The sequence below is a fragment of the Sinohyriopsis cumingii genome, chromosome 3 (genome assembly GCF_028554795.1).
Source record: "Sinohyriopsis cumingii isolate HCF-2022 chromosome 3, ASM2855479v2, whole genome shotgun sequence".
NCBI lineage: Eukaryota > Metazoa > Mollusca > Bivalvia > Unionida > Unionidae > Sinohyriopsis > Sinohyriopsis cumingii.
Genome location: NC_142963.1, coordinates 82,615,129 through 82,687,217, shown reverse-complemented (window position 1 = coordinate 82,687,217; position 72,089 = coordinate 82,615,129). Strand labels below are relative to the sequence as shown.

Genomic DNA, 72,089 nt, shown 5'->3' with positions numbered 1-72,089 from the left:
TAAGAAGTCTGAAACAAATGTATCAGACTTCTTTATTACGACCAAAGAGAATACGACCTTCCCGAGCTAAACACGTCAACCCTGTGACTAAGCCTACCGTACCACCCTTAGTGATTTCAACCCAATCATCATCAACATTATGCAGTCCAGAAGTAGGCCTTGGCCGTGGCAAAGCCTTAAGGCAGTTAAAGTTGATTGCTTAAACTCACCCCTACACCATAAAGAAAAAAAGGCCCTTTTCAGGGCCACCCACATTTCTCGAAAAGAAATACAATTGCAATTTGCCAATAACTCAAAAAAACAAAAACAAAAAACCACCCATTTTACCCTTATAGTACGTGTCTGTGTATGAGTGCGTGAGTGTAGCTTCTTATTTTAAAATCAAAACTCAAAGACACTTACCTTGTATCATTAATTTATTCTTTTCTCCATTTTTTACAATCCAATTCAAAATTCACAACTCAACACTTTAATAAAAAGTTCATTGACTTCTTCTTTCTCCTTTTTTAGTCTCTCTGTTTTTTAATTTCTTTACCGTCTTTTCCTCTTCTTTCTCCTCATTTTCTTCCCTTCTTCTTTTCTTCTCCTGTTTCTTTGCCTCTTTTAAATAGAATTGTCTTCTTTCTTCCTCTTCTTCCTCTGAAGAATCCCTCTCTTCTTCCGAAGAATCCCTCTCTTCTTCTGAAGAATTCCTCTTTTCTTCTGATTCCTCTTGTTTCTTTTTTGGGCAATCTGGAGACCAATGTCCTTTTTCTTTACAATAATAACAGGTATCTTGACTTTTGTCTTTTTTAGCCCCTGTTTTTTTTCTTTTTTGATGGTCTGGACATTCTGAAGACCAATGCCCTTTCTTCTGACAGATATAGCAAGTATCTTGACTTTTATCTCGAAAGGAAGGAGAGTAGTCCGTCGGCTGGTCTGAAGAGAATTTTCTAATGACCCCTCGCAAAGCTCTGACGAAACGTTCGATTTGGTTAGTCTCTTTCATCGTTGTGCTCGGCTTGAGAGTGAAATGAATAGTGAAAGGACAAGACACGCACCCTTTTATATACGCTGGTCTGACATGACTATAAATTAGTTTATGGTGTTTACACTTGAGTCATTTGACGTTTTGCACTCAAGATGAAACGATCCCATTCATTCGAGAAGAAAGAAGAAGAAGAAAGTAAGAGGCAGAAACGTGATCTATCGCCTAGTACCAGAGCTGAAATCTTGGCACAAATTCATGCCAGTGATTTTGAAGAGGACATGAGTGAACCAGAATTTGAAACCTCTAAACCATGTTCGTCACCCTTAGTCAACCCTGAAAAATACTATTCCATTCGAGAGACGGAAAAGCGCTCCTCTAGAAAATTTAGAACCACGGCTTACACCTACACGGTGAAGTTTAAAGATTTCAAGGCCGACGTACCCTTGGAGAAAGCAAAAGGGTTTATCACCGAGATGTGGGATTCTCTGCTCACTGCACTCAAGCGACAATGTCAACCCAAAGAAGACGATCGCTTGACACTATCCATAGATCACGACGGTTTGAAATCCCTGTTTGGATCGAGTTTAGCAGACCCGCAGAACTAACCCCTTCCAAAGTCATGGACAAGATTCAACACGTACAACAATCTAATGATCAGTTTGACATCACCGATGGTAAAGCCACACTGAAAATGGCTCACGTCTCTCTTCCTCAAGGGACTGGACGCAAAAAGATGTTATTGGTGGACGAACTTCGCAACACCAAAAAGAGTCTCGTCCGAATTAACAACCCTCAAGACCAGATGTGCTTAGCCCGTGCCATCGTGGTGGGACGAACCTATGCCAACAAGAACGACACGGTAGAATGGAAAAGAACCTGGGAGAACATTCGAAAATCGAACCGAACCAAACAACGAAACGAAGCAGAACTCCTGTTGCAACAAGCTGGCCTGTCCAAAGACGTACCCTGTGGCATTCCTGAGATGCAAAAATTGCAAGATGCCCTAGCTCCACGCTACACCTTGAAAGTGCACCCTCAAGAAATGCGCGGGCCTCTGTTGTTTCGAGGTCAACATTTTAAGGACGGAAAATACATTCACCTTTATCATCACGATGAACATTTCGATACCATTACCAGTATCACCGGATTCCTGGGATATGTTTATTATTGTGAGAAATGTGACTATGGCTATAATAATCGAGAGCAACACAAACATTGTGGATGGAAATGCTCAGGATGTTTGGCCTCTCCACCCTGTCTGAGCAAAGAACCAGTGCCTTGTTCAACTTGTCTGCGCACGTTTGTCAGCCCTACCTGTTACCAACAACATTTGAAAACACAAGGTTCACAGAAGAAATGTGCTTGTCAACTCCTGAGATTGTGCCCTACGTGTGGACAAGGCATACTTACCAATAAGGCCAAGGCACACGTATGTCGAGGAAAGAAAAAATGTCACATTTGTCACCACATCGTGGACTTGGAACACCAATGCTACGTGCAAAAATACCAACCCGAACCAGAGAAAGAGGACGGTCACAAGAAGAAAGGCAATTTCATCTTTTTCGATTTCGAATGCATGCAAGAGACCGGCATTCGCATTCCTAATTTCTGCGTGGCTCATCGAGCGTGCGAGAAGTGCATTCAAGAACCTATTTTCAGTCATTGCCCTCACTGCAGCAAGATTCCTGGAGGGCGTGAAAAAATCTTTCGGGGACCGAACACGTTAACCGATTTTGCCCAATGGGTCTTAGACCCCATCGACAAGACGTGGAGCCAAGAGGACATCGAACGTTACGGAGATTGTCATCGTCATGCCACGGTGATGGCTCACAATTTCTCCGGATACGATGGACAGTTTCTTCTCAGATACTATACGGAACATGGCACCGAACGTCCTAAAGTGACTTTGAACGGAGCCAAAATCATTTTCATGCAAGTGGGACAAGTACAGTTTAAAGATTCGATGAGCTATTTGGCCATGCCTTTGAGTCGAATGCCTAAAACGTTTGGAATGACAGAAATGGCTAAAGGGTACTTTCCACACTTTTTCAATACGGAAGCCAATCAACACGCCGTTCTACCCCACTTACCTGAGGCTCACTATTACGACCCCGACAACATGCGTACCGAACAACGAGAAGCTTTCTACGCTTGGTACCAGGCTCACGCCTCGGACCCTTTCGACTTTCAGGAAGAAATGCTAAAGTATTGTCGTTCCGACGTGGACATTTTACGACGTTGCTGTGGAAAATTTCGAGAACTGTTCATGGAACACGGAGGGGTCGATCCTTTGAAAGAAGCTTGCACCATTGCCAAAGCGTGTTCCTTAGTGTACCGACAACGATTCAAGCCTGAAAACACCGTGGCTGTCATCAGCCCTCAAACGACCAACTTTGTCAAACGTCAATACTCGGTCAAAGCCCTACGTTGGTTACATTACTTGTGCGACAAGGAAGACAAGTGAATTCAGCATGCCCGCAACGGAGGAGGCGAAAAGACCATCGGAACGTATTCGGTCGATGGTTGGGACTTAGAAAACCCCAAGATCGTGTACGAGTTTAACGGTTGCTTATTTCACGGATGTCCCGTCTGCTACCCTGACCGTGACACTAAAAATCAGTTTTTACAACGAACCATGGAAGACTTGTACCAGGACACTTGTCAGCGACGCCTAAAGTTGGAACAGGAAGGATACCAAGTGGTGGAAATGTGGGAACACGAGTACGATCACCGTATGAAAACCGATCCCGAGTTTAAACGCCTCGTGGAAAGTTACCAGTTCATGGACCCACTGAACCCGAGGGATAGTTTGTACGGAGGAAGGACCAATGCCACCTGTTTGCTGTACCAAGCCGACGAAGAGAAAGGAGAAGAAATCAAATACTTGGACGTGTGTTGGCTGTATCCCTACGTGTGCAAATATTGTCGCTTTCCTGTAGGGCACCCACAATTGCTGACGGAACACATCGACCTGAAAAACATTCGACAATACGAAGGCTTGATCAAGTGTAAAGTTTTGCCTCCCACGAACCTATACCATCCCGTCTTACCTCACCATTGTCAAGGCAAACTGATGTTTCCCTTGTGCCGTACTTGTGCCGAAACGTGCAACCAAGACCAGCCTTGCCATCACACCCAGGAAGAACGTGCCTTGACGGGAACCTGGGTCAGCGTAGAATTGTTCAAAGCTCTGGACATGGGATACCAACTGTTAGAAGTGTACGAAATTTGCCACTTTCCCAAGACACAACCATACCACAAGGGTGATCCCAGTCAGAAAGGCATTTTCGCCGACTACGTGGATGCCTTTTTGAAACTGAAATAATAAGCCAGCGGCTATCCGTCCTGGTGTCACACTCCCGAAGACCAAATACAATTCAAAGAGAAATACTACGAACAAGAAGGCATCTCTTTAGACCACATCGAGAAAAACGAAGGCAGGCGATCGTTTGCCAAAGTGATGTTAAATTGCTTGTGGGGTAAAATGGCACAACGACCGTGTTTACCCAAGACGGAATATTTGACAGAACCTTCCCGCTACTTCCAGATGATTCACGACAAAACCAAATACATGAAACACGTGGACGTCGTTCGAGAGGATTTGATCTTGGTCAATTACGAAGAAGATCTGGACTTTGTACAAGACGACCCTTTTGGAAATGTCATCATTGCGGCTTATGTGACAGCTCATGCTCGCTTAAAATTGTACGAAGCTTTAGAACTGTTAGGGGAACGCGTCCTGTACTTTGACACGGACAGTTGCATTTACATCCATCACCCGATTCAACATCACCCTGACATCGAAGGAGACCGTTTAGGAGCCTGGACAGACGAGCATCCCGACGACAAGATTCTAAGTTTCGTCAGTGGCGGTCCCAAAAATTACGGCTACGAATACCGGGACAAACAAGGAGAAGTGCACACGACGTGCAAAGTGAAAGGACTGACTCTGAATCATCGTACCAGTCGAGTGGTCAACTTTGGGGTATTGAAAGAAGCCTTGCAATCGGGAGAGGATGGAAACTTTAAAGTGACCACCTATCAACCGAACAAAATTGTACGTTTACCCACTCACCACATCGTCAGTCGACCCTTGGAAAAAGTCTATCAAATTGTATACCAGAAGCGAGTGCGACTTCCCAATCACTTTACGTTGCCATACGGTCACGTCGGTATTGGTCTGTATATAAAAAGGAACCCTAGGCAAGATCGATAGTTCATTGTGACTGCCAAGACCGAGCGAACAAGATGAATACTTTCAGAGAAACACAGAACAAGTTGTTTAGAAAGGCACAATTCAAGTGTGAGGCTTCTGAAGTGGAATGCGATTGTGAGCCTTGCGATGGGTACGATGCTGTACCTTGTGACCTGAGCGATGCCGTAAAGCATCATGGGAACTTTAGTGCCCCTACCCCTATCATGGAAAGTGATGCTGTGCGTGTCAAACCTGTGGGATGCGAAAGTGATGCCGCTCGTCCTCTTGGATATTTTACTGAGTTTTGTTTTAAAGGGGAATGTCGACCTTCACGTTTACCTTCCTACGGATGTCATCCAGCCCTGAGCAAACTCCTGTTCATGTCACCCAACCCTCATCGATACGAACCTGTGAAAGACGAATATTCGTTTCCTGTGCGTTTGTCGGAATACTGCGACTTTGAAAATCGTCTTCAATCGTTCAAAGGAAAATGGCCTAAGTATCTGGGAGGACCGACCCCCGAAGAATTAGCCAGAGCCGGATTTTTCTACTTGGGCGAAGGAGATAAAGTCAAGTGCTTCAGTTGCGGTGTGTCACTTCACCACTGGGAACCGCAAGATTCGGCCTACGTAGAACATGCTCGATGGTCACCGAATTGTCATTACTTACCCTTAGTGGGACCGAGACATTGAAGTAACTTCTTACCATCATCTGTTCATGGATACTTTACAAGAGAACATTCGTGCTTTGCCTGTGGAGTTGAGAGAACGCATTTACCGAGAGCTGGTCAAAATACAAGTGAAACGTAAAGAACAATTGCATCCGTTACGTCACCGGTGTTTGAACCACTGGTACCTGAAGGCTATACAAGGATTGATTCAATTGAAAGTGTTCCATCGGACAGACATTGATCAACGATCCTCTAGTTTTAGAAAGGATTGGTTTGGTATGGGCGATTCTACCTACATCATTGTAAACGTACTGCATCGAATTCCAGAGGAAGAGTTAACGAATTACCAACATCTTGAACACAATGTCAACTTGGTGAAAGAGGAAACTTCTGAACGAATTGTAATGTGCACATTAGTGACTGAACGATTTAAATTCGACACTGAAGTAAAACCATGTTTGTGCAAACAGTACATTTTTTGTGTCAGACCAAAGAGGATTTAGTATGACCTATTCATGGATACTTTGCTAGAGAACATTCGTGCTTTGCCTGTGGAGTTGAGAGAACGCATTTACCGAGAACTGATCAAAATACAAGTGAAACGCAAACTCAAAGTGATTCGTCCGTTTTTAAATTATGCTATGTTCCAAAGTACAAGAAGACTGATTATGAGTGGATATTACATTAGGCACAAAGTTAAACGAGGCTATTGGCCACCACCCAACGATTCCAAAAACAGTGTATATACTTATGGATACTTTACAAGAGAACATTTTGGGCTTGCCTGAGGAGTTGAGAGAAAGGATTTACCGAGAGCTGGTGAAAATACAAGTGAAACGTAAAGAACAACTGCATCCGTTACGTCACCAGATCTTTAACCACTGGTACCTGAATGGTATAAGAGGACTGATTCGTCAGAAATTTTTTCAGTGGTCAGACCTTGTTGAACACTTTCAGTGTATGAATGATGATGATGATGGACTAGACGTTCGTAATTTTGGTTACTTCGAGATTCACTTACTGCAACGTATTGAGGAAGACGAGTTAAAGGATTACCAACATTTGTTACATGGAATCTGCTTAGAAAAAGACGAAACATCTAGACAAACTCTGACGTTTCAGTTACAGTATGTAACATTTAAATTCCCTACTGGAGAACGAACATGTTTGGTTAGAAATTACCTTTATTGCTTCCGAAACAAAGACACTATAAAATCAAGTTGCCATGCCACGGATTATGTCACATACCATTCAACAGATTCCGTGGAAGGTACTCAATGACCATATTCAAACCGTGGATCATTACCATCAATTATTACAAGAATTTTATCCATTCAATTTGGGACGACAAGTGATGTGTGTCTTAGTGACTTGTTTTCTGGGATTTCGTTTACCAGCCGATTCTTTGTGGGCTCTTTACGATCGGTACTTACCACCTCAATGGCCTTAAATGGTCACGAAAAACTCCTTTTGCTCAAAGCCTTGCGTTTTCATCTGGATACTTCTCGACCTCAACAGGAAAAAAAGATTCGTCAACTTTTAGCTACCCAAGACGTGTATGACGATGTGTGTGTAGCTTGTGACTTACATCCCCATTGGACAGATGTTCGTGCCTGGAAAGAATGGGGTTTTGAGGCTTGGACCCAAGAAGTGGCCCAGTATGCACGAGAGTTGTTCAAGGAAAAAAGTTACTTTCCAACCCGTGTTAGTGACGGTGCCAGAAGAACCCGTCACCCAGGACGGGACTGTCGTGGACAGGCCTGAAAGACCCTTTCGGGAGGACACTTGTGTGACCTTACCCCCTACTATAGAACTGGTTAGAACATTACCCAAAACATGTTGTACAGACACTTGTTTTTATTCCACGTTCATAGTTATGATGTGCCTCTTATTCTTGTACTTAAGCCTTTGGCTTTTATGTATTTTTGTCTTTCGTATTCATGTTTGAAAAAAACATTCAATAAACGTGTTCTGAAAAAGTATATAAACTCTTGTCTTGTTTGTTTTCGTTTCACAAGTGACATTTCTCACACAATGGCTACCTCTACTGTCTCTGCTCCCTCTTCCTCTACTGTCAAAGTCATCGACGAACACTTAGATCGTACCAGTTGGGAGGCTTTGTATCTTCGCCATCCCTTTAACATGCTCATTGCTGGACCTAGCGGTTCAGGAAAAACCGAATTCGTCAAACGTTTGATCGAACATAAACATCATTTGATCGATCGACCACCTCAGCGGATCGTGTGGTGTTACAAAGAGTGGCAATCGTCGTACAGCCTCTTGCGAGAAAGTCAAGGCGATTCCATCGTGTTTGTGGAAGGCATTCCTAAAGAAGACGACGGTATCGTCTCTGACTCCCGTCAAACCCATTTGGTCATTTTCGACGACATGTTAGGAGAAGACGAAGAAGAAATTAAACTGTGGTTCACGCGCAAAGGGCATCACCGTAATGCCAGTGTCGTTTACATCACCCAAAATTTGTTTCAACAAAGTAAAACCCATCGCACCATCAGTCTCAATGCGCATTACGTGGTCTTGTTTAAAAGCCCTCGAGATAAATCGCAAGTGCAAGTCTTAGCCAAACAGTTAGGAACACCTTGGCTGACTCAGGCGTACGACAATGCCACTCAAACGCCATACGCCTATTTACTCGTCGATTTGAAACCTACGACCCCCGAGGATTTGCGATTTCGTACCCACTTGTTTCACCACTGGTGCCAAGACGGAGGGCCTGTCCTGTACACGTCTCCGTCCTCGACTTCATTTCACTCCCCATAAAAAATCTATAAAAACCTCAGACCCTTTTTCGTCTGTCTCACACACAGTGTGAACATGACGTCCCTTCAGTCGCATCTTCCCGTCAAATTGATTCGTGCCTTGTATGGCATCAGTCGAGAAAAAAATCCACAAACACGAGCTCGTGTCTTAGAAGCTAGTCTCAAAGAAGTCTTACGATGGTTCACGGTGACGGCACGTCAAATACTCCAAGGAATCATTCAGATTCCTCATCAAACCAAACGCTTTTTCGATCGAAACAAAGTCGCTTTGGTCCAACTGGCCGATCCCCGCATCGACACTCAAACCAAAAAACAAATCATTTTGAAACCTGGAGGGAGCGGTACTCTAGGAGGGGTCATCATTCGCTCACTCTTAAGATGGGATCCTAATGCCCCCAAAGTTATCCCCAAGACAAAAGTCCAACGAAGCCCCAAGAAGAAAAAGAAAAAGACCAGGTCCCCAAAGAGAAGAACTTCTCCAGTGGCGGGACCCTCCTCTTACCAGACACCACCCCGGAAAAAGAAAAGAAGCCCCCAGAAAATGAAACAGAGAAAAAGTCCCCAGAAAAAGAAAAGTCCACAGAAGAAAACTAGTCGCAAGAGAGGCACTTCGGCCAGGACACAACCTTACACTCGCAAACCACGATCTGCCACGGCAGTGACTGCGTCTGCGGCATCCACACGTTTGTCCACTTCTCCGTTGATGACACCAGGAACTGAAGAGTACTTGGAGACGTTGATCACACCAAGAACTTCTCCGTTGATGACCCCCAAAAGAACTTCCCCAGTGGCAGGACCCTCCAATTTAGCGGCAGTGGCTGCTGCTCACAAAGTACCTTCTCCCAAAATCAAAGTCCGTGAAAGATCGGGCATGTTACAAAGTTTACTGGATTTGTCCAAGCAAGAACTGGCTCGATTTAGTCCGTTGCGTACCCCTGCACGACTTGTCATGCCTGTCCTCAAACTGATACGCCGTAAAGACAATCAGTGGCGACGCGTTCCAGTATAAAAAAGGCCTGTGACCAAGTAGGGGTATCAGTGAACTTGTAAAAGATGTCACCTCCAAGAAGCCAAAAAAGAAAGAGACAAAGGCAGATGCGTCATCCCACAAAGCGCTTAGCCAAGCATCGACGTTACCCTAAGAAAAGACACAGTCGTTCCAAGAAAAAGAGGCGTCAACAAAGGGGAGGATTCCTTGGCGATTTTGGGAAAAACATTGTCACCTTTATGACAAAGCGATAGTCCCAAAAAAAAAAAAAGATAAAAGGGTGTGTGTTAAGTCATCGACGTTAGTGTCTGGTGAATGTCCCGGAACCCACAAGCAAAGATGTCAAAACCCCAAGGAAAGAAAAGGAAAGGACTACCACCACGTTTAGCCAAACATGGGGACATGTTATCTGTCCTGTCCAAAGCTTCTCCACCCCTACGAAAAAAACTCATTCAAACGGCCTCCAAAGAGGTCATCGATACTGTGTGCGAATGTTGTTTGAACGTTTTGAAAGGCACGATACTTTGTCCAAACACCAGAAACAATGCTTAGGCAAACATCGTCACGTTCTTCGGAAAATGGTTCAAAAGAAAATTCCCATTCGTCAAAAGAAGAAGATGTTAGTGCAACGTGGAGGCATTTTGCCTCTCTTGTTAGGCCCCATACTGAAAGGAGTCTTGGGAACCATGTTGGGAGGACTGGTGGGAGCAAGATAAAAAGGCCCTCGGAAGTCCCAAGATCTCAGAATCGACCGCTGACAACCCAATGGAAGCACGAGAACTAGCTTTAGTGCCTTACAAACGATGGATGGAATACCATCGGTGGCAAGAACAACGCACCCAGCATTTACCTCCCAATCCCAATTTGAGCGAGATGTCCCAGTTACAACACGAATTGCAGTCCTTGATGGATCGCCAAGATTTGTCCGAAACAGAAAAATCGCAAAAGTACGGTCAACTCTTGCAACGACTGCAACTCTTTCACCAGAAAGCTTTAGACGAAACAGCTTTACCCACTCTGAAAGATTTTAAGACCTTGATGAAAAGTCCAGCACCATCATCATTACCACCACCACCACCACCACCACTACTACCATCCCCAGGGGTCACCAGAGATGCTACCCCACGAAGACCTGAGGAAGAAGAGATGCGAGAAGTGTTTCAAACACCGTCAGCAGCTCCCATTTCGAGTAAGATTGCAGCATCCTTGTTGACCCCGTCCCCCACACCCCAACGAGAAGAAATGAAAGCTTGGGTTAAAAAGATGATGTCCACTCCTCCTTCGACAGAAGTGAAAAAAGAAAAGAAAACCAAAGCCATTCCATTGCCACCTCCACCACCACCACTACCTTCGACTTCTACTCCCGTAGCCCATCGGACACGTAAATCCGTTTCCAAACCACCCTTTCGACCCACCCAAAGTAGCATCATCGAAGAGTGGGTGACTTATTAACACACCAACCAACACAAAAAAATAAAAAATGGAAAAAGTCTTAGCCAGCATTTACTACGATCCCTCGCATCCTGCAGGTTACGCAGGAGTTCAAAAATTGTATCGTGCTGCCAAAACGCGACTGAAAAGTCTCCGTTTACCTCAAGTGCAACGATGGTTACAAGAACAAGCTACCTACACTTTACACAAACCCATTCGACGCAAGTTTGCCAGAAGTCGCACCCGAGTGGAAGGCATCGATCATCAATGGCAAGCCGATTTAGCCGATGTCTCTCATTTGGCCAGCTACAATCGTGGCTACAAATATTTGTTTTGTGTCATCGACGTCTTTTCCAAATTTGCCTGGGTCGTGCCCTTGACTTCCAAATCCAGCAGCGAGTTAGTGCGAGCCCTGCAACGGGTGTTGAAACAAAGCGGTCGTCACCCTCTTCGATGGCAAACGGACAAAGGCACCGAATTTCTGAACCAAGCTTTCCAAAAAGAATTAAAGAAACGTGACATTCATTTTTTTACCACCGAGAATCCCGAAACCAAAGCCAGCATCGTGGAACGTTTTCAACGCACTTTGAAAGAACGCATGTGGAAATATTTTACGCATCACCACACTCTGAAGTACATCGACATCTTACCGCACCTGGTGCAAGCGTACAACCAATCTTACCATCGAAGCATCGGACGTGCCCCGCAAGACGTGACTCCCGACAACGAAGTGTTGGTGTTCGAGCGTCTGTTTGGTACGTCCCCGACGAGGGTTGTCCCCAAGAAAAGTGGAGAGTTGACCGTAGGAGATTGGGTGCGCATTGGCAAAACCAAACGCACTTTCGACAAAGGTTACTTACCTAACTGGACGACCGAATTGTTTCGCGTCACTGGACGAGTGCATGGCCGTCATCCTGCCGTCTATAAATTGGAAGACATGAACGGAGAAGTGCTCAAAGGAACGTTTTATTTGCCCGAGTTACAACGTGTCACCAAAAAAGAAGACGACGTGTACGACATCGAAAGCATTCTCGAACGCAGAACCCGTAAAGTGGGCAAACGACGTGTCAAAGAAGTCAAAGTACGTTGGAAAGGATATCCGCCCAGTTTCGATTCTTGGATCGACGCTTCGCAAGTCATCGACTATAAAAGAAGTGACCATCATGCCCTTTCACACAGCAGATGCAGCTACGTCGACCACTCCTCCTTCCCCTAGTTCTTCTGTGCAAGATTTACAAAAACAACCCTTGTGGGTGTGGTGTGGAGAACGTGTGCCTAAAACGCAAATCGTCTTTTTCTGCCAAATCTTCGTGGTGTATTGTGTCATCGGGGCAGCCATCGCCAATTTGAGTTTGCAACAAGGAGACAAACAATTGTGGACCATTTTATTGAGCAGTTGCATCGGTTACCTGCTTCCCAATCCCTCCCTGAAATTCTCCTCGAACGGGAACCTTGTGTCCAGTGCCAGTGTCAGTCACCACTCCAACAACCACAACCAGAACCCCATTTTGGGCGGAGACACGCCTCTGACGTCCAGTAATATCCCCTCGGACAGTCACAGAACTCTAGAATTATGAGTCACGAAAACCAATTTTACTTAACCTTACCCAGTGACAGTTCCATGGAGGTGTTTCCCAACAACACGTTGTGCTGTTACATGGCTAAATTACCTCAAGCCATCCCCTTAGATCACGAAGCCCATTGGGAAGTGGCTTTAGTAGAAATGATTCACCCGACCCAAGTCCTCAATGTCCTTCCCAATCAAAATAAATTTGATGTGGAAGTTCATGACGAGCAAGTGCAAAAGTGGATGGATGACAATAGCAAATATGACAAGAAAACCCCTCCCACAAAAACTCAAAAGTGGACCACCTATCACTTGTTCATTCCCCCAGGTTATTATTTTAGTGGTCAACATTTGGTCAGCACCATAGCCACCAGGTTTAATGGTGTGTTTCTGAAAGCTTTGGAAAGTGCCCAAAAAAGTGTTACCCTGGAATACCACAAAACAGCTCGTCGCTTCCTGATAAAATTTCCTGAGGGGCGTAAAATAATACCTTTCTTATTTTGTCCTGAATTGTTCGACATGTTGGGCGGGGACATGGAGCTGAGGAAGAAATTAGAACAAAAAACAAACCCCGAATTACCAGTCATTTCTGACAACGAGACATTTGCCAAGTTTTTTCGTACCCCGGTAGATCTGAACCAAGGACTGAATTTGATGTTTGTGTACTCCGATGTGGTGGAGTACAACGTGGTGGGACACACCTCCGTACCGTTACTGCGTGTCATTCCTTTCAAAGTGGATTCTGCCGCAAACGCTGACGAGGAAGGTGGAAACACTTACCACGTCCACCGTGAATTTGTCCATCCTCACTATTTACCTGTCAGCAAGTCGTATTTGGACACGGTCAACATTACTATAAAAGGAGATTTGGGACAAAATATTCCATTCACCAAAGGAAAAGTCACGGTGAAACTCCATTTTCGAAAACGGTTTTCTCACGACTCGTAAGTAAGTCATGTATCCAGTGTACCGAGGGGTTGCACGACAGCGAGGACACGGTTTAGGAGACATGTTAAAATCAGCCTTTCGTTCGGTGGCCCCGGTGTTGAAACCGATGGTGACACGCGGATTGCACGCCTTGAAAGATGCGGCACTGACGCAAGGCAAAGAATTTCTCCAAAATGTCATCATCGACAAACAAAACCCTAAAGAAGCCTTCATGAGGGCAGGTAAAAATGTCTTGCTGCAAACGGGCAAAGACCTTTAGGGCCGACGAGACACACCTATAAATGCCCTGCACGCTACCGAGTCAAGCATTCAGCAAGGACAAGGCAGAAAGAGACGACGACGAAGAAAATACCCTTTCACCAGACTTCAAGCGAGAAAGGCCAAGAAAAGAAGAACCGTTCGAGACTTAGACGTTTTCGATTATTGAGAAAGAACAAAAAAAACAGGAAAAATGATGCACCGAGAGTCTTACGCCTGTTCCAAGTCGGAACTGGATCTGTTTGCCATGCCCCCCACCATGATGACCATGCAAGAATCCCAATGGGTGGAATTTCACCCCGTCTCCTCACTGACAGCCTCAGCTCCCATCGAGTTTGAAATCAAAGGACAGCCCGAAGATTACATCGATCTGAATAGGAGTTACTTGTACTTGAAAGTCAAAGTTATCGATGAGGATAATACGCCCCTAGAAGGCACTGAGGTAATAGCTCCCGTCAACAATTTCATGCATTCCTTGTTTAGCGGAGTGGACTTGTACTTGAACAACAAACTGGTTAGCAGCAGCATGGATACTTACCCTTACCGTGCCTACCTGGAAAATCTCTTGACGTACGGAATAGACGCCAAGAACACTCATCTCAATGCCTGCGTGCTGTGGGAACCTGACGAAGCGGGCGAATTTGATAAAACAGGTCTTGAAGCTGACCCCAAAACAAAAACAACCACCAATGAGGGATTTGTAGAACGAAGAAACAGAATCAAAGATGGACAGAGTTTGGAACTAATGGATCGTTTGCATTTGGACATGTGGTTACAATAGAAATATTTGCTAAACGGGGTGAATGTTCGCCTGAGACTGAATCGTAGCAGTGTCGCTTTCCATTTGATAGGTACTGACGCTTGCAAAACTGTCATCGAGGAAGCCAGGCTCTACGTACGACGCGTCAAACATTGAGCAGAACGACCGCCAAGTATCCCATACGACGCGTGGAAGTGAAAACGTTCACCATTCCTAGGGGACAGCGATCCATGATCGAAGATCATCTGTTCCAAGGACAGTTACCCAAACGTTTGATCCTTGGTATGGTCTCGAATGAAGCCTTCAACGGAGCTATCACTAAAAATCCTTTCAACTTTCATCACTTCAACGTGTCCAAGATCGAAGTCAGTCGCGATGGCAAGACCTTGTGTACCCGACCTTTCGAACCTGACTTTGAGAAGAAGAATTACTTGAGATCGTACTTGTCCCTGTACGAAGCCACTGGACAGTTAGGAACCAACACCAGTCACGGCATTACGTACGAGGATTATGCAGGAGGTTATGCTTTGTGGGCTTTTGATTTCACTCCAGACCATGGCAGCGACGAGGGACATTTCCACCCTATAAAATCCGGCCAAATTCGTGTGGAAATTCAGTTTGGAAACCGAATCCCTGAAGATGATGTAACGTTGAACGTCATCCTGTATGCAGAATTCGATAACACCATAGAAATCAACAGTTTGAGAGAAGTCATTCTAGATTATTAGAAGTCATGGAAGATTGTTATCCCTCTTTACCTAGTGAAGAAACTTTGGAGATGGAATGTGAGGAGACTGTGGAAAAAGAAGAAGTAATCATGATGAAGTCGAGATGGCCAGAACAAGAAGCCCATTTAGTTTCCTGTTTTGCCAAACACTTGGTCGAAAAAATGACGGAATTGATCAAGAAAAATTGCTATGGATGTCAAAACGACCATCCCAGTCAAATTCAACACGACAAATGCCTGATGTTAAGTCAAGAAGAAAAATTGGACGAATATCTGGACAACGCTTGGAGTCTCATCTCGGACAAAGACGTGTTGCACCAGTGGTATAAAGACTTGCGTGAACATTCTTGTCCACCATTAACCACTCAAGAGATCCATCGTATCGAAGCTCTCCTGAATCAGAGTGAGGAAACAGAACGAATAACCGTTTATTTGTCAGACATTTTCAAGCAAAAAGTCAAGATCGAATTGACGACTTATTATTACCTGTGAAGAAGAAAAAAAACATGGATACCTGGGAACTTTATTACCTTTTGAACCACAGTTCGTATACGGCTTCTTGGAATCCTGTCGTCTGTGCTAAAGATGAACTCCCTCATCGCAAACCTAAAGACCATCAAGCTTACGTGATCAACACGGACGACAGTCATCTCCCAGGAACCCACTGGGTAGCCGTTTACTTTCCTCAAGAAGGATGTGTGGAATATTTCGATTCGTACGGATTGCCCCCTTTGGAAGACGATATCATCGACTTTATGAGAAGAAATGCTCAAACCACCCGATTCAATAATGTGAAATTACAAGGCACAGATTCCTTGGTGTGTGGACAGTACTGTGTGTATTTTCTGCATCATCGCAGCCTGGGCTATTCCTTAGAACATTTAGTGACTCATTTTGATCCTCGTTCTTCTTCAAGAAACGATGTGAAAGTAGATCGATGGTTTTGTGACCATTATGCTTATCTTTTGTCTCAAGCTAGGAAACGTAGTGTCCATCAATGGCCTAATGACTTCCAACAGTGGAAATCACAATTTCATTCACAACGTTGTCAGCCCTGTTTAAAGTAGATTGTCAGTTGAGAAAAAAATGTTTATGATTAGAAAAAATTGTTCGATGTTATCATGTTGGCTTATTGTTAAAAATGTTAGAGTTGTTGTTGTTTAGTGTTAAGTGATTTTTTGAATAAAAAATGTTGTGTTTTGAAAAAAATGACTTTGTCTTTTGTTTAGCTATAAGAATGTTGGATTGATGCTCTTTGATTTCTTACTATCCCTCTCATGACACTCACTGAACGTTGCGGCTAGAAAACCGTGTGGGGGATGTTTTCCTTCACGTCCGCGCTTTGACTTTAAGAACCGGGGGTTGTTTCAAGTCTAACCATCCATTGTCGACTCATCCTCCTACGAAGATGTGCTCCAAACTAGCTAAGCTCAACGAAGCCTACGTGAATTTGCATAGGGTCAGACACAGTCTGATACCGAAGCCAGAAGAAATAGAGAATGTGAGAATGTTAAAAATCACTGAAGACCTGATAGAAGAGCTCTTCAGAGAAGAAATGAACAGGGAAAAAGAAGAATGGACAGAGAAGTACAGACTTCAGAGACAGCAGCAACAACAACAACAACAGCAGCAGCAACCTGAAGCTGACAGAGGCTTTGTCGATTGTCGTATCGACACCAAAGAGTTCTTCTTCTCTTTCCGAAGAAGCAGACCTATCGCCAGAAAGTCAATCCTCAGAGGACATCGCATTCTTAGAAACTAAAAAAAGAATGCCATAGCAAACAAAAAAAACAGCCCTTTTCAGGGCTACCCCAATACTCTAGAAAAGAAATAACGATCGATTTGCCAATGTGTGTAGGTAGAGTAGTGTGAAAATAAACACTAACTATTTTTTAAAAAATGTGAGGGTATGTGTTTGTGTGTTTGTGTTTGTAAGTGCTTAAGTAAGTTGGTATGGATAGTAGATTAAAATGATGTCTTTTTTTTTGGTGTTTGAGGTGTATATTTGGAGTTAGATTGGATTGCTTTGCGTATGTGGATAGTCTATTGAAGTGATTTATAAAAAATTTTAAAATAGTGATGGGTAGCATAAAAAAGTGAGTGAGTGTTTCTTTTAGGTCCGCGCATTGTTTCTTTTGGTCATGATCTAGGTAAGATCAATTTTATGTTTTTTAGGGGATGCTTTCCTTCAAGTCCGCGCTTTCACTATAAATTGAAACTCGCTGGGCAGTCTAGCTACCCTTGTTGATTGATCAACACCAAAAATGAACACGAGACTGTCTAAACTGTTGGAACTTCATGTGCATCTGGAATATGCCAGGCGCCTGTTAAATGAACTGGCCGCGGAAGCCATTGTGGAAGACGGAAGGATGAGAGAGGAGGAGGAAAGAAGAAATAAAGAAGAGGAGGAGAGAAGATATAAAGAAGAAGAGGAAAGAAGATACAAAGAGGAGGAGAGAAGATACAAAGAAGAGGAGGAGGAAAAGGAGAGAAGAAGAAAAAATTTCAGAATCCCAGAAACCGAAAATTGGGATTCTGAAGCCACATATCCTGCCTCTGCTCTCTCCCCCAAAAAGGTAAAAACTAACCGGGGGACAAGATGTGTATGTGGCGCCAGGCCTGGAAGGTGTCACCATTAACCAGGTGTCCATGAAGTTCCAAAAAAAACAGCCCTTTTCAGGGCTACCCAATACTCTAGAAAAGAAATAACGATCGATTTGCCAATGTGTGTAGGTAGAGTAGTGTGAATATAAACACTAACTCTCTATTAATAGTGGGAGTGTATGTGTTTGTGTTAGTAACTGTTCACGTAAGTTTGTGTGAATAGTAGATTATGTATTTCTTAGCGTAGGTGGAGAGTATAGTTTGGGTTTTATTATATGAAATGAGAAAAGTAGGGGGATGTTTTCCTTCACGTCCGCGCGTTGTTGTTTCTTCGGTCATGATCTAGGTAAGATCAGTTTTATGTTTGAGGGGGATGTTTTCCTTCACGTCCGCGCTTTCACTATAAGAACCCACAGTATTCGTCGTTCAAACCATTCTACAAAGAAGATGGCTTCTAACCAAATGGACAAAATACAAACATTGCAAGACGTTTTAGACAACTTAGGAATGATGGAACAGATGTTAATAAGACTCGTTGAAGACCATTATTCCTACAGTCCCCATCGTGTAAAGATGGAAATTAATAACTTAAAAAAGGTAAAGGACAAGATTAGTGGTGTCATGAAAGAGATAAAGGAGGAGAAGGAGGATGAAGAGGAAAGAATAAGAATAAGCAAATGGAACGAAAAAATTGAAAAAGAAGAAGAAAATGAGAAGAGGAAGAAAGAAGAGAAGGAAGAGAAGAAGAAAGAAGAGCAGGAGAAAAAAAAGAAAGAGAAGAAGAGAAAGAGTGTTGGAGATAAAATAAGAACTTGGTGGAGAAAAAGAAGAAATTAGAAGCAGAAGAAGAAGAAGAAAACCCAAAGGCCCTTTTCAGGGCCAGCCATATTTCTCGAAAGGAGATAGCCTTTCAATTGCCTACCCTTTTTTAAATTTAAATTTAAATTTAAGTTTAAAAAAACTTTAAAAAAAAAAAATCCCATATTCAATTCCCCTTGTCCCAAGACAAGCCCAAACTCTATTCCCATGTTAATTTCCCTTGTCCCTAGACAGACCCAAACTCTATGTTAAATTCCCATTGTCCCTAAAGTGACCCACGATTTTTCTCCATGTTAAATTTCCATTGTCCCTAAAGTGACCCAGGGGTCTTTTTAATGCTAAGTCCCATTGTCCCTAAAGTGACCAACCTTACTACTTACCTGTACTGCTACTGGCTGTGGTACTGGTAGAGGTTGCTGTGTTGGAAGTGGCTGTGGTACTGGTGTTGCCTGTGGAGGTCTCCTCAACTCAGGCTTGACATCACGCAGAGGTATCAGCATGAGGTGAGGAAGATAGTTCTTGTTCTCTCCTTCTCCGCTTCTTTCTACTTTTTTCCTCCTCCTCTTCTATCCTATCCTTTTCCTTGACTGCCTACATGGTCGGCTCATCAAGGATTCGCCTGGGATGGCATGCTCCGGGTGCATCGGAAGTTCAATTAATTTAGCGATTCTGCAACTCATTCCTCAACAAGCGATAGAAAGACTGACTAGCGTTCCCTTTATATTTGTCATGCACGGACGTGAAGGAAAACATCTCTACCACCAAAACTTACCATATCCATATCATTGCCCTAACAATCATGGAACGCGCGGACTTAAAAGAAACATTCGCTCACTTTTTACTTAAAAACACTAATTGCAATCACAAGCTCACTGACTATTTTGACAAGTTACGAAATGAAGTGCTTATAGTCACACTTCTAACAAAGTTAAAGAAACGAAGTGCTTATAGACACACTTCTATTTTTCTTCTTCTAATTTACTAACCTACCATTGCCAATTGAATTAGTATCTCTTTTCTAGAGTACTGGGTAGCTCTGGAAAGGGCTGTTTTATCGTGTACGAGGTGGTATGGCAATCTTTGATTGCGTCCCCGTCTGTCAGCAGGCTTTCCCACAGGATATAGTCTGCTTCTTCGGAAAGAGAAGGTTAACTCCTTGGTGTCTAAATGGCTGCCGAGAAAACTTCTGTCTGGTTACTGCTGTTGCTGTTGTTGCTGATGCTCTCTCTGCTGTTTCTGCTTGGATTGCCACCAGTAGTAGTATCAGTATTAGCCATCAAATTGAAAGCGAAACTGCTGAGATTCAGTCTCAGGCGGACATCCACACCATTCAGCAAATACTTCTCTTGCAACCACATGTCCAAATGCAAACGATCCATCAGTTCTAAATGTTTGTTGAGTCCTTTGATTTTGTCTAGACGAGCGTTGAAACCCACATTCTCATTTGTTATCTTTTCCTCTTTAATGAAGTGATGTGATGTGATTTGGATTTTGCTACGATGCCTGCAATGTGTCAGTTTATAGTGATGTCTAGTACTGGGCATCATTTTTAGTTGTTGTTTGTAACATGTAGGGCTGACAAACGTGCGCTGACAAGCAGGGCAATGTACTCGTTCTTGTTCTTCGTCCAGACAGGGTTGAGAGGCCAAACATCTCTCACATTTCGATCCACAAGGTTTGAGTTGCTCTCGATTGTTATAGCGATAGTCACATATCTCACAGTAATAACCGTATCCCAAGAATGCAGTGATACTGGTATCGAAATCTTCATCGTGATAATAGACGTGAATGTATTTTCCGTCTTTGAAATCTTTGTCTCGAAACATCAAAGGTCCGCGCAATTCTTGAGGGTGCGCTTTCATGGTGTAGCATGGAGCTAGGACATCTTGCAATTTTTGCATCTCAGGAATGCTACAGTGGGTGTCTTTAAATAGCCCCGTTTGTTGTAACAGGAGTTCTGCTACTCTTTGTTGCTTGGCTCGGTTCGAATGTCGAATGTTCTCCCAGTCTCTTTTCCATTCTACCGTGTCGTTCTTGTCGGCATACGTTCGTCCCACCACGATGGCACGGGCTGAACACATCTGGTCTTGAGGATTGTTAATTTGGACGAGGCTACGCTTCATGCTAGGAAGGTCGTCGATCAATAACACTTTTCTGCGTTGTCCGGTCCCCTTGGGGAAAGAGACGTTGGTCATGAACAGTGTGGCTTTTCCATCGGTGATGTGAAACTTGTCATTGGATTGTTGCACGTGTTGAATCTTGTCGGTGACTTTGGAAGGTGTTAATTCTGCTAGCCTACTAAACTCGATCCAAACGAGATACTTCCGACTGTCGTGATGAATGGAAAGTCTCAAGCGATCGTCTTCTTTGGCTTCACATTGTTGTTTCAGTGTGGTTAACAAAGAATCCCACACCTCGGCGATGAAGGCCTCTGCTTTCTCCAAATCTATAAACATCACAGTGTACGTGTAAGCCGTCGTTCTAAATTTTCTAGAGGAGCGCTTTTCCGTCTCTCGAATGTGGTAGTTCTTTTCAGGGTTTACTAGTGGTGGTGAACTTTGGCTAGATGTAGGCTCTCTGGGTCTGGATTCTGGCTTACTCACGTCATCTTCAAAATCACTGGCCTGAATTTGTGCCAAGATTTCAGTTACTGTACGAGGAGATAAATCAAGTGTCTGCCTCTTACTTTCTTCTCCTTTCTCCGTGACATGATGCGATCGTTTCATCTTGACTGAAAAAAGTCAAATGACCACATTTTAAACACCATGGGTCACTTTATTTCGATGTCAGACCAGCCTATTTATAAAGGGTGTGTGTCTTCCCTTCCAATATTCATTTCACTCTCAAACCGAGCAGAACGATGGAAGAGCCCATACAGATCGCACTTCTGGTCAGACCTTTGCGAGGTGTCATAAGAAAATTTTCTTCAGACAAGCCGACGAACTAACCCCCACCCCTCCTTTCGAGATAAAATTCAAGATACCTGCTATATCTGTGAGAAGAAAGGGCACTGGACTACAGAGTGTCCAGACCGTTAAAAAGCAAGACAGGTGCCAGAAGAGAAAAAAGTCAATATACCTGTTTTCATTGTCAAGACAAAGGATAATTGGTCTTCAGAATGCCCTAAGAAACAACAGGAGCAAGAGAAAGAAAAGGATTCCGTACAGGAATAAGAAAGGGTACCCTCTCCAAAGGAAGAACCCATACACGTGCAGAAAGAGAAAAATAAGAAGACGAGGAGAAAGTGAGGAAGAAGAGGAGTAAACCTGTGAAAGTGAAGAAATTCAAAAAAACAGAGAGAGTGAACACGGACACAGAAGTCTAAGAACTTTTTAAAGTGTTGTGTGTGATGTGAATTGGATTGTAAAATTTGTACCAGAATAGACCAGACAGAAAACGTAAGTGTCTCTTGGTTTTTTTTAAGAATATGAACCTACACTCACGCACTCACTCACTGGGCAAAAAAGGGCTTTTGAGTTTTAATTATTTTAGCAATTGAAAAACTATCTCTTTTCTAGAGAAGTTTGTGGCCGTGAAAACGACCGTTAGGTATTTGTTTGTTTAAAAAAACAAACTCAGGAACGGGACGTAATCATCTTTAACTGCCTTAAGCCTTTGCCACGGCCAAGGCCTACTTCTGGACTCGCTCCTGTCAATGATGATTTGGTAGAAATCACAAGGGTGGTATCGCAGGCGTAGTAACAGGGCTGGGTTGTTTGGCTCGGGAAGGTCTTTTTCTCTTGGGTCGTAATAAAGAAGTCTGGTACATTTGTTTCAGACTCCTTAACTTTGCTAAAATGACTAAAAGTACCGTTACCGTTTGGTTTTCACTATTTTTATTTTCTCCTAGACCTTGTTTCTTCTCTGCTGATTCTTCCTGTCGTTTCCTTCTTGCCTCTTCTTCTTCTCGCTGGTGCTGTTGAAGGAGAAAAGCTTGTTCTGCTTCTTTCTGCTGTTGTATTAATTTTTCCAATTCTTCTTTCGGTCTCTGTTTAAAATCCTCGACGTGTGGTAAAGAAGGAGAAGGTGATGAAGGTACTCGTACCAGAACAAATTCTTACGAAGAAGAAAATCGACTAAATCCCAATTAAAATCAATCTCTTCTGGAAGTAGGCCTGTGTTGACTTTGCTACCATTGCTATACCATCACTTGTGGTCTCCACAGCCAGTACACCCCAATATATTGTCTTCTTAGTTTCCGTCATGTCTGAAAACTTTGTCGCATGGATTGACTGCGAACAGCCTCTAGCGGATCTATATAGGAAATGTGACGCCACAGCCCGCTCTCTACGGATTGGAAGACTCTGTGTTGTGACTGAATTTTGTAACGCGTGTTTGGATTGGTGAATAAACTCAATCCGTTTCCATCCGCACTTCCCCTATAAATAACCACAGTTCACTGCATTTCTTTCACCTGTTCTCGTCACAAGATGTGGACAAACGAAGAATCATCTATTCTCATATCGTCAGTGCTGTTCCGTACGGACTTACGAATTTTGATAGTTTTTGTACTTTTGTTCATAAGTCCGATTTAGAGAAAGATTAATTAGTTTTGTTTCACATGGTCATCCTTCTGTATTTTTTCTATGAAATGTGTATCATTTTGCACCCACCCCTAATCCTTATTCGAAAAAGCTTCCATTGTTGACGCCTCTGACACCATGCTGGGAATCACACTGCGCCATAGTCGCTAAATAAGCGGCTATCCTATATGGCGAGTTAGGTCTCACTGGACAGTTTATCTGGTGAATTTTCATCCGACAATGACCTATTGCAGAATAATGCGAATAATTTTACACTGAAGATACAAATAAAAACAAACTAATGATTTTTGTAGAAAGCACGCCTGTGATATTTTGACTGCGGCAATCAGACTAATTCCTTATACAACACTGCCACCAATCCCTCTTTTTACATTCATTTTTGACAGCAAAGAGCTATTTTGAATATTTTCCTAGTACAAGGCAGCTAAAATAATCAGTATGTGCCTTATTCACGAATAAAGTTCACTAGTACTATAACAAATTAGCATACTTTTCATCACCCCTCAACCATCTCGAAGTTTAGATATTTACCTCTGTAGCAGACATACGTAAATACGTAAGCCAAGTCGGCTGTTCATTTGCAGCCCAAGTTACGCATTTGATCTCCAGTGCTAGTCTAACTGTGACAGGCAGTCACCAAATATGTCAACCTATTTTCAAGCCTAACTCAAAGTAAATACTAACCACATACCAGATTTAGTGTTCATTTATAACTGCTAAGCTTATCATAATTATATTCATGCCTTCTACCTTAAAAATTAGGTTGGTGTCAAAATACGAAACTATCCAGTGAGACCTTACTATCTGATTTTGGATATTATCCATGAGCCAGTCAACTCAGGTCACGTCTGTATGTTAGAGCAAAAAATTAGTTCCAAACACGTGGTCCCATTAGTTTGTTAATTTTCATGACTTACTGTGAAATCACTCTAATAATCTTTTGGAAGTAAGTTTAAACTAACACAAATCTTCAAACGAGTGTGGGCCCCGAGTGGTTGAGTGGTCTAAATCGCTCTCCGTTACGGATCACTGCCATCTCACCTCTGTCTGCGTGGGTTCGAGTGTAGGATTCGGCCAATGTGGGTATGTAAGAAAGCTTGCCAGTAGCTTCTCGTGGGTCGATGGTTCTTCTCGGGGTTTTCCCGGGTTCTTCCACCACCATTAATACTGGCCGCCATGCATAGCCTATTTTGTGCTGAAAAATGGCGTTAAACCCCACAACAACAACAACAACAACAAAAGAGTGTGCTGATATTGGGTTTTGCAAAGCGTAATATTACATGGATGTCAATTACAAAACTCGTCGATTGCACCATACGTATCTAACAAAGCTGAAAATCGTTAGTTTCCTTATCTTTTTGTTTGTTTCTTTCTCTAAGATTTGAGAACACTCGGGCATAAAATCTTTTGTAGGATGAGGTAATTCTACGTGATTTCTTTTAATTTTCTTTATATAGACGCATGCGTGGACATTTTCCTTTAAAAAAAAACAACGTCAAATTAAAAATAAACAGTTCATGAAAATTCTGACCATACTTATGGGGCGATGAATATACAGAAGGTTATACATTACTAATTATGTAGGTAGAGAGATAGAACCTAATATGCAGGGCCGGCGCCCTAGGCAAAGTTAGATTCTGGCGCTCCCGCCCACCCACCCCCGGAAAATATCAATTTCAAAATTTATAAACATAATGTACATTTGTCTTTTCATACCCAACAAACATATACGACTGAATCTACCCGATTTGTTGTCCCTGTATGAAATAAACCAGGATAAAAAACGACCCTCAATAAAACTGAAATTTATTTTTATTTATTTTTTAAAACTGTTGTTGATTTGGAGAAATGCGCCCCCTGAAATCAGCGCACTATGCGGCTGCTTAGTTTGCCTATTTGGTAGCGCCGGCCCTGCTAATATGTATAGATTATCTGTTCTGAAATAAAATGAATGACAACTGATAATACATACAACAGTTGTGGATTTAGTGTCTATTGACAATGATACACTAATTTACCTGGACGTCATAATTCATTAGAAAGGCCCGTGTAATGCTCCCAGTCCCATTTTACCTGAGCATTGTACTGTTCTTAGTGTTTTTAGACTTGTAAATTGTTCATATTGTTAGACTTAAGCACTTATTTTGCGTAATGGTTCCTCGAAGCTACAAATATTGTGATCACTAATTATTACAAAAACGCTATTCTGTCCGTGTGAATCAAATAGCCAGTTCAAACTATTATTACAGCAGATCTATCTCTGAAGTTATCATTGCGTAGTCCGATAAAACAACCTCACAAATCTGTGTTGATACTGATGGACCATGTTTGGGGATGATGTCACCGGTTCATTAAAATATGTAATTTTGCTGCATGCAAATCATTCTGGAACAAACCCGCGTACACTTTAGACACGTGCAGGCAATTGGTAACAGCCATATCAAGCGCGAAATTCAAAATGGCCACATGACAGATGGTTGTGCTGTTCTAGGTGGATTTACAAGTCACCAAACATATGATTTGCTCAGGAAATATAATCTACATGTCACCAAAAGAACCATTCAGCCGACGATAGTTGCACAGCCACTAGAAATACCGGTAAGTGTATAAAATATACATCGATGTGTGCAGCCAAATTTAAATGCAGAGAATTGCAGCTTTTAATGAATAGGTAATATCAGCCCCTCACCCGAAAATCAGTATCATCATGGGTGAAGGGCTGATTTATCGGCCTAACCTTAGCCATGTGAGCGAGTAATATGTATTTTTATATTCCTAAAGCACTTACAAATGTGAAATTTTTATTTTTAAAATTTCGTATGGGGTACGAGAACATTTTTGTACCACTCATATTTTATAAAACAAAAATACCATCGAACAAAAGTTTGCATGAATGCCGTGAACGCTAATATAGCAACGTCCATCACATGCCTGACATGTTGTAGATCATACTTTTCATGGATGATTTGCACAGTTTTATGTATTTCAAATGTCCAAGAAAAAATATAAATATTATTTACCGCTCATCATTGGAAGCTCTATAAAGAGCATGGTACAGAATGCTCATGCAAAATCTAGTATGTTATAAGACAGGGCCACTGTTTGAAATGTCTATCTAATAAATACTTAAATTGCTCGTGCCTAAGCTATCTCCAATATTATGATAGACTATTTATTTGCATACGGTTTTGTTGCTGGATAAAAATGTAGATAAAATAAATATAACGTCCTTCTCTGTTATTGTCTTTTTGTTTCTGTTGCATTTGCCACAGTAAGTGCACCGTTGAATATCTTGGAAAAAGTACGTAATATATTGGAACTTATGTCGCATTTTACAGTTTGAATGTGTAGACTCTTGTGTGATACCAAATGATATGGCTGCAATTTTGTCAAAATTTGTCTAAACGATGCATGTTGCTTTGTGCTACGTATGAAATAAAGCCAATTAAAATGAATGGATATTAGTTCTTTTTACTATATGACCCACATAAGTCTTAACTCTCTGTCAGAGAGACTACTTAATTTTAATTTATTTACAAATAAATAATACATTCTTTATTTTACTACCAATCGTTTAAGTGTATGAAAAATAAAGTGCATTGTTAAACCCTACTGGAACTGAATATTGGATTGTCATTTTATGGGGTCTACTCTAAATGTTTGTGTGGTTCTCAACAAATACAGAATTTTTATTTTCTCCTCCGCGATGAATGGTTTTATATGCAAACTAAAGGCTTTTAAAATTGTACTTCAAAATCTATATTTATTTCACATAGAACTATTTCGTTAAGATGGTTGTTTTTGTTGTGGGGTTTAACGCCATTTTTCAGCACACAATAGGCTATGCATGGCGGCCAGTATTAATGGTGGAGGAAGAACCCGGGAAGAACCACCTACCCACGAGAAGCTACTGGCAAGCTTTCTCGCATGTCCACATTGACCGAATCCTAGACTCGAACCCACGCAGACAGAGATGAGATGGCAGTGATCCGTAACGGAGAGCGCTTTAGACCACTCTGCCACTCGGGGCCCCAGTTAAGATAGTAGCAAGAATTATGTTATCGTAGTGTATAAAGACACTGTTTGGAAACTATTTAAAAGCGCAATCATTCCACCACCATCACCCCATTTATTCTGCATGTGAGTCACTTCCTTGTAAAATAAGACGTACAGTAATACCAAATCGATGTTGGCCTTCCTTGTACTAGTTTCACGTTAATAGTAGTCTATATGTCATAATGGAATGTTAGAATATATATGGCTATTTCTATTGTAACATACAGCATAAATGCTTTACAAATATGCGTCCTCTTTCGTTGAGATTTTATAGATTTTATCATTTTCCAAATATATGGTTCTTTGTCTCATTTAAATTTACGGTCAAGACTTCAGCGGGAGTTATGGTCCAAGGACTAGATTTCTATTCTTGATAACAATATGAGTGGCCCAGAGACTCGAGGGTAACTTGTTTTATACAAAATATGGGTGGTCCAGGGACTCAATAATATTTTCTTTACAAAAACGTACCAGTGGTCAAGAAATCTTCTGCAGGGGATGTGACATTCTAAAATCAAATTTAAAACATTTAAGTGGTCTACGATTCGGGTTCTTTATATTAAAGTGCAGATATCATTTAATTATAATATGCTTAAGGGACTCGAGGGTATTTTTGTTTTATGAAAAATGTCAGTGGCATAGTAACCGACCGAGCAACCCCTGCAATTGGCGGCCAGTCCCAATGGGAGAAGGGGTTCTAGAATTAAGGTTTGCTTGATGATATCAGAATATTTTGCTATGCCACTGAGAAATGCTTTTGTATTCCTATACGAGATTTTAGGTAGGGGCCATCCATTTGGTAAGTACGCAAAAATCTGGCAAAGCTTGACCCCTCCTCCCCGTGCACATGCGTACGTACGCTTGACCCCCCCCCCCCCATTTCTGCAGAACGGCATATATTTAATCCACGCGGAAACGATCAAGGATTAATAATATTAACGTGTTTAAAAAACGGATAGTCCACTGACGTTGAATGTCTGGCATGAAAGAAATAAGCTGCGTAACTTTAAAAAGTCTATCTAGTGTCCGCTAAGATTCAAACGCCGACTGACCAGTCGAACAGGTTACGTATTAGACAAATTATTTTCGAGGTTTCACCCTCACAGTCCCCCCTCCCCCCCCCCCCGTTGCCTATGCGTACATACAATATCAGTAGACCCCCCCCCCCACAACGCAAGCGTATGCATTTGGGTCAACCCCCTCCCCTCTCCATGTTTTTTTCTTTTTGGGCACCAGACAGATGCTCCCCCCATTTCAAAAATAAAATAAAAAGTATTTTAAGTTTGTGTGTTTCCTCCTCAGATATGTTGTATGTTCTATTTATAAAGAACTTTGTATCAAAAATTTTAATTTGAGTTTTTGATGGGGTATTTATTTTTCCCTAGTGTTATCTAAAGGGTTGTTCGTCTGAGCCTGGTTTTATTCACCTTGCTCGAAGTCCCTTTCCTTGTAATTTGTGTGACCTTTGCTAGAGGTCTCCTAAGTCTCAGTGTGTGCTATGTGTATAAGTGCTATATTGTGTGTATGCTGTATTTTCTGTATGTTTGAGACAGCAAGTATAAATCAATTTTTTTCCTTTCCCAGTTGTCTTATTTCAATTCCGTGGATTTAAAATCCATTACAATATATTTTATGTTATTTTCCGTTAATTTATTTTCAATTTAGAATTTTGGCGATCGGAACGGTGTGATATATTAGGTTACGAAGAAAAAAATTACTTCTATTGTTTTATTCGAGTGGTAATGTGTGCCGTTCCTCTCAATACGTGCTAAAAAGAAGGAAACAGGTAGGCTGTGCTCGATTCAAGGTCCACACTTCTTTATTCCTTGTATTTCTCCCGAATCGAGTTAGACCTCCTTTGATTATTTAAACTATCTGTTTAGAAAATTACAAAAATCGTTTAATCACTGCAAGATTGTAGGTTGGTCAACCATACAGTGTGGGAGCTGTATGGTTGTAGAAAGAGAGAAGAGTCAGTGGGGTTGTACTGCAGTATTTGTGTTTGGTCTGTTTATGTTCTATATGGGGTGTTTTTCCAAGACTCTTTCATAGGCCTGTCCACTTCGCGTAACGCCCTGTGACATAGCCCATGATGTCATCGCCTTGTACTTTCCCCATATAGATTCCATGTGGATTCCCTGTAGTTTCGTATTTTAGGTCATACTATTTTGGAATTTTCCAACGTATAGCGTCATATGATTCTTTAGAAAGTTCAAATGGTATTTGAAAGTTACAGTAAGTTAGGATTCCTATATAAACCTTGTTATAATTGAGTAAATTTTTATAATTATCTATCTAGGTTTAATTTTGGGAAGAAATTTTTTTTTCTTCTAATTTTTCCAGATTATTAAAAAAATTACAATTTAAATTTTATGTAATTTATATTGGGTTGAGGTTCCAATTTAATTTATATTAAATTTAGGATTTAAAACCAGTTGAAATTTTAACATTTGGAATTGGATCCTAAGGTTTGGTCGGGCTCATGCCTGGGTCGGGGGATGATTTGGAGGCTCTGGCCTGCGCACTGACAGTATCACACCCCTAGTGGGTAGCCAGCCGAAGCTCTCCCTCCCATCCCCCTCCCCATTTTTCTCCTCCTCTCCTCTGGAAATTAAGCCCTTAGGTGACGATGGAGAGTTTCGAGCTGAGGTCAACTGCTTGCATATTTTTCGGATGATCTGGCACTTCTGGATAGTGCTATGGTATTTCAACCTTAGTTTTAACAAATAAAAAAATGTAATACTTTATTCTACAATCTATTTCGTACAGACTGAAATACCATATAGAAGGAACTACCATTTTTCTTGTTCATCATGTTCAGTTAACGTGCAACGTTTTTTTTGTGATCTTTTCCCCTTCAACAAGTACGAGGTATTTTATAACTCAATTTCAACGAAAATTAACGAAATATGTAAATCAGACTTATTACTTTGCACGACTGTGTCCTGTACTAACATTGTCTTTATTGTCTGAAAGTTAGTCTTTAACCTTGGAAGTCTGAAATAAATACATATATGAAAGAATTAATTAAGTAATTATTAAAGACAGCTGTGTCGTTGCTGTATTGTTAGTGACTTTTATATATAATTTATGTGATTCCGCTAACAAATATTTCAAATCTTTGTTAAAAAATCTTATGATTACATTAGACTACCATCTATGTATGTATGTATGTATGTATGTATGTAGGTAGGTAGGTAGGTAGGTAGGTAGGTAGGTAGGTATAATGTATGTATGTATGTATGTGTGTGCGTGTATGTATGTATGCATGCATACATGTATGCATGTATGTATGTAATTATGTATGTATGTATGTATGTATGTATGTATCTTTCTATGTATGTATGTATGTATGTATGTATGTATGTATGTGTGTGTGTATGTATGTATGTATATGTGTGTATGTGTGTGCGTGCGTGCATGCGTGTATGTATGTATATATGTATGTAAATATGTATGTAGGTATGTGTGTGTGCGTGCGTAGGTACGTGCGTACGTACGCACGCACATACGTACGTACGCATGTATGTATGTATGTATATGCGTGTGTTTGCGTGCGTGCATGCGTGTATGTAAATATGTATGTATATGTGTGTATGTGTGTGCGTGCGTGCATGCGTGTATGTATGTATATATGTATGTAAATATGTATGTAGGTATGTGTGTATGTGCGTGCGTGCGTATGTACGTACCTACGTGCGTACGTACACACGCACGCACATACGCACGTACGTATATATGTATGTATATGCGTGTGTGTGCGTGCGAGCATGCGTGTATGTATGTATGTATAGGTACATGTGAACGATCTTATGTCATATCATTTGTAGAAAAAGTGTGTGTGTGTGTGTGTGCGCGCGCGCGCGTGCGCGTGGGAGAACGCTGTGAATATAAAAGGTAAATTTCTCCGCGGAAAATTGCAGAATTTCATGATTTTTTAAGGGAAGTAAATAGTTACAATACACTTTAAATGCGTTGAACACTTTTGTCCTCTTATTTTTCGGCGATATGGTCTAATTTCCTTAATCTTTCTTTTTTCTATGTACTTATTCAAACGGTCACTTTGTATGCCAAAGTTTTAATTTTCCATATTTATGGAACATTACCAATAAAAATGCAAACCTCAAAATTCAGTCCAGTAACGTAGATGGACGTTATTTCTACATATGGCTTTTTGTTCTAGTTGGAGTTTGCCAGTCATAGAGCAAAACATAACTGAGATAACCATAGCCATAATTATGCATATAGATGCAATGTATGTTTATTTCCATAGAGGTAATGTGATGACAAACAACAATCTGTCAAATGCACCAGACCGTACAAAGGTCTGACAATTGTAGTGAACGTAGATCCACCAGATTTAGTTAGTTGATAAGTTGTTTTTGTTTGTTTGTTTGGTTGGTTGGTTGTTTTTTTTTACGGTACTTTCAACACGTTATAGGCTAAAGTATGCCGAGGAGATGGAAAGTTTGGTGCCTTTCCGATGACACACCACCTCAACCGACCCGAGCTGGTTTGGGCGTGTATTAAACCCGCTCTTCCAAGTGAGCTATCACGACTCCCAGACCCACTGTTAGTCACGATCACTCAAAAAAAAGAAACACAGACAAGCTTATTCACATAATGTGTATTGTATGTAAGATTGGCTTAATGCAAACTTCTAACGAACATTTCATGCATTTTGTACAATAACTGTTCTTATAATTTAATGACTTAACGACTTACGCAGTGACTGGTCGATCGTGGTATATCGGGTTTACCAACATCTTCGTAGCTGGAATTTGTAGTCAGGAGGAGATTATACGTATGTATATAACTGTTCTACATAATCTTTGCGGTTTGATATCTGGTCTAGGACTGAGGGTTGCTTCATGCTCCCTCGAGCAAGTATTGCGGTTTGATTTCCATCACACAGGGGCTCGTATCGTTGCTTACAATTTTACTGTCATACATTAGTATAAGATAATACCTGATAGTTAAACTGTTAGCAATGATACGAAACCCTGTGTTCGTTCCATCAGGGGCGCCCACATAACTTTTGGGTGAGGGGATAAACATGTAGTGGTCCGCCATTAAGTTGTGCGGATGTAGGCATGTTTAGAGGTGAAATGGGCCCATGATTTCCATATATTTCTTTAGACCAGAAAGGAACGAATATGCAACAGAAGACGTAAGAGACGTACCGACAGGGTGGATACATTAAATGAGTTAATAATTGTATGGGGCCTTAAAAGTGCTAATTGGTGGTTAGTATCCTAACTATTTCTGTATTTCACTATTTCTGTATCGTGTATTTATGTAAATCCATGCATACAAACTTATGTCTGTATGCGTGTGTGTGTGTGTGTGTGGTATGCGCGTCAGTGTACCTTCATCCATACGCTGAACGAAAGTCTTTGAACGACCAAACAATTTGATTATGTGTCCCATTTACTATTTAAATATAATGCTTGTCAGTGTCCGTTGTTTATTGTTTTATTCGGAGTGATATTTAAGCTATATTTGCATTGGTAAAGAAAACCTCATTCTACGGGCAGTGTACTTCATTGTAATAGTCCCGTGTCTAATACAATCAGATACGAGTACAGAAATAAGAGGATTCGACCTTTTCACCCAATATTTATGAATTGTATTTGTTTTAATTAGTAAGTTAATGCTTGTTATCGCTTCACATTTATGTTGTTCTAATCATCTGACTCTTCTCATCTAAGAGTTTTGTTCCTGAAATAATTTTCAAGCTGCTTCTTTTCTTTGTAATCGATTTTTACCGTTGATGCCATTCAGTATATTGGTGGGGGTGTTTTTATTTTTTGTTTGTTTGTAAAGATGAAATCGGCATCAAAGGCGATATAATTTGTCCCGCTGTTGTATTAATAAACAGAAAAAAAAAAAACAGAATTTATAATTAATCTTAATTCATAAACTTTTTTAATGGCACCACAGAAGTCGTAAAATTCTGACACTTGTAGGGCGGGTCCTACATTCCTTTTTATACAAGGCTTCAAAGGTCTTGTGATGTTGTATAAACCCAGTTAAGGTCAAACCCCAAAAGATGTGAAGTGCAGACGACACTTGTCACCCATTTGTTGGTGGAAGAAGTTGGATGCACGACCACAATAAATTATAACACTCACTTTGACGTGAAACTTGGCTGTGTGTGCCAACCAGAAAATCATTTTTGGGATTTCCTGTTACAAATTCAGTGTATATGTGCGGCGATAAAGGTTCCAAAACCTGTCAGACCTAGAAAATGTTTTCTTTGCTTTGATTATCCTAATGAATCAGCCATCTGTTCCACTATTAGCATGGTTAATTCGTTCTCCGCCATGAAAAAGTCACAGTCGTGTAATTAAAGACTGTAAGAAGGAACGTCTTGAATTTTAGACGTAGACATATCAAAGATGATGGATGGACATGTAACTATTAAATCCATATGGAATAGCTCCCAACGAATGATGTACCAGGAACAGGGCACCTAGTTTGGTAATATTTGACCAACTTGATAACTTTTCTGTTACTATATCTGCCTGGTTGATTTCATTCATGATGATTAATCACTTTATGTTGATTACTAAGTTTGCTAAGTTGATTTCAGTCATAATGATTAATCACTTTATGTTGATTACTAAGTTAGGGAAACCTGCTTATGATTGATACTATTGCCTTAGTTTCATTGTATATGCATCCCTAGTTTAAGCAGTGACTAGTAACTTAACGGAATTTACCTGCTAACAAATGTCGAGTTGATGATAAGAGTTTTCGGCTGTTATCGCAGTCGGAGCTTTCATAGCCTGAAACGCATTTGCCATGAAGTGATGATTGATCTTTATTGATAACACCTTTCAAACTGATCACAGATGGAATATTTGATGTCATGATTCGCGCTAGAAACCTCCAGTTATCTAGACCATGCTGGACTGGTCTAGCACATTTACAGAAAATGCCGAGTTCCAGAAACGTTATATGGCCAGCGGGCCTATGAACAATGCTCTGGTTTGTGGATACGCACGCCAAAGATATGGATATCGAGGTTATTGATATAAAAATGAGTTGCAAAGAAAAAAAGAAAGAAAAAACAACCTGCGAATAAGACAATAAATCGGATACCAGTATGGCTATAACAATGAGAAACATTGTAATCTTGGACAAAATGCAGAGAAATTTTGTAGCGACCACTGTGACCAATCTGATTTGTTTTGCATATTGATTTAGATGGATGAATCAGCGTTGTCGAGACATATAAATTAGCCCGATTTAATATCATACGCCACAAAGAAAGGTAAAGATGCAAAAACGATCATTAAAGCAGACCTTTTCATTGATTAGTATGTTTTGCAATTTAAAACAAAAAACAATTCTTCAATTTGGAAATATTTTGTTTCAGTAAGGAAAATATAAATACTGTTCTATCTTGATGTTGGTTCTAGTCGACTTTACCCGTGAAATTCCATTGACTAAGTAATGTTCACAATCAACGATATTCATTACCTGGGTATTTTACAATCATTGACATTTTTAAAATCTTTCAGGACAACTTCCTAGAACAAGCGCAGCGTAAATCTAATGGAGTTACATACGAATTCTACGTTTGCCGATAGAGGGAACTCGTATCAAGTCACGTGTAAGCCAGACGACAAAATGCTGTCAGATGGAAAATTTAGGAGCATTATTCTCTCACAGCTTTGTAGCGTTTGTATATTCATTCTCGGATTAGTGGGTGGTATTCTCATTGGTATATTCGCGTATCACGGCGGCCCAAACAGCAGTAGAGACATCAAATGTATACTTTCCCCAAATACGGACCATGTGGCAGCAAGAGATGGCAAAAATTATTCACACATTTCAACTACTATTTCTACCAATTTTAGAGTTTCGAGTTCAGCAGAAAATGTTTCAACTGAACGTCCAAGCATTTCGTGTAATGCGTGTCCCGTCAGGGATCCAGTTAAGCCAGTGTCATCGCCTGGACTTTTCGATCCTCTTAGCGCCGAGGAGATGGAAGAATCTTTCGCAACTTTATTTAAAAGCGGTGTTATTCCAACCAAAGACCCACCAGTCACTTTCTTCAAAAACTATGTTCAATATATGTCACTACAACCGCCAAACAAACAAGAAGCTCTGCGATTCTTACAAAAACAGGGTAATCCTCCGGGTAGGTTTGCCAAGGTACACGTAGTTCGCAGTGGAATTCACAATCCCGATTGCATGATCTATAAAGTTGGTCCTCTCGGCAGAGATGGTGCCAATGTAAAACAGCTTTTGGCGGATGGAGAGGCACACATTAACACAAGACCCAAAGATATGTTCGAGGCGCTGATGGTTTTTGAATTTCTAAAGAAAGACATGAAGACAATGGAACAACTGATCAGTGAGAGCTTTGATGGGGCCAACTTCATGGATGACATGTACATATTCTCCGGGAACAGTCCTTTTGGTCTGACGTCCGAGGAGAGGAAGATCAGGTAAGGCTTCTAAAATAAGGTTAATATCAACATCTTTCTGAACCTACAGCTGGTTAAAGTGGTCTGATTTAGTCAAGATTCTCATGGTGACTGAGAATGTATGACTGCCCACATTTAATCCCCTTCCCGGATCCAAGATGATACTTTCACCAATTTACAAATAGGGTTTGCAATATAAGAATTTTAATGTGTCATGGAGCGAGTGATATAATATGCTATGAAATGATCCCCCACTTGTTATGACACTTTTATTATCGTTATCTAGGAAATAACTCGAGCAGGATGTTATTGCCTGGATCGAGCAAGCAATAAAATAACAATATATAAGTAATGGATGGAATAACAGAGATCTCAGCAAAGATATACAATAGAATAACACCAGAACACCGTATGTAAAATATAACAGTTTAATCAATTACATAGACAAAAAGAAATTGCACATGACATCTGAGTGTTACATTTTCTCATAGAAATATAATAATAAAATTTATGCGAAATGCATTTAACCGTTCTGTTATATCGATGAAACAAATTTCATCATAGAATCAAGTGCCTGATCAAACTCAAATTGCCGGTATGTCAGCGTAGCCTGATTGCTTCCGATCCTTTCCAAAAAACTGTAGGTGACAAGTCAGCGTTGCCGTTTTTATTTGCCCCCCCCCCATCTATCTTTCTCTCTCTCACTAACCTCATCGGGTCATCAACCGTAACATACTGTCTGCTGTCTTTTCACACTATGTGGTGCACGTATTGAGCTATTTTTTCCCCTTTGTGCCTTTTCGAGACTCGCTCTTTCCATACGGCCGAATCTCTCTCTCTCTCTCTCTCTCTCTCTCTCTCTCTCTCTCTCTCTCTCTCTCTCATTCTTTCAGACCCCCGTTCCTTTGACGATTTATTTAACGAGAGAAATTACTTGTTTATTTCCTCAGAGTCTCTCAGACGTCCCTTTTGACAGATAAACTTGGACTGGCGAATTTCTCAAGAGAAATGCTTAAAACATTGAATTTCGTCTATGAAACACCCACCCACGTTTACCTTATCCAATCAAGATTAACTTTCTCTGACCACCAAAATATGAATACTCCCTTCAAAGTCAAAATAATTCTCTCTAGTCTCCTTTATTAATAACTATTCTTGGACAATTTTATTTTATGACACTTATTTCACATGGCCCATGATTCCCCGAAATTATTACTGGCTTGTCTCTATATTGTCATTTCCTCCACTTGACATATCTGTCGGACCGTTACCCTAGCGGGTCCTAATTAAAGTCCAATCTTGCCCCAAACAGAGTATAGATTAACCATTGCAAGATCCCAATTTATTGCGAGCCTAGTCCATACCCCAATTTCAATGGCACGTGTCATGCTAACCACGCTAAAATGTGCTGTGACAAAAATTCCGCACCAGTACATAATGATTTGCTCAAAGCTGCTTTTACTAACAAATGATGAAGAGTTTAGATAATGGTAAAACTTGATTTTGTGGTTTTGCCAATAAGAAATAACGAAAAGTAGTTTGCAAATGCACAACATAAAAAGGAAAGAAAGAAGGGGATTGGATGGGAAGGGTAAGATGAAGTTAGGACTATATTAGATCCAATGAATAATAAAACAACAAAAAAAATTATTTGAATACGGTGCACATTTAACTGTTTTCAGAATGCATGCCTCGTTTTTCAAGCATCCACTTCCGTGAGTGCAATCAACACTATGCAGTTTTAGTTCGCAACGTTTGCTTTTCTAAGAACTAAACAAACTGCACTGGACGATATGTGTTGATTTATATGCACACAAAAAAAGGCTTCATCTATTTATGAACATTTCGTCAAATTAGTTTAAAATTAGATTCAGGGCACAAACGAACAGGCCAAGACAGTGTTTTGGGTCGGGGTGAACTAACCTGAAACACGTTTTGTTTTGATCTTTAGTCAAATATTTGTCGACCATCTTTGTGGTCAAGCGACGACAATGGTCAAGGCAAATTTTAACCGAGTCTTGCTTCTATAGACGTATGATGGAGGACATCTGGGGACCGCCATGATTAGCTGTAGTCTAGGCATTAAAGCAAGACAAGAGTCCTCTGCGTACTCTACCCATGTTTGCAAGTGAACAAAACCATGTGACTAATTATTAGTTGGAACATAAATTTGCTGACAACTGCGTCACATTTCGTGTTTTGTGAGATCGCAGATAACCATTCGCAACTTTGAGGTAAATCCTAAGGATCATACATCAAATGTATGTCACATTCAGACCACCTTGGCTATCTATGAAATATGGATTGACCAAAAACTTCGAATGATCGAACTATTTCTTTCATTCGTAGCATTTCGGTTAATCATACATTCAACCCAATCACAGAAATAGCCAATGTAGTCCGAATATTTCAAGGTTTCTTTCTGCGGAGAAATTTCTGGCCAACAAAATATGATTTTCTGTAAATTACTGTGCCGACATACATTCGAGTCATATTTTAGTCTTGCAGAGATAGCCGAGGTAGTTCCAAACACGCAGATAGCTAGAATCCTCCAATGTTCGTGTATTGATGTTAACCGAGACGAAATAGTTAGCTCATAGAGAATTATCATACCTGAATGAAAATGTATCCTAAATATTCATCAAAGAAGTTACACGTAAGTAAAGAGAAAGATATGGGAATTCCTTTGACTACAGCATCGAACAAAATTCAACATCAATTAACCTTAGGCGATAGGATATATCGCTCCGCCTTCCAAAATCACGTGACATGATGCCCTGCTAACCTGCTAACATGCAGTATTTGGCAAAATAATTATATTTCAGCTTAAGTGATATATTTATTGAAAATTATTAGTAGTATTCTTAAAAAAAAGTAAAATTTAAAAGTTGCATAAATTATATTGCAGTAGACAATATTTATATTTGTAGTTCAAGTTGAAATAAGCTATTTTTTTTATTTCAGTAAATAATACAAATAAATTTTACAGCTCCTCGAGAACTCATTCATTTACAAGGAAATTCGCTCCAAAAGATGCTAATGCATTTAGCATATAATCTTATCCTTATTAATTTTATCTGGCTTATGTTCATACTGCCTTGGAAGTAAATTAATTAAAAACTAATAACAAAATCGTAAATAATTACTGTTTAGAAGTATACTGTTGTACATAATAATTTTAAAGTTCTACTATGTTCGTGGGATGGAATTTTGATCAATGATGTATGTTGATGTAAACATGTACATGCATGTTTAATATATCGGAAGATAATTATCTGAAACCATTGTTTTTGTATTTCTTTATTATTACATTTTTGTATCCCCACCCCTCCTTCAGCCCAATGAGATTGTAAAGAGTCACTCAAGTGTCTGAAAGATCGAGACGATAAATCACTGTTTTTGGGACAATCCAACATTAAAGTGCAAATTTACAAACTTTAAAATAATGCAGTCTGGGGTTCAGTACTTCGTATACAAGACAAAATAACATACACCAAAGCCCGAAAGTTGGGAGGTTCTCCATCCATATTCTAAAAACGTTAATTTTTACATATATTTTTCAATTTCAATTCAATTTTTTCCCGTCAAGCCGACCGGTCCAGTGGCCTAGTGGTTAGAGTCCGCCCCGGATGCGGGAGGTCGTGGATTCGAACCCCGACAGAGTCATACCAAAGACTTCTAAAAATGGTACTAGCAGCTGCCTCGCTAGACGCTCAGCATTAAGAGGTTAGTGTTAGGACTAGTCGGCCTGGTGTCAGGATAACGTGACTGGGTGGGACATCATGCTACGTGTCTGCGGCATGATGCCCCAGTGCTAGACATCACTTTAAACTGCCACATTGCAGACATCGTACCAATTAGTACCAATGTTAGTACCCTTACCCCTACCTCGTGGACAGGGTACTAACATGAGCACATACGTGTCAATGGAGCTCTTTTAGCCTAATATCAACAATTTGAACATATTCCTTGCATATATTCCAATAAATTGAGTAGTCCTCTTATTTAGTACCGGAAGAATCGAAAATCATTGTAAAAATAGTTGTAAAATCTCGTTTACCTTTTTTTATTCGATATTTTCGTTTAGATCGTCCGCAATATTAGTTCAGAAAATTATTGCTTCCCTTCTAAGCCCCGTTTGTTTGTGTGCCATATAGGGACATTGAGGTCTTTTTTGCAAACGTAAACAAATTGTAGTAAAAATATGGCGCGGTTTGAGTCAGAAATTCTGAGCATTAAAAGTAAGTACGGTTTATCGGCAACTTTGAAATTCCACCAAGAAGCCATTATTCGCCACTTGATTGATAATAACAGAGCGTAGAATATCCAAATATGGTCTGGCAAGCCTTACTATGAAAAGGGGTCACGGCGAGAGTCTCGCGTTATCTGTCATGGCGGACACGGTGAGGTTAGTGTAACCATGCCAATTTATTTGATCGTGTTAGGGCTTAATAAATTTAAAATAAGCCAAACTTCTTGTTACTTATGTAGTAGATTTTTACACTATTCGTTTTTCTGACTTTAGTGATGATTTTTGTTGCTCCATTACATGATATGGGATCAGTTGGTAGCCTCAACCACAACAAATCAAGTTGAGGCTACGACATCGTAGCTATGTATCTGTATGACTGGAAAATTGGTAAAGCTACGTTGAAACTCTAAATCACACACACATCACACACCCTTCAAGCCATGGACAGGACATGCTTTTTACATACTTTTATGCAAAACAAACATGTTGCACTTGCCATCAATTGTTTCCATATTCAGCTGATCGTACACTCGACCACAAAAGGTCTTTATCCATGGAAGTTTTTGCTATGTTTCAGGAAAGGAATAAATATAATTCCTTCATTTAAACGATCTTGATATCGACAGACAGAATTACACTGCCTTCTTTTCAACTTTATTGATCGAGAAAGCAAGAAATCATTGCAGAAATTGTAAATAGTTTTCATAATCAGTTCATTATTGCCACAAGCAGCTTGTAGGAGGAAAATGGCGGACGTAAGCAATGCCTGGATGTGTGTAATTTCCACTCGCTGGTTGGTTTAATTGATCAGCTTGATTGACAAGTGCCGGTTATGGTCAATTGGCCCTACGCCATAAGAGAGATCACGCCGACTACCGAATCACGTGATATTACAATTAGTTAACCGCCGACAAACAGCTTTTGGCAAAGAAATTAGCTTCGATTTCATTGATAAATATATTAAAAATGATTGCAGTTGTTCTTAAAAATGTAAAATTACCAAGCTGCATAGATTATATTAGTATTTACAGTAAACAATAGTTTTATTTGTATTTCAAGTTTGTATTATGATAACAACGTGTTTTATTTCAGTAAATCATGAAAATCAGTTTTAAAGCCGCTTGGGAAATAATTGCTGTAAAGGAAATTCACTAAAAAATACGTAAATGTATTTAGTATTCGGTCGTATCTTTATTAAGTTCGTTGATTTTTGTTGATGCTGCCCTCGAGGTAAATTAATTAAAAATTTATAACAAACCTGTAATTAGTTTGTATTTTGAAGTATACTGTTGTATGTAAAAAAAATTATAAAGTTCTGTTCTGGTCGTGATGATTGTGAATACATGCTTAATATATTAGAAGATAAATTACCTGCAACCATTGTATTTGTATTTCTACAGTATATTAATTACACTTTTCATCCCTCCCCTCTATGACTGAAGGTAAAGAACCACTAAAGTACCTGAAAAATTTAGACGATGAAACATTACTCGAGACAAACTAACACTGAAGACTGAATTTTAAAACTATTGAAATAATACAATCTGAGGTTCAGTGCTTCCAAACGATGAAAAAATACACATTAAGATCCGAAGATCCATATTCTAGACACGTTAATTTTTATAATTTTCTTTCTCCGAATTTCGGTTTTATTATTTTTTTGTCTTCAAATTATAGACGGGTTCTTCTTATCTAATACTTTTCTTGCAAAAAAATAAAATAATTACCGTCAATTGTTTCCTTGTTCAGCTGATCGTGCGTGCAAATATAAGCATGTATCCTCTAAGTTTCGACTAGGTATCGGTAAAAGAATAAATCTAATTCAGCCATTTAGACGATCTAGTGACTCCTTTTTACCATTATCGATCTAAAAGTCAACTAATCATTGCAATTTTTAAAATATATATATATATACGATAACCAATTTGTGAAATCGTGGATGACATGTAATAAGCTGCAGATGAATGATGATAAAACTGAGGCCATTCTGATAACAACACAAAGACTTTCTCATTCACATCCTTTACCTCAAACAATAAATATCAGCAACAACAACATTAAATTCACACAATCAGTATGAAACCTAGGTGTTACTCTGGACAGTACTCTCATATTGCACCACCATGTCATGAACATATGCAAGGCTGCATATCTTGAGCTGAGACGCATCAGCTCAGTTCGCAAATATCTTTCAGGTGATGCCACTAAAACACTTGTGTGTTCATTAGTACTTTCAAGACTGGACTATTGTAACTCAGTTCTGTCTGGTTCATCTCAATATCTGATCCAGAAGCTTCAAAAGGTTCAAAACACAGCTGCTCGGATCATGCTTAGAGTACCACGATCAGAGCACACCTCCCCGCCGCTCTGTACCCTACACTGGCTATCCATTCAATCCAGAATCAAACACAAAAATTGTTCTCTGTACTACGTTTCCCTGTCGGACTCTAGTCCAAAATACCTATCCGACCTCACCCATGTGTACACACCAGCCAGATACTCACGCTCCTCTTCTGACAATCGTATACTCATTATTCCCACTATGAAAACAAAGTCATATGGACAGCGTTCTTTTGCATACCAGGGCCCAGCAACGTGGAATGAATTGCCCACTGAACTTAGCCCCAAAGACAGGGTCATCCTATTCAAGAGTGCTCTCAAAACTCGCTTTTTTCAAATGCAATAACAGACTTAAGGACCTAATAGTGTTTCCTACCTTGAATATTCTCAGCATGTTTTTTATCTTTACTAATTTCCTGGTGTTTGTTTTTGTAATCATATCATTATATGTTTTTTTTAAATCTTATAGGTGTTGTCTAATGTTGTAAAGCGCTTAGAGCTTCTAAAGATTAGGCGCTATACAAAGTCCTCATTATTATTATTATTATTATCGCGGCAGTCAGCATGTCGTACGAAAAAGACGGACTTAAACGATGCATGTAGGTGTGTCAAATTTACGCTTGCTGATTGGTTAATCGAACAGCATGACTGACAAGTGGCGATATGTCAATTCTTGATAAAGGAACAAAATACTGCAATAATGGAGATGCTAGATAACAACTTTGGATGCATTCTCCTATGCGCTATAAAAATAAAATGGTGGCATAAAAAGAATTATAGAGATCAAAAGTGAATTCACTAATGCTTGAATGAATGCTTTCCTTGTAAAGACGACAGGAAGATTCAAACAAAATAGCTCGAAAGACATTTGGTATATGTGAAGTGAGTTAGAAAAATCTCAGAAGTGAGTTAGAAAATTTGCATTAAGAAATATTTTTATAGCTAGGCAGGAAAGTTAATCCGCAACGGAAAGAATAGGTAAGTTTGAGACAGAAAATAAAATGATTAGGAAGGAAAATAATAGAGTACGTGTTGTGACTGCTTCACAAAGAAGAAACTAGATGGTTTGGATCAATATACCCTGAATAAAATATTAGATTGTACTGGATAGATGACTCGAACAAGGCTGAACCCCCTGAACAGAGTTGAGAGAAGGTCATACTTTTTTCTAGAAATAGACTAAACAACATAATTAGACCCAAGATATTGGTATTGCACACATACTGGATAGGTGTTCTGAAAATGCAAATAGACAATTTCCCGATTCATGTGGCATGTGACCAAATTGTAGATACTACAGAAAAGGAGAATGTTGAATGGATCTGGAATACTGTTAAGAGAGTGTATTTCCAAAGCATCTTTAGAATTCACGCAGAAAGTCGGAAAAATAACGACAATAGAAAATTGCAAGTAACGAGTGCAACTGATTTCGCCACACTGGGTAAAAAAGTCAATAAAATTATTTCGAATAGGAGACTTCATTACAGATACAGTTATAGTTAATATGTAAAGCTGATTAATACTTTTGTGAAGCACCTTGTACACTGTAAATTGTGGGCCATGATAGAGTAAGGGAAATAACTGTCTATTGAATCTGTATATGATATAAGTGATATTTGGACAAGTGATACATTAAGTGCAAGATTCCTTTGGGAGGGGATAAATATCATGACTTACACACCCTACGATGACAATTAACGGATTAAACCAGGTCACGGTCTGAATACGGACCGTGGGTAGTATTTTGCCTACCCCCAATTTCAGCGCAGAGCAAGCAGCACAATATACATGTTTATTCTGTTATTAAATAGAAGATATATGGTAGGTGACTTGATGATCTTTTTGTAGTTTTTACTTGGTTAGCAAATGCAATATTTTGCAAACATGTACATCTGTATATCGAAGCTTTTACTAAAAATAGTCATTTGGATATCTTTCTTTATTTCCAAAACGTTATTTATATATATTAGTTACACAGGGTAGATTTAAGAAACACTTGCAGTTTTGTGAATTCAGTCCCAATTAATGCTTTGGCACAAGTCCAAAAGTATATGTTCCGAATGAATTAGAATAATTTTGAATGTGCTGATGAATCACAAGATGTAATTCAAAATGTCTTTGAATGAGTTCTCAATAATCCCAAAATACTGTGTTAATCCATTGAATGAGCCTTTAAGTAATTCCATTGAATGATTTGAATAATTCATCTCGATTATATTTGAATTGAACTGCAAACACTGACCATATATATTCCCAAAAACTAATATCAAACAGGAATGGAGATTTTATTTACAAACCTCTATGTATATACAAACTGACACCTGGCTTGCGCTACAACAGAATGTCATGGAATTCCCGTGGTGCGCGTCATTTCTAATTGGAAAACTTCATCAAAATATAAACAATTCCGTTTCTAGAATATTCAGAACTTTTAAAGCTATATCAGCATGTTGTTTACAAATGAACATTATCTGAATGAAAGTGCAATCTATAATAATGGACAAACGTTAAGCACACAAATTAGATATACACAGCACATCCACAGTAAGGAAAAGAAAGATTTATACAGTAAAGCTTTCTTTTACATATTAGTCAAACATACATACGATACAATAATAATTAAAATTTCAGAGGAAAAAGTCGCATGAATGACAGTATACATAAAAAGTTTAGTACTTCTATACTCGTTGGAATGCATTTGCAATCAGATTTTATTTTCCCTTGATGTGCCTAATGAAAATCATGCATTCCTGCAACATCAAACTCCCTCTCAACAATCTCCGAGTTTCGTTTTTAATTTTTTTAAATGGCAATATGTGGGTTGTAATCAATGAATACAATAACCGCAGAAGCAACGGAACTAGTATACACTTCAAAATGCTTTAAAGCAAATATCAAAACCAAACATTCATTCTCGATTGTGGAATACATTTTCTAGTGCTTATTCAGATTAAAATAATAAACATTGCACACTTAATGATCGAAATCAGTTTTATCGTCTTGAATAAATATTTTTCCATTTCCCCCTCCACATAGCTTGCATAAAGAGATATCTTAAATAATTGACTGAAAGTTTGAGCTGAAAGAAGTGATGCACTTTTAAGTATTGCCTTTAATTTAGCAAAATATTCCTGACATTTGTCGGAACAATGAAATTTGTTTTGTTACTTTACAAATTTTTCCTTGGTTCAGCAATTATGGAGACATTTGAAGAAAAAAATTCCGATAATATCCAGCCATAGACAAAAATCGTATCAGTTGCTTTTTACTAACAGGCACTGAGAATTCAGAGATAATCTTGGCCTTAACTTCCACGGGTTTGACTTGATCATGTCCCACAATTTATCCTACAAATGTGACACAAACACGGCAAAATTTACCTTTACCTAAACTGATTGTCCAGTCTGCATCACTGAGTCGATCAGCACATTTTCGAATGGTCTCCAAGTGATCTTTCCAATTATCGTTGTAGATGATGATGTCACACTTATCTAGACCATAATGTTGTTTTGTTCATTAAACGCTGGAATGTTAACGGACAATTGTTTATACCAAACAGCATCATTCTTTTTGCATTGATAAAGTCCATGTAGAATTGCAAATCCGAGATTTCATTTGCTCATTAAGTGAGTGGAATTTTCCAAAATTTTTTCAAAATGTCAAACCTAATGACATATTTTGCATTTCAAATTTTGTCGTTGCGGTCATCTACTCTTGGCATTGAAAATGAATCAGATTTGGTGACACTTTTGACTTTTCTGTAATCACTACACATGCAGAATGTATTATCTGGGTTAGACAGAATAATACATCGTGAACTCCAACTACTTTTGCTGACTCCCAGTGTTGGGAAGATATTTCTCAGCTCGAGTAACTAGGCAATGATTGGAGCACACGTCATAATTTACACTTTTTAAGAAACTTTATGATTGTGGGGGTGTGTGGTCTAGGGGTGGGGTTCTTCTTATAGACTTTAACGAATTATGAGAAGTTCCCCTGGTCCTTATTCAGAAGGTTAATTCTGGACACTATATTATTTATTGACTAAATATATTTATGGCTACGAGCCCCCAGTTAGCAATGCCGACAGTTAAATTAAAAGAAATACAAAGATGAAATTTAAACAATAACAATTTAATAAATGAAATTTAAAAGAATTTAAAGTAATCAATGTCTCTCTTTCACCCAATGATCCCTTTGATCATCATTTGAGTTCACAGTGTGAGGAGATTTTTCCCTTCTTGAGTGCTACTCATCTAAATCTCTTCGTTCCCTTGTCTTTCTCTCCTTTCGTGATCTCCACTTCCGCTTCCTCTTCTATAATCCTTGTTCCTTGCCGTTATCTTGACTTCCGGTTCCTCTTCTAGTATCCGGAACCCTTGACGGTATCCCTTGAGGTCACCCGAAATTCACTCGGTATCTCTCACCGTCACCCGAAATTCTCTGAACTTCTCTCGTCCCCCGAAATTCTCTGAAATTCTTTCGTCCCCCGAAAGCTTCCTGATCGAAGCTATTTCATGAATTTCCTAAATTCCGCCAATTTTTACGAATGGCTAACGGAGTGTGTGTCACTGCGACTCTTAAACACCAACTGACGAATTTCAGGCTTGTACAAGTCTTATGTCAATTTCTCGAATCAAGTCCCACCTACAACGCATCCCGATTGGATGGCGACGGACTCTGGTCATTTGATCGAACTGTCAATCATAAAAATGTCAGTCTGTGTGTCCCCATGTACTGTCCAGCCTACCATTGTCGGCTTCCGGCTCTTTGAAGTTGTCTACGTCACGTGTTCCCATGTACAAAGATTCCCGCCAGATTTCCACTCAAGAGCTCAAACAAAGACTGGGTTACGTAAGAGGATTAGCCAACTTAGGCACTTGGAAAAACAAAGCTTACTTGGCTCCACTTACAGACTTATAAATACATGTATAATACAAGGGGTTGGGGTAAAACATCACATCCCCCCACGCTTGAGAATAAAATCAGGATTTTATTCACTCAAACTAAAAAAGCAAAAGTGTTACACGATATAAAGAACAAAATCAGCAAAATGAACTAAATGCTAAACTGAGTATGAACACGAAAATATAACAAATGATCTATATCATTTCGGCGCTTCTACTCATGAAATCTGCGCCTACGTTTTCAGATCCTTTCACGTATCTGATCTGCATCTGGTACTGCTGTAAAAACAGCGACCATCGCATCAATCGACCATTGGACAACTTTGCCTGCGCCAGATAGGCGAGTGGTTGGTGGTCGGTCTCCAATATGAACTTACGTCCATATAGGTATCGCTCGAACCGTGATATGCCGAACACGATTCCAAGACATTCCCTCTCCGATACTGAGTAATTCTTCTCGGCAGCAGACAACTTCCGGCTGCCGTATGCGACAGGAAAAAGCGTCTTGTCATGCTCCTGGAGCAGTACTGCTCCCAGTCCCGTGTCGCATGCATCGGTGCGCAGAACGAATTCTTTATCCAAGTCCGGTAGACGAACAACTGCGTCGGATGTAAGTCTATCCTTTAGCGTTTGGAATGCGTGCTCACACGCATCTGTCCAAACGAACTTACTCGGGGTCCGTTTCTTGGTTAGGTCAGACAACGGGCCCGCAATCGCGCTGAAATTAGCGACATACCTCCGGTAATATCCGGCCAGTCCCAGGAATGACCTCACTTCCGTTTTCGTGGTGGGGCGTGCGGCGTTTCTCAACTGCTCCACCTTCGACTTCTCTGGAGACAGCGTGCCTTGGCTCAGGGTATGTCCTAAATAGTCTAATGTCCTGAAACCAAGGTGACATTTGGAAGGGCGGGCTGTCAAGCCCTCCTGACGTAGCCGCTCCAAAACGTCAGCTAACAGAGCGAGGTGTTCACCCCATGTCTCTGTAGCTAACAAGAGGTCATCCATGAAGTTGTGGACACCCCTATCGCGCAAGGGCTCCAACAACTTCCGCATCATTCTGGTAAAGACGCTGGGCGCGTTTTGTACCCCGAACGGCATCACCAACCATTGGTATGTCCCGTCGGGAGTAGCAAAAGCAAGCTTCGGTCGGTCTTCTTTCCTTACCGGAATTTGCCAATACCCCTTGGACAAATCCAGTTTGGAAAAATATTTCGCTTTCGAGACCGAAGCGAAGATATGTTCGGGGTCAGGTAGCATTTCAACTTGAAATTCTGTCACCTGATTCAGCTTCCGGTAGTCGACGCAGAACCGATGGGTGCCGTCCTTCTTCTGCACTAAGACTACTGGTGAGCTGTACGGAGAGTCGGCAGGTTCGATTACTCCCAGAGCAATCATCTGCTCGATTTCTTCCCTTACAACTTGTCGTTTCGCGTGGGGCAAGGGGTAGGGTTTACACTGAACTGGTCGGTCGTCCACCATCTTTAACCCGAACTCGACAAGCGTCGTCCTCCCGGGTTTTTCTGTTAGCACGTCGGAATATCCGGCCAGCAAGGTCTCTATCTCGTTCCGCTGCCCTTCAGTTAACATGGGGTCACACTCCACGTCCGACGGAGTCTCGGCCCTCGTTAATGGACAGCTCGGGACAGTGTTAGCACCTTCCGTATCGCCTTCGATATCCTCGGTGACTATCGCTGCGACAACAAAATCGCTGGCGGTCTCCCTTTCCCGGTACCTCTTGAGCAAATTGGCATGGTACAATTTCTCTTTCGTCGGTAGCTGTATCCGGTAGGTTTGACCTCCGACCTTCTTGGTGACGACGTATGGACCCCTCCAGGAAACTTGCAACTTGTTGTGTTCCTGGGGCAACAACAACAACACTTTGTCCCCTACCTCAAACTGACGTGGTTTTGCGCGCTTATTGTAATTTTTCGCCTGTTGCGCCTTAGCTCGTTTGAGATTTTCTTGCGCGAGAGAACAAACCTCTTCCAGTTTGTTGCGCAAGTCCGCGACGTACTGGTAGGTAGTGCGTACTTCCTCTACAGCGTGGTCGTCTGTCCACAGCTGTCTCAGTACGGCGATTGGGCCGCGTACGGTTCTCCCGTACAAGAGTTCAAAGGGAGAGAACCCCAAACTCGCTTGCGGTACTTCCCGGTATGCAAAAAGCATGGCCGGAATATACCGGTCCCAATCCTTGGGGCGGCCTTCGCACAATTTCTTGAGCGTGTTTTTCAAGGTCCCATTAAACCGTTCGACCAATCCGTTACATTGGGGGTGATACGGTGTAGTCGTGAGGTGTTTAATCGACATGAGACGATTCACCTCCGCCATCACACGACTCATAAATTGTGTTCCTTGATCGGTCAAGATCTCGTCGGGCACTCCGACTCTTGACCAGATCGCAAACAGAGCTTCCGCGACGGTTTCCGTGTCAATGTTACGCAACGCAACGGCCTCCGGATAGCGTGTAGCATAATCGACAACCGTTAAAATATATCGATTTCCGTGCGCAGACGCGGGTTTTATCGGTCCGATTAAATCCATGGCAACACGTCTAAATGGTTCATCGATAAGGGGCGTACTCCCCAAAGGGATGGGTCGCTGATCCGTTTTCGGTGCCATTCTCTGGCATTTGTCACAGGAGAGACAGAACCGTTTTACGTCTCCCTGGACCCCTGGCCAGTAAAACTCTTTTACAAGACGGTCACGCGTCTTAGCAATTCCCATGTGTCCACCCATGAGACTCTCGTGTGCAAGTTTCAGTACTTCGCAACGCTTTTCCTTTGGCACGACGACTTGCTTGAAGTGTTCGTTGTGTTTCCTGGCGTGGCGATACAAGATTCCCTTCTTGTAGACAAACTTCACCGCGCCGTTCGGAGTTTCCCTTTCTGTTCCCGCTTCTGCGTGTTTGTGCAACTGCGCCAGAGTTGCGTCCTCCTGTTGCAGCTTCCTTAACTCCGCTGGAATAACATTACTAACCGGTGTCGATGTAACTTGGATTGGCTTTTGTTTCGGCTGTCGACTCATGGCCCTGGTTTCAACAGCACTCACTGGCATAGGTGTGCAGGTTTCGGGGTTCGGCTGGGGTAACACATAACGGCAACCCAATATGACGTCATGTGATAGCCCCTCCAAGCAAGCAGCTTCAATTTTCCCCTTCACGTATGGTGAATCGAGGTCAATGACAGCTACTGGTAATGAGTCACGCGCGCAGTTCGCGTACTGAACTTCTATTACCTCCCCTGTATAGTCCTCCGGCTTGACATATTTCTTGTCGACAAGCGCGGGGACGCTGCACCCAGTGTCATACAAGATGGTGGCGCCTTCACCATTGACAGTTGCGGCCGCAAGGTTGGCTGGGTTGCGACTCGCTTCCGGCACACCTTCCTTCTTAGCTACGACATTCACCTGGGTCTGCCTGCCCTTGGGACAGTCCCTGGCAAAATGCCCCAGGCGCTTGCAATTAAAACATGTCGGCGGCCCTCGCCGACTTGCAAGTCCTGGTTTCGTGGGTGAGGCCTGTCCAGGTCGATAGGCGGCAGCCCTACCTGTAGGTGCCCCTCCGACCTTCCCGTCGCCCTGACGGTTACGGACAGCCGGCTCAACCTCCCCCATACGACGCGACTCAGAGGGTCGGGGTCGGTCAGCAACCCCGGAACCTCCACTCTTCGAGTGCGCCTGCTCGTATCGCTCCGCCATGTTAGCGATCTCTTCGAGCGTCCGGTGTTCTCTTTCTGCTAAGAAAACTGTCAACTCGCGACGGTAAGTACCCAGGACATGTTCCTTGAGTATTACCTCGCGTAGCCCTTCGTACGTGCGTTCGACTTCGGCCATTTTCATCCACTTCTCAAATAAACCTCGAACACGGTTGTGGAATTGAGAGTGGGTCTCTGTTACCTTTTTCACCGAGTCCCGGAAAAGTTTCCGGTAAGTCTCGGCGGTCAGCCGATAATGGCAGAGAAGCGCCTTCTTGAGGGCAGTGTAGTCATCAGCCTCTTCTGCAGTTAAGCCGTGGTAGACTTCCCGAGCTGCACCTTGCAAAAAGGCTGAGACATTAATGGCCCAGTGCTGTTCAGGGACCTGATGAGCGCGTGCGAGTTTCTCAAACTGGACGAGAAAATCGTCAATAGCCTCCTCCCTATCATTGAAGCGTGACATGTTGATCTGGACTATCCGGTGGTCGATGGAAGGTCGGCCGGTTGTTCCAGAGCTTGTACTGGCGTCGTCCCGTCCGTTGGTCCTAGCTTCAACTCTGACCTTTTCCATCTCCAGAGTGTGAGCGAGTCTGGCTAGCTCCAGCTCTTTCTGGGCGTCTCGGTCCGCTGCTATCTTGGCTAACTCTTGGTCCGCTGCTATCTTGGCTAACTCTTGGTCCGCTGCTATCTTGGCTAACTCTTGGTCCGCTGCTATCTTGGCTAGTTCTCTCTGGGCTTCTCTTTCCGCTGCTTTTTCGGCCTTCCATTCCTTGATCCTTTCTTCTATAAAGGTTGCCAGGCGATCTCCCTCGTATCCAAGATCTTCCGACCCCATGGCGCGGTATTCCTTTATCATTTGTCGTTCGGTAGCCATTATACTAATGTAAAGTGATACCTTGTCTCAAAATTCAAACAATATACAGATATTTGTAATACCAGTTTAAATACTTACCTGTCGACAACAACTAGTTTCGTTCAGGTAAGATATTTGTTCGATATCTGCTTCACACGTACTGCTATGAATGGAAGATCTACAAAGCCTGCACATATGACAATAAAAATACAAGATGAGAAAATCACAAAATTTCAAATACAAAGAATGGAAAATATCTCACACTGTTCACTAATACTTCTACCAATAACTTTAAGTCCCAAAATAATATATATGTCTAATTCATATCCCGGACGAAGCGCCCACTGTGGGGGTGTGTGGTCTAGGGGTGGGGTTCTTCTTATAGACTTTAACGAATTATGAGAAGTTCCCCTGGTCCTTATTCAGAAGGTTAATTCTGGACACTATATTATTTATTGACTAAATATATTTATGGCTACGAGCCCCCAGTCAGCAATGCCGACAGTTAAATTAAAAGAAATACAAAGATGAAATTTAAACAATAACAATTTAATAAATGAAATTTAAAAGAATTTAAAGTAATCAATGTCTCTCTTTCACCCAATGATCCCTTTGATCATCATTTGAGTTCACAGTGTGAGGAGATTTTTCCCTTCTTGAGTGCTACTCATCTAAATCTCTTCGTTCCCTTGTCTTTCTCTCCTTTCGTGATCTCCACTTCCGCTTCCTCTTCTATAATCCTTGTTCCTTGCCGTTATCTTGACTTCCGGTTCCTCTTCTAGTATCCGGAACCCTTGACGGTATCCCTTGAGGTCACCCGAAATTCACTCGGTATCTCTCACCGTCACCCGAAATTCTCTGAACTTCTCTCGTCCCCCGAAATTCTCTGAAATTCTTTCGTCCCCCGAAAGCTTCCTGATCGAAGCTATTTCATGAATTTCCTAAATTCCGCCAATTTTTACGAATGGCTAACGGAGTGTGTGTCACTGCGACTCTTAAACACCAACTGACGAATTTCAGGCTTGTACAAGTCTTATGTCAATTTCTCGAATCAAGTCCCACCTACAACGCATCCCGATTGGATGGCGACGGACTCTGGTCATTTGATCGAACTGTCAATCATAAAAATGTCAGTCTGTGTGTCCCCATGTACTGTCCAGCCTACCATTGTCGGCTTCCGGCTCTTTGAAGTTGTCTACGTCACGTGTTCCCATGTACAAAGATTCCCGCCAGATTTCCACTCAAGAGCTCAAACAAAGACTGGGTTACGTAAGAGGATTAGCCAACTTAGGCACTTGGAAAAACAAAGCTTACTTGGCTCCACTTACAGACTTATAAATACATGTATAATACAAGGGGTTGGGGTAAAACATCACAATGATAGCATGGATTAGTTTTGTAAAATGGACTCTTCCTAATTTCTTAACATAAGAAATTATCTGGATATTGTTAGGTATATATGTTTAGTAATTTGAGATAGGAATAATTCTTTGTATTTTGTGTCTGGGTCTTGTTTTATATTGTACGGCGTAAAATACTAACATTTGGCTTGAAAAGGCTTCATGTTGAATCACACAAATGTAAAATCCAAAAGAAAATGCAAGTGTGAAATTAGAGTTTCGTGGTGTATTGTCATTATCTGTTTAAAGAGATTATTTGCAGTATTCGCGTGTTTGATAACCTGTTGTCTTACGATTCATGAAAATTGGGGAAAATCAACAAAACAATGGACTTTAACCCACGCTCACGTAGGCGTTTGATTCAATCAGTTGACATACTTCTTGCATTTAATAGGATAGTGTCTGCAAGTCTTTAGCAATTTTACAGTCTTGCAGATATTCCAGGCCATATACTGTAGTGAAATATTTATTTTCACAAGATCCATTTTATTCCCAATCTAAAACACTTGTACAATATTGATAATTGTTTAGATCATAGTTTATACAAATATATTTATTTATTTAACAAATCATTGCTCCAGCCGTGAGCATTTGAACGGTCATATATGGCTGCCATTCATTATTCGTACATTTTGATTTTCTTTCTCTATCTCCCTCCCTAACTGTTACAGCGTGGAGTCAAAACTGTTAGATTTAGCTATATATATTTATTGGATGCTTGTATATTTTTCTCTCTCTCTCTCTCTCTCTCTCTCTCTCTCTCTCTCTCTCTATATATATATATATATATATATATATATATATATATATATATATATATATATATAAAACTTTCGAGAGAACCTTGTTTCGTGGTCTGAGTGTTCAGCTGTGGCATATCCGTTTTTTAATCCAATGCAAAAAGTGAGTTAGAGAAATTAGACAGGGCAGGAAAGAACTGCTAATTCACTTGCGAAAAAGACCTCATTCTTGTTTACCTGGAAGAGGTAGAATCTTTTAAAACGTACACTCCAATATTTAAAAAAAAAATTCTTCTCATCTTAGAATCATTCATTGTCTTGCTTTCTTTGCAGATTCAATCTTGCTTTCAAGGGGTTCGGCAACAGTGAGATAATGGACCTTTTTGATCTTCTGCCCCTTCAAGGGGCTGTAATTGCCTCATCATTGAACATTTCCAACTGGTTCGCTACAGACTACTATTACCTTAATCAGGGACCCTTCAAAACTGCCAAGGATTTGATGAATTCTTATAGCAACGGGACTATTCGAAAACTGCAGCTGCCAAAGGGATATATGAAGACTATTAGGGATAGAATTGTGCCTAAACGTGACACGTCACTTCCTGTGAGAGAAAAAGCAGATACACCGGGTGCACGGACTTACGAACCGGCGGGAGCTAGATATACCATTAATGGTTACAGCATTTCTTGGATGGGCTGGAATTTTGTTCTGAGTGGAAGTCAGGTGCGAGGACCAAGTTTATTCAATATTAGATTCAAGGGCGAGAGGATTGTTTACGAACTTGCTTTTAATGACGTCAGTATCATGTACGCTGCAGATAATTATGCACAGAATAACGTTATTTATACGGACGCAACTTATGGTGTTCTTGACGGAGAGGTAATACTTGGTGTGGATTGTCCAGAACATAGTTCCGTTTTAAAAATTGCTACCTGGAATTCAAGGACAGCTACACCGACAGATACTCCGATTGTCTGTGTTTTCGAAGTCGATGGGGAAGAATCCTTATGGCGACACAAGGGAGGAGCATTCACTGGTGGACAGCGCGAGCGTCATCTAGTTATACGCGCACCTATAACTCTCGGCAACTATGATTACTCATTGGAGTTCCATTTTCATCTGGACGGTCGTATTGTCACAAAAGCGAGAGCGACTGGTTATATCCAAGCTCATTTTTGGGATGTTCGTAACAAACACTTTGGTGAGGATAGGTCTTTCTATCCATTTGGGTACAGGGTCTCAGACTTCCATGTTGGGTCTATTCATGATCATACGTTTGGTTTCAAGGTGGATCTGGATATATTGGAGCAGAACAATACATTTAAACTGATTCACTGGAAAGCGGGAAATGTTCTTGACGCCTTACAAACCAAGGCCAACGTGACAGAAATTCCCTCGTATTATCTGTTTAATCAGACTCGCTACATCGAATGGGAAACTCTTTACAAGGAAACAGGCCTTAGAATTGACATGGAAAAACAGAAGTTTTGGACAGTTGTTAACACCAACAAAAAAAATAAGTGGGGAAACTCTAGAGGTTACCGGATCGTTCCGATGGCTACAGGTAAGTTCACGCACTGTACATGCGCTTGTTTTCTTTTGCGATTTTGGAATGTGTATGAGATGCTGATATATACTGTAGAACTCCATTTATCCGAACCATACTCACTGCGTAATTTGTTTATTTGAACCAGAACTTTGTCTCAGATTAGCCGAGGTTACCCTGTCTTTCGGAGTCTCAGTATTGATGGACTTGAACAGCTTGTCCATTAGAAGATCGCATATTAGATATGACCCAAATTGATCTGTCCAAAATCTCGTTTATCCAAAGTGAGATTTGTTTTTGGTAGCGACGTTGGATCAGTAGTTCCAGTGCTATGCTCGCATGCTTCGGGTCACGAGATCAAATCTTGACCAAATCAGCCCTGGTCGGCTGCTGTAGTATCCGGGTAAGGCACCAAACTCGCATTGCCGCATTACTATCCAACCTTTCATGTGCGTGTATGCCATTCAAACACGAAACTAAGAAATAAACCATCTTTATGTCTGCAGGAAGGGTTAGCACGAACAAGGTTTTACTATATATATATATATATATATATATATATATATATATATTGCCCTTTTTGAATAGCATTTGGTGGAAACAAGAAAACTTAGACAAAACACATCTCTACTCAAGACAAGTCGATGCATGTTTGTGACTAGTCGGACCCAACCCGGTTCAACTGGGCGCCATACATTTTCAGAAAGAACAAGCGGTCTCCTCAATGTAGTCTTTTCTGCAATTTTCACGCTGACATTTACAGATGATCGTGCATTCTAATTCAAAGGAGTGTGGTCCTTGTGATATACCAGGATTGAAGGGATGGTATTAAAGGGTTTGTAGAAGGCTCCGGTGGCCTAATGGTTAGAGCGTCCACCTTGGATGCGGAGGTCGCTTGTTCAAATCCAGGCCGAGTCATACCAACCACTTATAAAAATGGTACCAACAGCTGCTTTGCTAGGTGCTCAGAGGTTAGTGTTAGGACTCGTCGGCCTGGTGTCAGGATAATGTGACTGGGTGAGACATCGTGTTACATGTGTGCGGTATGATGTCCCAGTACTGGACATCACTATAAACTGTCACACTGCAGACATCGTAGCGATATGACTGAAAATTGTTAAAGCTACGTTAAAAATCCAAAATGACACACACACACACACACACACACACACACACACACACACTTTAGTAAGAACAACTCTATACAAATGTTAAAGTCGGGTCAATTATTTATTATCCTCAGTATTATTATCATGAAAAAGCTGGGTCTTAATTGTTTAGTGCGCAAAGTATGGCAATATATGAGCAAAATGTCTTGTTATGATTGAAGATTTGCTGGATTTGTTAGCGGTTGTTTTTTTTAATGTGGTCCGAGTGATCTTGAATAACGTGACAATTGTAGCTGAATATCCCAAACCGGAGCGGATTCGTCTTGAAACTCGACCTCGCTGTTGTCCTTTAAGAGGACCACATAGCTGAGCAAAACTGGGGTTTGTTCCTGTTTGTAGAACGCTTGTGCCAATATTTTTTTCGGGCCTATTTGATCCGAGTTGTTCTCAATTCGTAATTGGTAAGTGCTGGTGCAGGGTCATTCATAAAAAAAGACAAGCTCTTTTTCTATTCTCCTCTGCTGTTAATGTTGTTGTACAGATAGGTAGTCTTCAGTTTCATTTCTTGAGAGCCATGCCCCAGCGGGTAAAACTAATGAAGAAAACGTTATTTAATTTATATCGATTGTACAACAAACCGTGCAAAGTGCCCTAACGGCTATTTGATGCGGTTAGGTGACCCTTTCAGGTGTAGGAAATAGCAGAGTTAGATCTTCGAGAAAAACTACTTTTCCTAGTTGGACACGCTGATTGTTGGATGAACAAAGTGGTGATTGATTGCTAGTGTGTAGACACTGCGTTATCCATTCCTCGTAATCATCAAGACAGATTATATATATATCATCTGGCCTTTCACATCCACTGAATTATACCTGCAAAGTTTAAAGGTTGACGCTTTCACGGAGTTTAGATAGCGTATACATTTGTTAAATTTTGTGGTCGTAGTATATGATATGATCCAGGAATGAAAGTAGATAATGTAGACACGATCTTTACCGTTCGTCACCTTAGGTGACTTTGAACAGCGTATGATTTCTTGCGATTAGGTGACGGGTTTCGAGTTAAAAGTATATGTTATTTCTCTAAAAAGTTTATGATTTTTAGGCTAGGACTGAATATGATTCTCAGATAAATTCCACGGTTAAAAAAGTACTGTTTGCTTCTGGATTTAAACATTATATTATCAAAGTCTAAATGATGTGGGAAATCAGTGTCTAACACAGATAAATAATATAGGCTCTAGATGCAACTGACATTTAATCACGAGGTGTTCCAACGCTGCAGTTTAAACGCAATATTGACGAGACAATGTGCGATTATTCTCGCTTCGATATTTTAATTGCGTTTGGCACTTTTATTCTTACCATTTCGACTTTGGCTGTAATTAATATATTTTACTTTCAGGTGCCCAAAACTTCGATGACAGTTTTCTTCCAATGAAGGCATTGTCCTACACGAAGTACCACTGTGCGGTGACCAAACGAAAAGATGAGGAGGAATTTTTGACGTCAACTTTTGACATCAATCGAATGACGGAACCTAAGGGATACCTCGATTTAATGATTAATAACGAGTCCATTGTGAACGAAGATATAGTTAATTGGATTTCTGTGGGATTTCTACATGTTCCAACGTCAGAAGACATGCCAATAACATTGAATGTAGAAACTGGATTTACGTTAAAACCACACAATTTTTTTGACAGATCTCCTGTGCTTGATTTACCGCAAGTAACGAACACTATTGAACCTTCAGAATATGAAAGGATGCCACAATTCGACCAGTGTTACGAGAAAAGTGAAAGAACTAAGCATCCTCTGGAATCGTAAGCCATTTAAAGGTTTTGCTCAGCAATTAAAGCAGGTTAACAATATAATTGCATCATAATATTGTTTTTACAATATAGTTTAAAAACTGAACAAGGTGTTTCGTATCTTTTTTGGTCAAATCCAGGAAATAAGAGCAAAGAGCAAAGTTTGGGACTGAGGTAATCCAAATTGTCATATTATTTAAATTTTACGTAAAAATTGATTCTTCCTAATCGTAAATCTGTACACGAAAAATTTCGCCCTGAAAATTGCCCATGCTTTATACTTGTTTTGACTGATCATGCGCATTACGGAAGCACTTTTTCATTTCTATGATGGTCTTTCCATGTGACCGAAAGGTATCATTTGATTATGGTTTCTCGCATATCGTCTTGATCTTCCATTTTTTTTCCATATTTATTTATTTTTCATTATAAAAGAAAACAGAATAAATACAAAATGTTTACATCTAATCAGAGGCGTAGCGGGGGGGTGGGGGTGGCGCAGGGGGGTACATATGTCCCTGGGCGCCAAGGTACAGGGGCGCCAAAATGAGGCTTACAACGTTACATTATAATAAGTAAACAAGGGTAATATTCAAAAATGTGATTAAACGGGGAGGGGGCTGGGGCGCCAATTTTATAGTTCGTCCCCGGGCGCAAAATATCATAGCTACGCCTCTGCATCTAATGCTTCTATTTTTGTAAATATTATTTTAAAGAGCAAACAATTTCAAAGAGTTTTATTCGCTTTTAGTATTTGAGAAAGCGTCTAATGTTTCATGCGAGACTTTGCGAGACTTTGCTTTCCAATCAGGGCACTGCATTATGACTGGTTAACGCTAATAGTTATTACGTTTCCCGAAAAGAGAGGCAAGTATTAGGTAGTAGGTCTGAGACTTAGGTATTACACAAAAGAGGATATACTTTTATAAAACTTAAAATGAAGGAAAAAAAACTATTAAAAAAATTAATGAATAACCAATGGTCCTTACCCATATCCAAGACAACGCAGTTGAGAGTTAAACAGCTATAACATCTTTAGTCTTTGTGTATTTTAAAGATTATTGATTTAGGACTCTATCTCCACCGCAGGTATACGTATAGAAATATATAAATAAACTAGAATGGACAAAGACATCTACCCACCTTGACTCTCCACTTCTACCTGTTGAACAGTTCCTGTGGGTAATTGCTTAGTCAGAAACCGATAATAGCTGCACATGTACAGTGTGTGTGTGTGTGTGTGTGTGTGTGTGTGTGTGTCCATTAAGACCATATATAATTTTAGTACGGACATCTTTATATTTCCGAACTAATGACCCGTAGGTCAAGGTGGAGAGGGGGATGGGGAGGGGATAAGAATAGACTCTGGGGTTAAAGTTAGTGGCATGTTTGAATTGGCTTTTTATGCCATTCATATGTATACATACGTAAGGCGCGTGTGTGCTGATCTCGGCAATTTTAAATTCATGATCCATCATCCGCGGTTAACATTCCTTTCTCCTTAGACGCGACTTTACGGAGTAATAAAAACAAACATTAGGATTAATGAGGACAAACACCACTTTTTTCTTTTCCCCACACTCAGTAAGAATAATTGCTTGAAATCTTATTTTTTTATATTGAAAAACAAACAACAACAAAAAAAAAAACAAACCTCCAAAGGTCAAATTAAAATTCTAAAATCGTTATTGACACATACAAACCACACGTATTCACGTTCAGATATATTTTCAAGGGTTTCAAGTCGGTCTCTACAACGATGACAGAGGAACACATTACATTACCGACGGACAATAATGGGCAGAATGACATAAACCCAATTTCCTTACAATCAAAGGGAATTAATAAATAATAAATAAATAAATAAATAAATAAATAAATAAATAAACTTAATTAATTTATCATTACACGTATTATCAACCTTGGACAACTACCACTCGGTAGTCGTGATGATCATCTCTCTCTCTCTCTCTCTCTTTCTCTCAAAAATGATCAGTTTCAAGTCTGTCTTTATTAACACATTAATCCCTGAAGGTTTTTGTCATTTTCGCCTGAAAATCGAGTAGTAAACACATTTTGAAAGTTATTTCTGAATAGATCCGAAAACACCAAATCCCCGGTGATCTTTCAATAACATACTGCCTAGTTGTGTTAGAAACATCGTTTTTCATTGGCTATTTGACTCGCGCATGAACAGAAGGGTAAAAGTTGGATTTTTACTTTTATTTTTATTTTTTTGTTGTTGCTAAACGGAGCCATTATTTTTGTATTGAGACCACTCTTTATTCCAAATGCCCATCTTATCCTACATTTTGCTAAGGCTCATCTGTCTGTTGCAGTTCATACCGGTTTGCCTTAGATCCGAGACCAAAAAGTCTAAAATCCGGACACAAAATCTGATTCCGACCACGGGCGAATTTTGGGTAGAAAAAAATCGGGTCCAAAAAATGAGATTTTTTAAATCTATATTTTGTATTGCAACTAGATATTCCAGATTATTTGGTATCATTGTAGAACTACATCTGTCCACCTGTCTGTAATACCTCCCACTTTAGTGTATCATGCACGACCATGACGCTACAGAGATCGGCAGTAGGCTACTACCTCCTGCCCCGTTAAGTCGTTGCTAGGGGTCAATGTGCTAAATGCATGCATTCAAAGCAAACAAGCCAACGAGAAACGATGTTAACATATTGACCATGTCAAGAATAAGGTCTACTGGTAAGGGGAAACAGCTCCCGTCAAACTGGAACTATATTGACGAAGTTTTATCCCTTGTGCTCTTGTAGTGACATCACGTATCAACATTAAGTGTCTGAACTTATTGTGATACAATTTTTCAGTTTCCTTTCCATCCTACAGTAGAAGTAAATACACCAAATTACGGTCTCGTCTTAATCTCGAATATTGCGAGACTTTGTTACCCTATTCCTACTGTCGCGGATGCCACAAGAAAAGGTAGTATATATATATATGTGTGTGTGTGTGTGTGTGTGTGTGTGTGCTTAAACATTGTTTTAAAATGAAGTCAAAACTATTTGTTCAGCATCGACTGTCTAATCTTGCAAATATACATCGTATTTGTTATCAGCTTCAGAAAAAAAAATTGGAACATGTTTATTCGTGGTTTACAAGTTACTGTGTGATCTTACAATGCATAGTGAGTTTCATTAGCGACACATGTATTAACAAAATTATTTACGCAGTATTGTTATTTTTAATTATTTTATGGTTTTGGATTGCATTGTGGAAGTCATCAACATGGGGTATTGTATTTCATATTTACAAGTATTACCTCGACGAATAAAAAAAAACAAGTTTCACAGATTTTAATAATACCAGTGAAATTTTGCAAGAGCTAACGACTTACACAAAGGAAAGGATCGATGTAAAAAAAAAAGTACAATTTGCTCATCATTAAATTTATTAAATTCTCATGTTAGCAATTTTAATTTTAAGAATTAAATAATTTAGAATTGCTGCTGCTGAAACTACTTGTACTACTACTACTACTAATAATAATAATAATTGTAATAACTACTACTACTACTACTACGGGAAAAGTGTTCATTGCTTCACGAATTCAGGCATTAAACGCGTGTTTAAACACAAAACTACTCTTAGGACTATCTAATTCGCTTTACATTATTGGCGTTTGATATTCATTGTGCATTACTGCCATTTGACATTCATTAGTAGTGAAGGGGGGCACTTTACGTACAATGGGAATTAGCATTACAGACCCCCCTGGGTTAGATTACGTACAATGGAAATTTAACATGGCGAAAAATCGTGGGTCAGATTACGTACAAGGGGAATTAACATGGCGATAAATCGTGGGTCACTCTACGTACAAGGGGAATTTAACATGGGGAATAGAGTTTGGGCTTGTTTAGGGACAAGGGGAATGGAACATGGGATTTTTTTCTTTTTTTTAAAAAATTTTTTTTTAAAAAAGGGGTAGGCAATTCAAAGACTATCTCTTTTCGAGAAATATGGCTGGCCCTGAAAAGGGCCTTTGGGTTTTTCTTCTTCTTCTTTTAACTTCTTAACTTCTTCCACCATCCTCTTATTTTGTCCATCATTCCTTTCTTCTTTTTCTTTTCTGTTTCCGGCAACCAGTCCGGGTGGCCCATGGCCCGGAACTTCTCTTGGATTTTCATCCAGTTTGTGTTCAGTTTTTCGAATTCATCCCTTTTTTTTCTATTTTCTTCTTCTTTTCTTTCCTTTGACCACTTTTCTTTTCTTTGATCTTCTTGACCTCTTCGGTCAGCACATTCCTCATTAGTTCTTCAGCTTTCTTAAGTTTTTCTAACCCCCACTTCGCGAAACACCAATCTGTCCATTCTACAATGTCTTCTAGAAAGAACCTTGCACTCGTCACATGATCTATCGCTTCTTTTAACTTACCCACTTTGACATACGGTGGGTTAATTAAACCTCTGATTCTCTTCTCCTCATCCTCTATCATTTCTTTTACAATATTTACGGATAAGTGGAGCCTGGTTACTTGTCTTGAGACGAAGTCTTTTGTCACTGCATACCTCCATTCCTGTTCAACCTTTTCTACTACACTCAATCCATCCACCATCCAATACCAACTTCCCATAAGATCGTTGTATAAAGCTGAAGCTGCTGGCATCTTCTTGTTTGCTTATTCCGTAGAATGGGTTCCAATGGCCAACACTGTTAGTTTTATACTGACGTGATGGAAAACATCCCCCTAAAAACATAAAATTGATCTTACCTAGATCATGACCCAACATCGCGCGTACGTGAAGGAAAACATCCCCCTACTTTCTCATTTCATATAATATAACCACAACTATACTCTCTACATACGCTAAGAATCAATAAATAAACCCATAATCTACTATTCACACAAACTTACTTCACCATTTACAAACACAAACTTACTTCAACATTTACAAACACAAACACACACAAACACATACACTTTCACTATTAAAAAAGAGTTAGTGTTTATTTTCACACTACTCTACCTACACACATTGGCAAATTAACAGTTATTTCTTTTCTAAAGTATTGGGTAGCCCTGAAAAGGGCTGTTGGTTTTTTTTCAACTCCAGATGCACCTATCTAATGGTTGCACCTTCCTGGCCTTGCGCCACACACGCATCTTCTTCCCCAGTCTTCTTTCACCTTTCTTCTGGGGAGCGCAGAGGGAGGATGATTCGCTTCAACACCCCAATCCTCTGTCTCGGGAATATTGAACGACATCCTCTCTTCTCTTTTCTTTTCCTCTTCTTCCCTCTCTCTTCTCTCCTCCTCTTCTTTCTTCATTCTTGCTTCTTCTACGATAGCCTCCGCTGATAGTTCGTTTACTATGCGCCTGGCATATTCCAGGTGCATCTGGAGTTCTAGCAGCTTCACAATCCTTGTATTCATTGTCTTGCTGTTAACAGGTCGACGATGGGCCCAACTGACGATTTGTTTTTAATTTATACTGAAAGCGCGGACGTGAAGGAAAACATCCCCCTAAAAACATAAAATTCATCTTACCTAGATCATGACCAAAAAACAACAACAACGCGCGGACCTAAAAGAAACACTCACTCACTTTTTTATGCTACCCATCACTATTGTAAAATTTTTTATAAATCACTTCAATAGACTATCCACATACCCAAATCAATCCAATCTAACCCCAAATATACACCTTTAACAGCCCAAAAAAAACAAACATCATTTTAATCTACTATGCATACCAACTTACTTGATCACTTACAAACACACAAACACACAATCCTATACACAAACACATTCCCTCACATTTTTTAATAAAGAGTTAGTGTTTATTTTCACACTACTCTACCTACACGCATTGGCAAATGGATGGTTATTTCTTTTCTAGAGTATTGGGTAGCCCTGAAAAGGGCTGTTTTTTTGTTTTGCTATGGCATTCTTTTTTTAGTTTCTAAGAATGCGATGTCCTCTGAGGATAGACTTTCTGGCGATAGGTCTGCTTCTTCGGAAAGAGAAGAAGAACTCTTTGGTGTCGATACGACAATCGACAAAGCCTCTGTCAGCTTCAGGTTGCTGCTGCTGCTGCTGCTGTTGTTGCTGCTGTTGCTGCTGTCTCTGAAGTCTGTACTTCTCTGTCCATTCTTCTTTTTCCCTGTTCATTTCTTCTCTGAAGAGCTCTTCTATCAGGTCTTCAGTGATTTTTAACATTCTCACATTCTCTATTTCTTCTGGCTTCGGTATCAGACTGTGTCTGACCCTATGCAAATTCACGTAGGCTTCGTTGAGTTTAGCTAGTTTGGAGCACATCTTCGTAGGAGGATGAGTCGACAATGGATGGTTAGACTGGGAACAAACCGGTTCTTAAAGTCAAAGCACGGACGTGAAGGAAAACATCCCCCACACGGTTTTTGAGTCGCAACGTTTAGTGAGTGTCATGAGAGGGATAGTAAGAAATGAAAGAGCATCAATCCAATATTCTTATAGCTAAACAAACCACAAAGGCATTTTTTTCAAAACACAACATTTTTATTCAAAAATCACTTAACACTAAACAACAACAACTCTAACATTTTTTAACAATAATCCAACACTATAACATCAAACAATTTTTTTCAAATCACAAACATTTTTTCTCAATGTACAATCTACTTTAAACAGGGCTGACAACGTTGTGAATGAAATTATGATTTCCACTGTTGGAAATCATTAGGCCATTGATGGACACTACGTTTCCTAGCTTGAGACAAAAGATAAACATAATGGTCACAAAACCATCGATCTACTTTCACATCGTTTCTAGCAGAAGAACGAGGATCGAAATGAGTCACTAAATGTTCTAAGGAATAGCCCAGGCTGCGATGATGCAGAAAATACACACAGTACTGTCCACACACCAAGGAATCTGTGCCTTGTAATTTCACATTATTGAATCGGGTGGTTTGAGCATTTCTTCTCATAAAGTCGATGATATCGTCTTCCAAAGGGGGCAATCCGTACGAATCGAAATATTCCACACATCCTTCTTGAGGAAAGTAGACGGCTACCCAGTGGGTTCCTGGGAGATGACTGTCGTCCGTGTTGATCACGTAAGCTTGATGGTCTTTAGGTTTGCGATGATGGAGTTCATCTTTAGCACAGACAACAGGATTCCAAGAAGCCGTATACGAACTGTGGTTCAAAAGATAATAAAGTTCCCAGGTATCCATTGATTTGTGTGTGTTTTTTTTTTTTTCTTCACAGGTAATAATAAGTCGTCAATTCGATCCTGACTTTTTGCTTGAAAATGTCTGACGAATAAACGGTTATTCGTTCTGTTTCCTCACTCTGATTCAGGAGAGCTTCGATACGATGGATCTCTTGAGTGGTTAATGGTGGACAAGAATGTTCACGCAAGTCTTTATACCACTGGTGCAACACGTCTTTGTTTGAGATGAGACTCCAAGCTTCGTTCAGATACTCGTCCAATTTTTCTTCTTGACTCAACATCAGGCATTTATCGTGTTGAATTTGACTGGGATGATCGTTTTGACATCCATAGCAATTTTTCTTGATCAATTCCGTCATTTTGTCGACCAAGTGTTTGGCAAAACAGGAGACTAAATGGGCTTCTTGTTCTGGCCATCTCGACTTCATCATGACAACTTCGTCTTTGTTTTGGGATTCTCCTTTCACGGTCTCCTCACATTCCATGTCCAAAGTTTCTCCACTTTGTAAAGAGGGATAACAGTCTTCCATGGCTTCTAGTAATCTAGAATGACTTCTCTCAAACTGTTGATTTCTATGGTATTATCGAATTCTGCATACAGGATGACGTTCACCGTGTCTGGTAGACCAACCGCAAACTGAAGTTCCACACGAATCTGGCCGGATTTTATAGGGTGGAAATGTCCCTCGTCGCTGCCCTGGTCAGGAGTGAAATCAAAAGCCCACAAAGCATAGCCTCCGTCATAATCGTCGTACGTAATGCCGTGACTGGTGTTGGTTCCTAACTGTCCGGTGGCTTCGTACAGGGACAAGTACGATCTCAAGTAATTCGACTTAGTCCTATCGGCGGTATTAAAGACGGGTTCGAAAGGTCGGGTACACAAGGTCTTGCCGTCGCGACTGACTTCGATCTTGGACACTTTGTAATGTTGAAACTCAAAAGGATTTTCGTTATAGACACCATTGAAAGCTGAATTCTTGACGATACCAACAATCAAACGTTTGGGTAACTGTCCTTGGAACAGATGATCTTCGATCTTGGATCGGAGTCCAGAGGCAATGGTGAACGTTTTCACTTCCACGCGTCGTATGGGATACTTGGCGGTTGTTCTGCTCAATGTCTGACTGATGTCGTTACCTACTTTAGGTAACACTTCCACACGACGCACGTAGAGTCTGGCTTCTTCGATGATGGTTTTGTAAGTGGAACCATCAGCAGCCATCAAATGGAAAGCGGCACTGCTGCGATTCAGTCTCAGGCGGACATCCACCCCGTTCAGCAAATACTTTTCTTGCAACCACATGTTCAAATGCAAGCGATCCATTAGTTCTAAACTACGACTTCCAGCAATTTTCTTTTGTCGTTCTACAAATCCCGTTTTATTTGGATTATCCGCCGCAGTAAGTATAATTTTGTTGAACCTAGTCGCTTGGTCAGGTCTCCATACCACGCAAGCATCCAGATGAGTGTCCTTGGCTTCTTTTCCGTACGTCAAGAGATTTTCCAGGTAGGCACGATAAGGGTAAGTATCCATGCTGCTGCTGACCAGTTTGTTATTCAAGTACAAGTCCACCTCGCTGAACAAGGAATGCATGAAATTGTTGACGGGAGCTACTGCTTCATCAGCGTCTATGTTAGTGGGAGGTGTTCCTTCCATCACTTTCACTTTCAAGTACAAGTAACTGCTATTCAGATCGATGTAATCTTCGGGCTGTCCTTTGATTTCGAACTCGATGGGAGCGGAATCGGTCAATGAGGAGACGGGATTAAATTCCACCCACTGGGATTCTTGCATGGTCATCATGGTGGGTGGCATGGCAAACAGATCCAGTTCCGTCTTGGAACAAGCGCAAGACTCTCGGTGCATCATTTTTTTCTCTTTCTCAATAATCGAAAACGTCTAAGTCTCGAACGGTTCTTCTTTTCTTGGCCTTTCTCGCTTGAAGTCTGGTGAAAGGGTGTTTTCTTCGTCGTCTCTTTCTGCCTTGTCCTTGCTGAATGCCAGACTCGGTAGCGTGCAGGGCATTTATAGGTGTGTCTCGTCGGCCCAAAATGTCTTTGCCCGTTTGCAGCAAGACATTTTTGCCTGCCCTCATGAAGGCTTCTTTAGGGTTTTGTTTGTCGATGATGACATTTTGGAGAAATTCTTTGCCTTGCTTCAGTGCCGCATCTTTCAAGGCGTGCAATCCGCGTGTCACCATCGGTTTCAACACCGGGGCCACCGAACGAAAGGCCGATTTTAACATATCTCCTAAACCGTGTCCTCGCTGTCGTGCAACCCCTCGGTACACTGGATACATGACTTACTTATGAATCGTGAGAGAACCGTTTTCGAAAATGGAGTTTCACCGTGACTTTTCCTTTGGTGAATGGAATATTTTGTCCCAAATCTCCTTTTATAGTAATGTTGACCGTGTCCAAATACGACTTGCTGACCGGCAAATAGTGAGGATGGACAAATTCGCGGTGGACGTGGTAAGTGTTTCCACCTTCCTCGTCAGCGTTTGCGGCAGAATCCACTTTGAAAGGAATGACACGCAGTAACGGCACGGAGGTGTGTCCCACCATGTTGTATTCCACCACATCGGAATACACAAACATCAAATTCAGTCCTTGGTTCAGTTCTACCGGGGTACGAACATACTTGACAAAAGTATCGTTGTCGTAAATGACGGTTTTTTGGGGAAATGTTTGTTCTACTTTCTTCCTCATCTTTATGTCACCACCCAACATGTCAAACAATTCATCATTAAAATAGAAACCCATGATTTTTTCCCCCTCAGGAAATTTCATCAGGAAGCGACGAGCTGTTTTGTGGTATTCCATGGTGACAGCTTTGGCCTTGAAAGTCTTAAAAGCTTCCCCAAACACGACATTAAATTTGGTGGCTATGGTGTTGACCAAATGTTGACCACTAAAATAATAGCCTGAGGGAATGAGCAACTGATAGTCGGTCCACTTTGGATTGTCTTTGTTAGGTTTTTTCTTGTCATATTTGCTATTGTCATTCATCCACTTTTGCAATGGTTCGTCATAAACTTCCACCGTAAAAAAATTTTGATGGGTAAGGACATTGAGGACTTGGGTTGGGTGAATCATTTCTACCAAAGCCACTTCCCAATGGGCTTCGTGATCTAAGGGGATGGTTTGAGGTAATTTGGCCGTGTAACAGCACGACGTGTTATTGGGAAACACCTCCATGGAACTGTCACTGGGTAAGGTCAAGTAAAATTGGTTTTGGTGACTCATAATTCCAGAGTTCTGTGGCTGTCCGAGGGGTTAGTGGATGTCAGAGGCGTGTCTCCGCCCAAAATGGGGTTTTGGTTGTGGTTGTTGTTGGAGTGGTGACTGGCACTGGCACTGGACACAACGTTCCCGTTCGAGGAGAATTTCAGGGAGGGATTGGGAAGCAGGTAACCGATGCAACTGCTCAATAAAATGGTCCACAATTGTTTGTCTCCTTGTTGCAAACTCAAATTGGCGATGGCTGCCCCGATGACACAATACACCACGAAGATTTGGCAGAAAAAGACGATTTGCGTTTTAGGCACACGTTCTCCACACCACACCCACAAGGGTTGTTTTTGTAAATCTTGCACAGAAGAACTAGGTGAAGAAGGAGTGGTCGACGTAGCTGCGTCTGCTGAGTGAAAGGGCATGATGGTCACTTTTTCTTTTTATAGTCGATGACTTGCGAAGCGTCGATCCAAGAATCGAAACTGGGTGGATATCCTTTCCAACGTACTTTGACTTCTTTGACACGTCGTTTGCCCACTTTACGGGTTCTGCGTTCGAGAATGCTTTCGATGTCGTACACGTCGTCTTCTTTTTTGGTGACACGTAACTCGGGCAAATAAAACGATCCTTTGAGTACTTCTCCGTTCATGTCTTCCAATTTATAGACGGCAGGATGACGGCCATGCACTCGTCCAGTGACGCGAAACAATTCGGTCGTCCAGTTAGGTAAGTAACCTTTGTCGAAAGTGCGTTTGGTTTTGCCAATTCGCACCCAATCTCCTACGGTCAACTCTCCACTTTTCTTGGGGACAGCCCTTGTCGGGGACGTACCGAACAGGCGCTCAAACATCAGCACTTCGTTGTCGGGAGTCACGTCTTGCGGGGCACGTCCGATGCTTCGATGGTAAGATTGGTTGTACGCTTGCACCAGGTGCGGTAAGATGTCGATGTACTTCAGAGTGTGGTGATGCGTAAAATATTTCCACATGCGTTCTTTCAAAGTGCGTTGAAAACGTTCCACGATGCTGGCTTTGGTTTCGGGATTCTCGGTGGTAAAAAAATGAATGTCACGTTTCTTTAATTCTTTTTGGAAAGCTTGGTTCAGAAATTCGGTGCCTTTGTCCGTTTGCCATCGAAGAGGGTGACGACCGCTTTGTTTCAACACCCGTTGCAGGGCTCGCACTAACTCGCTGCTCGATTTGGAAGTCAAGGGCACGACCCAGGCAAATTTGGAAAAGACGTCGATGACACAAAACAAATATTTGTAGCCACGATTGTAGCTGGCCAAATGAGAGACATCGGCTAAATCGGCTTGCCATTGATGATCGATGCCTTCCACTCGGGTGCGACTTCTGGCAAACTTGCGTCGAATGGGTTTGTGTAAATGTAGGTAGCTTGTTCTTGTAACCATCGTTGCACTTGAGGTAAACGGAGACTTTTCAGTCGCGTTTTGGCAGCACGATACAATTTTTGAACTCCTGCGTAACCTGCAGGATGGGAGGGATCGTAGTAAATGCTGGCTAAGACTTTTTCCATTTTTTGTGTTGATTGGTGTGTTAATAAGGCACCCACTCTTGGAAGAGGCTACTCTTTTTCTCTTGGGGTATTTTCTTGGATTGCAAGGCTTTGCGTGTGCGACCGGCAATAGGTGTCGAAGAGGAGGAGGATGTCTGAGCGGGGGATATCGGTTCTTGTTTCACTTCTGTCTTCACTTCTGTCTTCACTTTCTTTTTCTCTTGTGAGGAAGAAGGGGTGGCCATCATCTTTTTAATCCATCCAATTCTGGAGGTAGGTGGTGTTGTTAACTTGCGTACTTTTTCTGGTGGAGTTTGAAACCCTTCCTCTTCTTCTCCTTTTTCTGTCTTGGTCAGGGGTACTGGTGGTACTGGTACTGGTACTGGTACTGGTGATGGTGCTGGACTTTTCATCAAGGTCTTAAAATCTTTCAGAGTGGGTAAAGCTGTTTCGTCTAAAGCTTTCTGGTGAAAGAGTTGCAGTCTTTGCAAGAGTTGACCGTACTTTTGCGATTTTTCTGTTTCGGACAAATCTTGGCGATCCATCAAGGATTGCAAGTCGTGTTGTAACTGGGACATCTCGCTCAAATTGGGATTGGGAGGTAAATGCGGGGTGCGTTGTTCTTGCCACCGATGGTATTCCATCCATCGTTTGTAAGGCACTAAAGCTAGTTTTCGTCCTTCCATGGGGTTGTCAGCGGTCGATTCTGAGATCTTGGGACTTCCGAGGGCCTTTTTATCTTGCTCCCACCAGTCCTCCCAACATGGTTCCCAAGACTCCTTTCAGTATGGGGCCTAACAAGAGAGGTAAAATACCTCCACGTTGCACTAACATCTTCTTTTTTTGACGAATGGGAATTTTCTTTTGAACCATTTTCCCAAGAACGTGACGATGTTTGCCTAAGCATTGTTTCTGGTGTTTGGACAAAGGGATCGTGCCTTTCAAAACGTTCAAACAACATTCGCACACGGTATCGATGACCTCTTTGGAGGCCGTTTGAATGAGTTTTTTTCGTAGGGGTGGAGAAACTTTGGACAGGACAGATAACAGGTCCCCATGTTTGGCTAAACGTGGTGGCAGTCCTTTCCTTTTCTTTCCTTGGGGTTTTCTGGAGGGTGACATCTTTGAGTCTTTAGGAGCACCTAAAAACACTGATACCCTACTCGGTCACAGGCCTTTTTTATACTGGAACGCGTCGCCACTGATTGTCTTTACGTCGTATCAGTTTGAGGACAGGCATGACACGTCGTGCAGGGGTACGCAACGGACTAAATCGAGCCAGTTCTTGCTTGGACAAATCCAGTAAACTTTGTAACATGCCCGATCTTTCATGGACTTTGATTTTGGGAGAAGGTACTTTGTGAGCAGCAGCCACTGCCGCTAAATTGGAAGGTCCTGCCACTGGGGAAGTTCTTTTGGGGGTCATCAACGGAGAAGTTCTTGGTGTGATCAACGTCTCCAAGTACTCTTCAGTTCCTGGTGACATTAACGGAGAAGTGGATAAACGTGAGGCTGCCGGAGACGCAGTCACTGCTGTGGCAGGTCGTGGTTTGCGAGTGTAAGGTTGCGTCCTGGCCGAAGTGCCTCTCTTGCGACTAGTTTTCTTCTGTGGACTTTTCTTTTTCTGGGGACTTTTTCTCTGTTTCTTTTTCTGGGGCTTCTTTTCTTTTTCCGGGGTGGTGTCTGGTAAGAGGAGGGTCCTGCCACTGGAGAAGTTATTCTTCTTGGGGACCTGGT

At 40.9% G+C, this 72,089-nt stretch overlaps 1 protein-coding gene across 5 annotated transcripts; it reads left to right on the top strand.

Annotated features, from left to right (window-relative positions):
* Positions 1-31,896: 31,896 nt before the first annotated feature.
* On the top strand, positions 31,897-58,517 carry LOC149803204 (diamine oxidase [copper-containing]-like). Of its 5 annotated transcripts, none has more exons than XM_089952825.1 (4): positions 31,897-32,118; positions 34,844-35,776; positions 54,273-55,504; positions 58,000-58,517. In XM_089952825.1, exons 2-4 carry the CDS (start codon positions 34,878-34,880, stop codon positions 58,422-58,424), a joined length of 2,556 nt encoding a protein of 851 aa, XP_089808951.1. In that variant the 5' UTR covers positions 31,897-32,118; positions 34,844-34,877; the 3' UTR covers positions 58,425-58,517. The 5 variants fall into 5 exon arrangements, with proteins under 5 accessions (XP_089808951.1, XP_089808952.1, XP_089808949.1 ...); XM_089952826.1 differs by lacking the exon at positions 31,897-32,118 and adding an exon at positions 32,210-32,560; XM_089952823.1 differs by lacking the exon at positions 31,897-32,118 and adding an exon at positions 33,406-33,797.
* Positions 58,518-72,089: the final 13,572 nt, after the last annotated feature.

Bases quoted from the DNA above. Each gene is read 5' to 3' on its own strand.
- LOC149803204 (XM_089952825.1), top strand. From the start codon at position 34,878: ATGGAGTTACATACGAATTCTACGTTTGCCGATAGAGGGAACTCGTAT. The intron at 35,777-54,272 runs GTAAGGCTTCTA...CTTTCTTTGCAG, and splicing joins TCCGAGGAGAGGAAGATCAG to ATTCAATCTTGCTTTCAAGG. The intron at 55,505-57,999 runs GTAAGTTCACGC...TTTTACTTTCAG, and splicing joins GATCGTTCCGATGGCTACAG to GTGCCCAAAACTTCGATGAC.